Source organism: Elgaria multicarinata, chromosome 10 (genome assembly GCF_023053635.1).
Source record: "Elgaria multicarinata webbii isolate HBS135686 ecotype San Diego chromosome 10, rElgMul1.1.pri, whole genome shotgun sequence".
Taxonomy (NCBI): Eukaryota; Metazoa; Chordata; class Lepidosauria; order Squamata; family Anguidae; genus Elgaria; species Elgaria multicarinata.
In genome coordinates, this window is record NC_086180.1 from 84,618,998 (window position 1) to 84,677,053 (window position 58,056).

Here is a 58,056-nt window from a genome sequence, read left to right on the forward strand (position 1 = left end):
CCAATGTTAGCCTTACTTAGAGTAAACCAACAGAAATGAATGAGGCTTAAGTTAGACTAGCATTGGATTTAACCCCATGTTATTCTGTTGTAGCAAAACCAGAAAAGATTCCTGTAGCACTTGAAAGACTAACAAACATATTAACCAACTCTGCCCCCTCTTGCACTGGCTTCTGGGCTCGATTCAAGGTGCTGGTTTTAACCTAAAAGGCCCTATATGGCTTGGGACTGCAATACCTGACAGACAGCCTCTCCCAGAATGAACCTATATCCATATCCTACGATTAGCATCCAAGGTTCTACTCCAGGAGCCAAGAAAGCGGCAAGAAGAGAGTGCCTTCTTAGTGGTGCTCTCCACCAACTGTGGAATGATCTCCTTGACAAGGGGGGATTTGTTATTTTTTCAGCACCAGGTTAAGACATATCTTTTTTATCAGGCATTTGGCAACGTGATGAGTTTTTAAGCAGTCCTGGATCTGTCTTTTATGAATGATTACTCAATGTTGTTGAGTAGAGTCAACTTCATCAGATGCATGGAGGGTTATTATCAGTTGGCAGGTGTATATATAAAAAAATGGGGCAAAGAAGAAAGGAGTAAACAGTGGGGTCAAATTTCATGAAATCCGGAAAGTTTAATCTGTGATAATTCAATTTTAAGTTTAAATGCATGCAAAATAAGCACCGTGACAATGCTAGCAGGCTGCAGGACTCTTACATGCTGCAACAGGGGCTTCTACTGTGCCTGTTCTCTTATCCAGGGGTAATAGAAAGTAGCTCTCCAGATGTTTTGGACCCCAATTCCCAGCATTCCTGACCATTGGCCATGTTAGCAAGGGCTTCTGGGAGTTGAAGTCCAAAAAAATCTAAAGCTCTACCTTCCGCCCACCCTTGCATCTATCCTTATTAATTCCCAGTATGAGGAAATTCGAAAGCTTGCTTCTTACTTAGTGACTTGGTCCTAAGAAGGTACGACGAGGCCACTGCTCCTGAGCGCGTTACTGTCTCCCTAGTAAGTGTTTATACTAGAATACAGGACTTCCCGACCCGGGCGCCCTTCCACAAGCCTCAGCCACGTGGAGGGGATAAATAGAACTCTACGAAACGTCATCATTCCAAGGAAGACAGCATATGGCTCTCATTCACCCGCCTGTCCTACAGGGGGCGCTAATCGGTTTCGTTCCGGCGATGTCGCCGCACCTCCGGGTATGTCGCCGGACCCGTCCGAGGGCGGAGCTGGGCTGAGTTGGTTGCGCATGCGCGCAGAACTTCACTCCGTGCCTGTAGTGTTTTCTTCCTCGTTCCCCGCCATGAACGCGGAGAACTTCCACAGCAGCGAGAGGCTGGTGGACGCGGCCTACGTGCGGCAGGGGGCTCAGGGGCGTCGCGCGCACGAGCTGCGTGTGCGGGCTCTACTGGAACAGGTAAAAAGGGCGCGAACAGGCGCCTCTTCCAGCCAGTTCTGAGGGAAAGTGGGCGGGGCCGACTCTGGCTCGTCCCGAGAGCCCCGCCCCCGCCGGCTTCTCAGGCCCCGCCTCCCGAGCCCTTCGAAGATCTCTGTGCGGCTGGAAAGGCGGCAGAAACGGTGCCGAGGAGACCGAGTGTTTCCGTGATTTATTTCTTGTTTAATTTTATTTCTTTATGACATTTAGATTTTGTCTTTCCTCCAATGAGGTGGTTTACGTAGGGTGACCGTATGAAAAGGAGGACAGGGCTCCTGTATCTTTAACAGTTGTATTGAAAAGGGAATTTCAGCAGGTGTCATTTGTATATATGGGGAACCTGGTGAAATTCCCTCTTCATCACCACAGTTAAAGCTGCAGGTGCCCTGCCCTCTTTTGAATCTGGTCACTCTAATATAGCTCCTGCACCTTTAAGTGCTGTGATGAAGAGGGAATTTCACCAGGTGATTCATGCATACAAATGACACCTGCTGAAATTCCCTTTTCAATACAACTGTTAAAGATACAGGAGTTCTGTCCTCCTTTTCATAGGGTCACCCTAGCTTATGTTGTTCTCTTCTCCGCCCTGCCCTCATTTTAGCCTCACAACATTTTACCCTTATGAGGTATTTTACGCTGAAAGATGAGAAATAGCTTCATAGCCTCCTCCCATATGTACCTACCCGGACCTTAAGATCATCTACAGGGGCCCTTCTCCGTGAGCCCCTGCCAAAGGAAGTGAGGCAGGTGGCTACTACAAGCAGGGCCTTCTCCGCTGTGGCACCCCGGTTGTGGAACGAGCTCCCCAGAGAGGTCCGCCTGGCGCCTACACTGTACTCCTTTCGTCGCCAGCTGAAGACCTTTTTATTCACTCAGTATTTTAACACTTAATTTTAACTTAAATTTAAATTTTACTGTTTTAACTCTGTATTTTAATCTTATAATCAACTTTGCTGTGTGGTTTTATCCTGGTTGCGCTTTTTATACTGTATTTCGTAATTGTGTTTTAACCTGTTGGGTGTTTTACTGTGGTTTTAATTTTTGTGAACCGCCCAGAGAGCTTCGGCTATTGGGCGGTATAAAAATGTAATAAATAAATAAATAAATAAATAGCTAGGGTGACCATATGAAAAGGAGGACAGGGCTCCTGTATCATTAACAGTTGCATAGAAAAGGGAATTTCAGCAGGTGTCATTTGTATATATGGAGAACCTGGTGAAATCCCCTCTTCATCACCAAAGTTAAAGCTGCAGGAGCCCTGCCCTCTTTTAAATCTGGTCACTCTAGCATAGCTCCTGCACCTTTAACTGTGGTGATGAAGAAAGATTTTCACTAGGTTCCCCATATATACAAATGACGCCTGCTGAAATTCCCTTTTCTATGCAACTGTTAAAGATACAGGAGCCCTGTCCTCCTTTCCATATGGTCACCCTATCATAGCTGAATGCTTGGGCTCTCTCAGCTTGGGCTCTCTCCTAAGTTTCCACACTAACCGTCAGTTTAAATCACTACTCAGAAAGACTCCATTTAATCTTGTGGCTTCCCCCCTCCCCCAAATTGCACTCTTCTCTGCAATATTTTACACAACTCAGAGCTACCAAAGACTCATTCTTGCTGGTATAATCTTATTATTTACAACCAGATCAAGGTTTCATTTTTAGAATAGCAACTTTTCAGATTAGTTTTACAGTTCTATCCCCAAAATTACTGATTTGGTTATACTATTAGAAACACATCATAGATAATGATGAAATTGTTGCGAGGTGAACTGTCTCCAGTTTAATAGGTTAATCATTCATATTTGGACAACTTTTCTGCTGTACTTTATTGGAAGGAGAAAAGTAATCTTACAGAAACCTCTGGAAGAGCATGGCATTGTGAATGGATTAATGGAATTCATTTACCAAAAAATTTAAACAGCCTCATGCTACATAATTAAAAACTAATCCATATTTTATGATGAATAACCTTTGGACTATAATGTATCTTAAATGGAAAACTATCTTTAGATAGATTTTTCCTCAAAAAGCATTTTATTAAAAAAAATCCAATTTAAATTTTAAAAATCCAATTTTTTATTTTTAAAAAAAAATCATTTAATTTTATCCACCCTGTTAACCATGCAGGAGAAAGACTGAGGGGTCACTGAGGCTTCCACACATCATGCTAAATCTGCCTTCCAGGTTGCTCTTCAGATGTGTTGTACTTCAACCCCCATCAAGCCCCAGTCAGCATGGCCAGTGGTTTGGGGAGTTGTCTTCTAAAACATCTGGAGGGCACCAGGTTGGTGGAGGCAACACTTCAGTGATTTAGTGTGATATGCAAATATAGTTGAGGTGATTGTGAATGTATTATGAGATCTTGTTAACTTTTTTTTTTAAATAGGTTTTCCTGTTAGCTTTGAAATCCAGGCTGAGGTGACAATGAACCAGTCTCAAAGCTCCATCTGATGAGCATTTTATTGCACGCTCATTACTGGGCACTCACGGCGTTTGCTCAGGTCCCTCACATGACAAAAAAACCCCGCTTTAAGTCCTATTTTTTTTAAACTCAGAATTGCTGCTCTCTCCTGCTGTGTGCAGGAGAAGCCGTGCCATTAGAACAGCGGGTGCTCGTTCTATACTTCCTCTTCTTGAAAGAGGAAGTAACGAGGAAGGAAAACACGGGTGGAGAAGCGAGGTAGGGAGCGTGTTAACCCCCGGTGTGATGGAGCTCTCATTAAAGATAATGGGCCTGTTCAGATGACACTGAGGGCTCTGTGGTTAGCTTAACCCTGCTTCCCTGTGGTTAGCGCTAACCACAAGATAAATGGTCGCACACGACACTGTAAACTCTATCCAAGTCCCAATTTTCTTAACCACACGCTAACCACAAATCTGTTAGATGAGTACCTGAGTCCTCCGAATGCTCTGTCCTGTATCCCATCAGTCCTTGGACTACAGGAGCCGGCACTTGCGCCTGCCATTTTAGTTCAGTTTCTGTAGTCAACAGCCATTACTGCTGTAACGTGGCCCTTGATGCTTATTATCACCATGTCCTGTGGCTGTAACGCCGTTCAGGAATATTGATCCCCACCCTCACCGGCCAGTAGTACACCAGCAGATTTGTTTACACAGAAGGTGCCATGGCACCATCCTGAGCTCGCTGCTATTTTGGGAGTGTCTGCCTCTGTGCTTCATGCGGTTGGCCATTTTGAGGAGGGGCCTCTGCCATCCCGAGCTTGCCACCATTTGGGGAGAGTGTGCTTGATCTGGGGGTAATTGTGGATCACTGGGGCTGGATTCTGGACACAGTTGTGTTGGAGACGTGCCTTTGGGTAGTAGAAAAGGGCTGGATTCAGTACATGGCCTTTAAACTGCATGTATTGCTCAAAAAACAGCCAATTACTCAAAAGGGCGGCCTTTTAGAACTGGAGCGATGAGGGGCAGTGAGCGAGCCTGCAGGCTAGAGTGGCCTAGGTTATTTAGGTCTTTCTATACTGCTAGTTCTATGATTTCGGACCCTTAACCACAGCTGCATCGCATAAAATACCTTAAGCCAAAGTTAGTGCTGCTAACCCTGGTGCAGAACAGGGTTAATGAAGCCAGCCACAATGTGGTTAGCAGGTGCACCTGGTTAAGGAAAACGCATTGCACACAACGCCTTAAACCCTGTTGCTTAACCAAAATCCCTTAACCAGCAGAGTTAATGGTGTCATCTGAACAGGCCTCTTGTGTATGAATTTCTCTGTTTGCTTTAAACACAGTTTAACATTGCCTGCCTAGGGGATTAACTATGTTTAGCACTATTTTTATTTATTTATTTATTTCATTTCATTTCTATACCGCCCAATAGCCGAAGCTCTTTGGGCGGTTCACAAAAATTAAAACCATGAAGAGCATAATAAAACAACCAACAATTTAAAAACACAAATACAAAATACAATATAAAAAGCACGACCAGGATAAAACCACACATTAAAAATTGATATAGGTTAAAATATGAAATTAAAACAGCAGAGTTTAAATTTAAGTTAAATTAGGTGTTAAAATACTGAGAAACTAAAAAGGTCTTCATCACTAACCAGGATCTTGTCAGAAACTGTGGTATGCACACCCATTTCAAACCAGGATTGAAGCTATGGTTTTAGAGAACCCTGAACTACTCTTAACTGTAGTTAGTGCCAATTGAAATGTAATCCTAAAGCTGCAATCTGATACACACTTGCCTGATAGTAAGTTTCGGTGAGTCTTACCTCTGAGTAGACATGCATAGGATTGCACTGTAAACTAATGTTACAGTGAACTGTAGAAGGGACTGGGAAATTTGTATTTGAGTGAAGAGAATGGAGTGTTTGCTTTGTACTCCCAGTCTCCAAATCATGGGCATGACATCTGAAGTGAGCCAAAGCTGCACTGCAGCATGGTAAATAGTACAAATGCCTGGATGTTTCTCTGCACAAAACTACATAGCATCTATGAGTGAGATCCAATGCAGGTTTTTTGCTGAAGGAACTGTCTTTGTCAGCAGAACCAGAAGGGGTACAATGCCCCCTACACACTCAAAATCTGTTCCAGAGGGTCACAAACCTTCCAGAGCAGATTTTCAGGGGAAAAGAAAGAGGAGAAAGTCCCATTGCACAAGCAGACGTCCACACACACAGTGTTGGATTCTTCTTTGTGAATCAGTCAATCACATTTTTATTTACACCAAGCCATTGGCCTTGGGAATTTAAAAAGCAGTTTAGGTATCTGGAATGTGTAGGCAAGAGGTGAAGAAATAAACACACAGAAGGCTTAGGTAGATGCTTTATCTCTCCTTCAATTTTGAAATTGGTGAAGATTGCATGTAAACTGGAGTTCGGCATCTTGATACAGAGAATTGAGCAGATGGAAACAGGTTTTCAGACACACGTTCTTTTGTCAGCAGAATCTGTGGCAGAGGGAGGAATAGGGAACACCTTGGATTGTGTATGTGATGCCCCTGAGATGTCAGCTGTTTGCTCAGATAGCATCAGTTGTCTCTTAAGAGAGGGCAGAGGGGGTGCTGCTGGGCTCATTTCTGTTGCTTATATGTTAGAGGAAGTCAGAAATCTCTGCAAATCCAGCAGTGGACACATGGCATTCTGTTGCACTCAGCTCTTTGAGCTGAGTGTTCTACAGATTTTTTAGCCCATGGTATTATAAACACCAGGGCTCTAATCCAGGTAACATCGTTAGTCATGACTAAGGCCATGGCTAGACCAGGCCTATATCCCGGGATCGTCCCAGGATCATCCCTGTACATCCAAATGACACACAGGGGATCCCTGGAGCAGGCAGGGACGACCCCTCCATTTGCCTGGGGTAATCCTTAAGTCTAGCTAAGGTGTATGTCCCATTGAAAACAATGACTAACCTTAGCTCAGTTGTGACTCAAAATAGTGCTACTGGCACAATTCTGTAAATTTGACTATCCTGAAAAAGATGTATTTTTGCTGAAGATTTTTTTCAAGTACAACAGTGTATAAATGGATGTGTATTCAGATAGCTTCAGTAAATGATACACTTCGTAGTCTTTGCAATAATATGGGAGAGGGCAAAGGACCTTCTCAGCAGTGGCCCCACACCTGTGGAACAAACTACCATCGGAGGTCTGCCGTGCACCATCCTTGCAGGCTTTTAAGAAGGCCTTAAACACGTTTTATTTTACCATGACCTTCCCATAAATGAGTACACTTTTGCTGCTATTGACCTAGTTGCTCTTGCTGATTTTATTGTTGGTTTTTACTGTCAGCTTTTATTGTTTTTAACTGATATATTACTGTGTATACTTTTATTACTTTTAATGTTTATACTGTTTTTATGTATTGTTGTAAGCCACTTGGGAGGGCTTCTGCCCTGGAACGCGACCAAGAAGTGTTTTTAAATAAATAAATAAATTTAAATAAAAATAATAGGGTTCTTTTCCATTGAAAACCTGAGTGATTTAAGCCATTTTAAATTTAACTTATTCTAACCTGGCTTCTCTAAACAAACAAAATAACAATATTTAAATATGCACACTTGAACAGTATTGTATTTAATTGTACTTTTTTTTTTTTTTGGAAGGGCAAATGTCCTGAAGATGGATGGGATGAAAGCACGGTTGAACTTTTTCTTCATGAACTTGCAATTATGGACAGCAATAATTTTCTGGGCAATTGTGGTGTGGGTGAAAGAGAAGGAAGAGTTGCATCAGGGCTCGTATCCCGCCGGCATTACAGGTAAATGCTACTTTTTCAAGGCTGCTTGGTTTTTGAGAATTGATATCATAAAATGTGTATAAATCTACATTTCATTTTAAAAGAAATGACACAAGGTTGATGCTATACCACTTAAAACAGGATTGGCTCTTTAGCTGGGGTTAATTGTCTAATTCTAGTACTTGATATGCCAGCAAATACATTTTAAGGGTGGAAGTGTACCAGTTGCTTAATCTTTACTGTATCACAAGCCATGGTTCCTCTCTATTCGGCCCTGGTTAGGCCTCATCTAGAGTATTGTGTCCAGTTTTGGGCTCCACAATTCAAGAAGGACGCAGACAAGCTGGAGCGTGTTCAGAGGAGGGCAACCAGGATGATCAGGGGTCTGGAAACAAAGCCCTATGAAGAGAGACTGAAAGAATTGGGCATGTTTAGCCTGGAGAAGAGAAGATGGAGGGGAGACATGATAGCACTCTTCAAATACTTAAAAGGTTGTCACACAGAGGAGGGCCAGGATCTCTTCTCGGTCCTCCCAGAGTGCAGGACACGGAATAACGGGCTCAAGTTAAAGGAAGCCAGATTCCAGCTGGACATCAAGAAAAACCTCCTGACTGTTACAGCAGTACAACAATGGAATCAGTTACCTAGGGAGGTTGTGGGCTCTCCCACACTAGAGGCATTCAAGAGGCAGCTGGACAACCATCTGTCAGGGATGCTTTAGGGTGGATTCCTGCATTGAGCAGGGGGTTGGACTCGATGGCCTTGTAGGCTCCTTCCAACTCTGCTATTCTTTGATTCTATGACATTGCAGTCATAACCCTATTGCAGTTGTGTAGCACTAGTACAGTTTGGATTGCAGGTAGAATCTCATTATGTTGAAGTTACATGATTTTCGATCTGCGTTTTATCTATTTGTAAACATCTGAAAAGTGTATACCTTTATACAGTGAGAGAGAGTATTGGGAGAGAAACAAGTTTCTTTATCCAAATCTGCCTGTTATCCAAGGCAAAAGACCTAAGTATAGGATGGGAAATATATCCAGCACCTGAGAAATATTTATGGACCAGATTCACACATTACAACTACCCAGTTTGTTTAAAACCTAGGTAGTTCATGAACATGCAGAATTGAGCAAGTGTGCTGGCTGCTGCTCACCTCCTCCCACTGAGCTAAACGACCCAGTGATGCTTCATTCCTGGATTGTTTAGTATGATGTCTGAACGGGGAATTGTGGGTTATTAGGGGAGGAACAATTTAGGCTTGTAAGTTGTTCCTCCCCTGAGTGAGGTGTTTTTTGCACTTCTTAAAGGTTCTGAAGCACTTCTGAGTATTATCAAAACCTGAACATTATTTCCTTGCTGCTATGTTAACAAATATTAGCTTAGTGAAATTGAATTTTTGGGTGAAGAAACAAATGATGTATTCTTCTTTTCCACTTCAACTTAATTAGTTTTACAGTGGAACATTTACCCTTCACTAGTACGCTAATCAGAATTTTGTCTCTCTCTTCCATATATTAAAGCAAAAGCGTAGTGAACATCGGTTACATGCAGAGATATTGAATTATGGGAGCTGCATTTTTAAATGACCCTTGTGACAGATTAATTGCTGCTAACATGAACAAAAGCCCATTAAAATGGATTTTATTCAAATGAAGCAGAGCTTATGGGCAAACTCAGCTTCTAATAGCCTGAAGTCTTAGGTCATCTGACACTTGATTGGACTCCTTTATAATTTAGAGATGCCCTAGACAATGCTTATTAAAAGACAGGCTTATTTTCCTCTTTCAAAAAGTATATATTTGATTTCCAGCTGTCATGTCAGCAAACTAAGGATAGTATTTCTTAAACTCTTGGAACAATTCTATGCAAGATTGAATGGAAATCAATATGGAGATCCACAACTTTTGGCTTGGCTTACTAGCCAGCCATTACATGTGGTCATCACCCTCTCCTCTCCCAAGTATTCTGTGTGTGCTTGAGGGTTTGGGTAAGGAAAGTAATCACACACACCCCTTGATGTAGTGCATTGCAGAAGGCAGAATTAGTGAAATAAGACCTACCCTTTCATGAAGTGAAATAAGACCAGTTGCATGCCTCCCAGTTTTCTAGCATGCGCTGAGGACTTGGTTGAGTCACCTGATGCAGCACTTTGGAGAAGGCAAGAAGTGCTGTGAGGGACTTGCAACATCTGGTGAAACCTTGAGGTCCTGTGTCACTGTAATAGCTATCAGTGCATCTTGATGGAGAGGAGGAGGAGAAACGTAGACAGTTAACATAAGATAAGTACTTAAGAAGAGACATGCCTTCTTCGGACCAGGGGCCCATCTAATTCAGAATTCTGTTCACACAGTGGACAACCAGGTGTTCATTGACAGGAGACCCACAAGCATGGCATGAGAGCCACAGCACCCTCCCACCCATGTTCCCTAGCATGGGCTTATTGCCTCTCGTACTGGAGATAGTACATAGCCATCAGGACTAGTAGCCATCGATAACCTTCTCCTCCAGAAATTTATCTAACCCCTCTTTAAAGCCATCCAAATTGGCGTCCATTACTGCATCTCGTGGTAGAGAATTCCATCTGTGCTGCTAAAATCAAGGGGAGGGCACTTTGCTATAGCACCCAGTATTTACCTGGCTGCATTGGTGATGGAATGTCAGGGCCCCAGTTGGCAAGCCTTAGAACAGAGCTTTTGCATCATGCTCATATGCTGTGTAGGATGTTCTCCTCTGCATTGTAGAATTTTAAAAGCTATGCTGATTTTGCTGTTCCAAACAAGATACATTTTTGGTTCCAGTTGTCACATCAGCAACTTAAGAATTTAAGTTTCTCTTTTAAACTGAAGTAGTAATATTAATTGCTGGCTGCTGCATTGTTGTAGGTATCTGTACTCAGAGATCCATTTGTCCAAGGTCTCAGAACTATAAGCCAAGTTCTGTGTTCTACTGCTTGTTCACAGCAAAGCATAGGATCAGGATCAGTGAGCTACTATGCCAAGTGTACACAACATAAGACCCACTAAGCCAGATGCAACCCACCAGCTACGTATTCCAGGTATTCACGAGCCCCTCTGCATTTGCAGTCCTAGGCAGGCAGCAAAATCAAAAAAACTTTCTCAAGCCTCCATATATGGCTGTTGGCTACATTCAGCTTGTTGGTCACAAGATACGTAAATCCGCACTACATAGTGATAGATAAGGTAGCTAATTTCACAAATGTTTTGAGGTTAATTATAGTAAAATTCATGATGTTTGATCTCATTAGCTCAGTGATAGTGCAGAACTGTGTAACAGATTAGAAAACGTATTGCGACTTTGCTGAACAAGGTGAAAATCAGCATCATGTGAATGAAGTTCTGCTTATGCAGAAGCTTCCCCTGCAGCTTCCCATCCTCCTAGATCTGCTTTAGAGGGTCCCCAACCCTTCAGAGCAGATTTTGAGAGCATGCAGGAGGCTCTAGAGTGAAGGAGGAACCAGCCTTTCCCTGTTCACTGATGGAAAGGCTTCCATTAGTTAACTGGGGTGGGGGTGGGGAAACGTACCTTTTTTAAAAAGTTAAATGTTAGGTATTTTCTCAAAGTTCTCTTTTATTTCTAGATTGATCCATGGGATTGGAAGGTCAGGTGATATTTCTGCTGTCCAGCCAAAAGCCGCAGGCTCTAGTCTCTTGAACAAGCTTACTAATTCAATTGTCTTGGATATTATAAAACTTGCCGGTAAGTATGGAGCCAAGTGTGTTCCCCTACAGATGCCCTGAATAATTTTAAAGCAGTTGGAGTTCACATCTGATTCACATTTTATTTGCAGGCGTCAGGGCAGCCAATAGCTGCTTTGTGGTCCCCATGGCGACTGGCATGAGTCTAACGTTATGTTTCTTAACCCTGCGGCACAAAAGACCAAAGGCGCAATACATTATCTGGCCCCGTATAGACCAGAAATCCTGTTTCAAGTCGATGATTACTGCAGGTAAAGGGCTATGTGTAGATATGGGTGCTAGTGGTTTACATAGCCTCAAACGTTAGCAAATGTTGATTGTTTTAATGTGTATTTGTAAGTGTTTAAAGATGCTTGAAAACCTCTTTTTGTTGGTGTATATGTGGGGTTGCAGTAACAGAGGGATTCTCAAGTACCTGGAAATACATGTGTGGTGGGTTACTTTAGCTCAATAAATCAAAAGACAAAGTCTCTTGCCTCTGGACCATGTGCAGGGATTTTTTCTGAAGCTATGCAGACCTTACACTTCCTCTACAGCAGTCTTAGTGATTTTCAATATTGCATTTGTGACCTTTCCACTTTAGAAGTTAGAATGCTTGTGAATGTTCTGTGGCACCCCAGCAGTTTGCTCTGTGGCTGATAGGGACCTTGCAGAAAGGTAATATCTGCACAACTGCTAAGAGAAATAGATGAGTGAGCTCTTGAAAGGGCTAGCATATAACATGTGAAATTCTATAGATTTAAGTCTCCTAAGGTAAAGACAGATGTGGTGCAAGTAGCTTGAACATATTGCTGCATTCTGAGGCATTTGTTTTCAGAGCAAAGAATGTGTGTTCAAACCACTTCCAGCACACTTAGGTTATTATGGCTGCCTTCACCCCATGCATTTATCCTCACGTGGTTCTTTACATATTTGCCACATTCTTCCTATCTCTCAGGCTGGTCCAGTTCTTGGCTATGTGTGTCTTCTCTTCATATATTTTCTCAGCCAATTTGTCTTCTCTTATGAGACTACTTTCTTCTTCTTTTTCTGTCTCTTTATGTATCCTCTGACATCATTCTTTATATTTCATCCCTGTTCCAGCACAAGAATCTCTTTCCATATGTCTTGCATGTTAGACTTTCTGCCCATGTCTTTTCATTAGTCCCTCCTGCCCTTCTTGCTTCAGCCCCATTTTTCACATCGAGCCCTCCAGATCCTCTTTAGCTGTCTCCATTGCCTTTATTTAGTCCAGGGGTGCACGGCTCTCAGGCTACATGCAGCCCCCCAAAGCCTTCACATCCATGACCCTCTCTTGCTGATTCCCAAGGCCCTCAGCCAATTCTGAGGCAAACAGATCAGGTTGCCTTTGCCTTGCCCACTTCCGTCGAAGAAGATGCTCTAGCAGTGCTCATATTATTCCTGCTTGTGAGTGCTGCTGGTGAGAGTGACAGGAACAACTGTTTTAAATAGTAAGTGTGTGTGTGTGTGCGTACACACACACACACACATGTGCAGTCGCTGAGCCAAGATCATAAATGGCTCCCAGGGTCAAAAAGGTTGTGCAGTGCTGTTTTAGACTGTCTCTTGTTTCCTTTATCCCTTTTATCTTTGTCTCTTTACCCTTTCATATGTCAGTTCCTTTTCCTCAGCTGCCTTCCTCTGTTTATCTTCTATTGGGGTTTCTACTTCTCAACTCAGTGCCTACTCTTTGCTCACTTTCCATCCAAAAGGTGAGCTGCCTCTTGGGTGCACTCTTTCACTTCTCTACATTCTTGGCCTTCCCGGCCACCTTCCTTTTTTCCGTGGCATTCAGTCTGCTGCCTCCCCATCTGCCTTTCTATAGTAGAGCGGCTTAGCATCCAAACCATGCACATTGTGAAACAAGTGTGAAATTTGGTATGGTGGTATTTATTACCATGTAGATTAAAATTAGATATAGGGGGTGTCAGGGTCCGGGGCGTGGGCGGCAAGGCCTCAGCACAGGAATGCCGAGGTTGGGCTGGATGGCGGTAGAACCAGCGAACAGAGTCCAGGCAGGGCCGGAGGCAAAAGGCAAGCAAGGTTTGGAGTCCAGATGCAAACAGAGTTCAGGCAGGGCCGGAGGAAAAAGGCGTAGTCAGGAGAAACAGAAGGTCAGGCATGGCAAGGTCCAGGATTTTTAGGTAGTCAGGTACAGGCTGTAGCAGGCACAGGAGACCATGTTGCTGTGGCAAAGCTGGAGTGGAAATGCAGTTCTTATATAGCCCTTTCCTGGCTGCTCCCAGCTGGTCTGCATCAGCCCACCTGTGAATGCTTTGATGGTATGAACCTGGATCCTGCAACTACTCTGCGGCCGGCAAGGTGCACTGCGGCCACCAGGTGGTGCTGCAGGACAGAACCTGACAGAGGGCATCTCAGGAAATCATTGTAATGGCTGTCATCTTGGAAAATGGTGCCCAAAATTCAGTTTTCTCACAGTAACTCTATGATTTTTAATCTCACAGAAAAGATATCTCAGTACAAAATTAAAGAGCATCAAATTTGCTACAAAAGATCTCCTTATCAATCTTTTCTAGGAGCAATCCTTACTGAGATATCTTTTCTGTGAGATTAAAAATAATAGAGTTACTGTGAGAACTGAATTTTGGGTGCCATTTTCCAAGATGGCAGCCATTACGATGATTTCCTGAGATGCCCCTATATCTAATTTTAATCTACATGGTAATAAATACCACCATACCAGATTTCACATTTGTATCACAATGTGCATGGTTTGGCCAGAAATTGTCGTTAAGCCGCTTTATTACAACAGCAGGCAACATATTATCCAAGAGTACTTAGGGGTGGGGGGACCCAAGGAAAGTAATTCCAGTCTTTTTTCTGCTTTTTTAAGAAAAAAAATCCAATTTCTTCAGTAAGGCAATGGGAAAAATTGGTATACAGGATAAAGAGCTCTGTCCCATCCTAATGCATTGTGACCTGTCACAGCAATGACGGTAGAAAGCAGTGTATTCTGTTATGGATTTGAATGCCTGCTAGTGTCATGGATCTTGGCTGGCAGTAGATTCCAGACCTCATGCCAGATGTATCTTCAGGAATTGATAGGACAACAGAGGGACAGGCTGGGTGCTGCTTCTGATGCTATCCTTCTCCTTTACTTCTGGAAGGTGACTTGGGTTTTCCCTTAAGAAAGACAGAGTAGACAAACTGGAACACAGATTGAAGATTTAATTGCAGAAAGATCCTTGATGCCTGCTCATATGTTGTTTTTGTTGGCTGGACTAGGTTTTGAGCCTGTGGTGATAGAAAATGTATTAGAAGGTGATGAGCTGCGTACAGACCTCAAAGCAGTGGAAGCTAAAATCCAGGATCTTGGGGCTGATAATATTCTCTGTGTTCATTCTACCACATCATGTTTTGCTCCAAGGGTACCTGACAGGTAAATAAATCCACATGTAAATGTTTGGTAGCTATAATTTATATTGTAAGTTTGAGGGTGGCAGTGAACTTACTGGTAATGATTGGCTGAGCTGGCCTAAGGTCATAGAGGGATGGGCTTTTAGCTGTCATCATCTGAACTGCTGAGATCCTAAAGCGGGAAAGGCAGAAAGGAGCAAGAAAAAGAGGGCCTAATAGAGGAAAAGACTGGATCAAGCTAATGAGAGCAGGGGTGGAGGAACATCAGGAAAGAAGGATTGGCAAAAGTCCAGAGCAATGAGAGGCAGAGAATTCCTGAGGAAGATGTTTTAGCCAGAAGTGAAAATGATGTGGGAGAGAGAGTTGGCAGAAACAACAGGTGCACGTAGCCAGGAGGTCAATGGGGTGGAGAGTTAGTGTTAACAAATTTATCTGAAATAACTTGCCAGGTATTTGATGAGCGTACAGGAAGTGCCACTAAGCCATTCTAATCTGAACAGAAAATAAAAAAGTAATTAAAGATTTTTTGAATTCTGTTGACTTTCATTCTGTGAACTTGATATCTATGGCTGTGAGCAAGATTAGTATAACACCTTAGTAAACTACATTTAATTAGTACTCTAGATAAAGGGACGTCACCCCTGCTTTTCTACTCAAGGTTGAATCATATTACAGTTTTGTGGGTAAGTAAATCATTTAGGTTTGTGAATGGGAGACAAGGCCGGCGTTCAGACAAAACAATAGTCAACGGTGTGGTAGTCAGCTTGGTAGTTGTTTATCTAGGGAGCACTCCCTGCACAATATGATAATAATCAACTGTGGTGAGGGTTAGGATTAGCATTGAGTTGTCTATTAATGCACACTGAGTTGATTCACTCATCCCCCACCCTCTCTCCCCCCTCAGTCCTCCCACTAGTATCCCATCAGCCATTGCTGCCAAAAAATCTATTATACCAGCTGGACTAGAGCGGCAGCCACTGCTTTGACTGCTCTTGCCTTGTGACTCTGGTTGACGAAATAACCAATGGTAGCCGAGGAAGTAACCAACATTGCCCTCCACACAACACGATAACCAATGATGGTTCAAACAGCCAATTCTGCCCAGTGTTGGTTATTTCGGCCAAATAACCAACCATTGATTAAAAAACTCCCTCCACACAAAACAATAACCAAAGGTGGGTTAAATAACCAGCCATTGACACAGATGATTGAAAAATTAATCTTGATTGCCGTTACAGAGTGAGAACCTTTATTCTCCAAATTGGTTTGTCTTTCAAGTAGTAGTTACTCTGTACAGCACCATGTACATTGATGGTGCTATATAAATAAATAATAATAATAATAATAATAATAGTGGTAAAACTGATATGTGTTATATACTGAAGAGTAATTTCTTATATGCATACAAATACGTGAGTATCTCTGTGGTTACATAATGAATACAAGCACATGATTTAAAATCCATTTCTAACTTGAAATAGTGAAAAATGGGTGCCTTGGTGTACGCTGTTGAATACAGCACAAAGAACCCCCTGGCCACTGTTGTAGCGCTTAGCCACTGAATTGGGACCTCTGCGTCTAGTTCTGTCCCATCTTACTGTACTGCTTGGAAGTTTCAGTGTTCCTCTAGAAATCTTTGCATTTAGAAACATAGTCACATAAAAGTTGAACTTCTCGGTCAGATTCTTTTTTCTCTTTTACTTTATATTAGTTTGGCTAGTCTAAATTGAATTTTAAAATGTATTGTTGATTTATTGATTTGATATACATTTGTGGAGGTATGTGGTTGAAAGGTATAAAGCAGAACTAATAATTCTGTCTTTGTGCCATGAACATTGTCTAAACTGAGTTGAAAAATTTACTAACTTGAATCACAGCTATGAAATAAAAGTGACCTGATCTCAGGCCACTTCAATTTACCTTCCATTCCTCTGTTGCTGCCTTTTCCCTCCATTACATTGTTGTGCTCTGTCTTATTCCTCATACTATGAATTTAAAATATTCAATGGTATTTGAAGGGCCTTTTTTATTAAAGGGCTGCTGTCAGCCCCTGAAGGTCACACATTTGTCTTTTCAACAAGATTACCCCCATTGCTGCAACGTTAGAAAATACCTTTTTATATCATTCAACTTCGTTACAAGATTTTGTCTAGGTATTAGATGAAATTGAATTTTCCTTAAAACTTTATGTTGTCGTTTCTTACAGTAATATTTCTTTGGTTATAAAGAATATTTAAACTGTTCTCCAAGTCAGGATTAAGGGAGGGTGAGGGGGAGTTTTTTGTACCCCTCTCCCACCCCAGTATTTCAGATTGCATGTAAGTATTTCTCAGGAGCATCTATATCTTCAGTCATTTCATTTGTTCTACATTAAGACTGCAATCCTGTGCCCACTTACCTGGAAGTAAAATAGCTTGGTTTAAAGTTGTATCTACCTTTAAAATTTTTTAAAACTGAATCCACAATCTCCTATTAAACATGTTGACCCTAACCCTAATTTTTGATGTAAAATAATTTAATGAGGGGCAAAAAAAGTTCTCTGAGCTCAAACATTGTAAACTAGTTTCATAGTCAGCAGTCTCTGATGATAATTTTGCAACCCAGGGGGGTTTCAAAAGCAGTTGGTGATATGGCATGATGACCATTTGTCCAGAACAAAATGTGCCACTGGCTTTTCATTATACCTATTCAGACAACACACTAAGCCATAATGGCTTAGCATGTTATGTGTAGGGTGTTTTCCCTAACCATGGTAGCTACATAACCACAGTTTAACCAACTTCACTAACCACACACTGCAATAGGGTTAGTGGCCCTACCTTGTCTTAGCGTGATGTCTGTCAGGCCCATGGTTAAGTGAGTGCTGTCATACAGCTCTGTGGCAAGAGCTGCCAGCGTGCCAGATCTCCATGGCCAAAATATGCCTAGCGGCCCATGATGCAGCAACCAAGAGCCAGCCTCCTCGCTTTCCATACCTACCTGCAGTATGCTATTGGAGAAGCACACAGGCATTGACGGACTCACCTCCATTCACTGTCGTCAGCGCTCACCGATCCCTCGTTGCTGCCCCCCCCCACACACACATGAGCTGCTGGGCGGTTCAGCGAGCACCCAGGGTGCGTTGCGCAGCTGCCCATCCCCTTAGCGAGCTGTCATTATGCGTAAAATGGTGGTTTGTTATTTTGTGTAAAAGGTCTTTTATGGAAATGGCGGCAATATATCCGCCATTTATGCAAGATTAGTTGTCGGACGCTCACAGACATCCCTTCAATCCCACGTCATTGTTATCAGCACAGCAGCCTTGAGCACTCCACATTCTCAGGCACAAACACATTTGGCTGCTGCATAAAGTGAAAACATCCCCACCCAGCCGGTGGCCAAGAGGCGCAAAAAACTCTTCCCCTGGTTCTCCAAGCAGTTACAGAAGAGCAGCTATTCCTGCACCCAGCAGAAGTGCAAGTACAAGCTACACGTGCTTAAAAACATAACCACTCTTCCAAAGTTGTAGCTGAACAGGCCCATTAAGTCCTTGGTAGCCTAAGCAGCTGTTTTAGTTCCACACAGAGTTTGTTTCATCTGAAATAGGGCAGTGAATGGGATGCTCTTATTAGAGCTGATCTACTCTGCTTTCCCTTATTTTTCTTTTTAATTCATTTGTCTTGTCTATCTAGTTCTTCCTATGACTTTTCTGTCTTCCTCTGTATTTACCTGAATTTCAATTTTATATTTGCAGACTGGAAGAATTAGCTGAGATTTGTGCAAAATATGACATCCCCCACATTGTCAATAATGCCTATGGAGTTCAGTCTTCCAAATGTATGCACCTCATTCAGCAGGTAAAGTGTTTACCTCAAATACAGGCTTTCTCTCTTTAGATACACTTGAACCTCACAATATACTTTGTGAATTTCTGAGCTTACTTGTTGGCAATGTTATATTTCTAAAGAGTTTGAAATGTGAAGGTGTACTTCCCTTTTCTAGTTTGTCTACGCATTGGGTGAAAGGTAGCCAAAGTTTGTTGAAAATTCTGAAGGCTTCTTTAGAGATGGGCAGATAAAGTTGGAAGGGTTTTATAGAGCTGCAGGCTATTTTTTCCTCTCTCTTATTTATTTATGCTTGCCTCTACTTTTAGTGGCTAATTTTTCCTAGGGGTTGGGAATGGCAGGAACAGGGACAATTCTTTGCAAAGGCCTTCAGAATTCTCAGCTAACAGAGCCTGGCTTACATGAGGAATGTAACAGGTAACCAGGTTCTTACCGTGGACATATTAAGTGTGCTCTGCAGAAAGGGAACTGTCATGGTCTCTCTCTCTCTCTCTCTCTCTCTCTCTCACACACACACACACACACACACACACAATAGAGGGATGATTATAATAATACTGACATGACAGTTTTATTGTAAAGATTTATGAGATAGGTATGTAAAGTACTTTAAACACTAAAAAGATGCTATATAAATGCATTATTATTATCATCATCTCTTTTCTCGCTCATGGCAGTTTTTCTAGACAGACATGACGGGTTTTGCCAGGTCATGCTGTCTTTTACTGATTCAGGAATTTCTTGACAGTTGAGCATGTTTTAAGTATGACTGCTTTCTGGATGATGGTATGGATGTATTTTGGTAGGCCCAGTTTCTGAAGATTTTCTGTATAGTTTTTTGATATGCCGGAGACTGGTGTGATTAACAGAATAATTGTGACCTTTTCCTGTTGCCATAGTTCTTTAACTTCCATGGCCAGAGGTGTATATTTTTCTCTTGTTTCCTCTTCCTTTTCTGCAACATTTTTGTCATTAGGTATTGCTATGTCAATGAGGTAGGTGTGTTTTTCTTTTTGTCTATAACTGTTATGTCTGATCGATTGCAAGATATTGTCTTGTCCATAGGAATTGTTCAGTCTCAGTATATTTTACGATCTGCATTTTCCAAGATTGTTTTGGGTGAGTATGTATAGTATGGTGTAGGTTGTTTGATGAGGATGAATTTGATGGCCAGTTGTTGGTGAATTATTTTTGCAGCTGTATTGTGTCTGTCTGTATAATCCATTCCTGCCAAAATTTAACATCTTCCTGTTGTATGGTCTACTGTTTCTTGGAATTGATGGAATTTCTTACATGAATCTGTTATTACACTGTCATATTTTATGATGTATTTATGGCAGTTCTTGGTTGCTATAACTTGATCCTGTTTAGCTAGTAGGGATCCTTCTGTTTCAGGAAATAGCTCACCCTTCCTGAGCCATTCATACGATTGTTCTTTGTTTATTTGTGGGTTATTTATTTATTTATTTATTTATTGCATTTTTATACTGCCCAATAGCTGAAGCTCTCTGGGCGGTTCACAAAAATTAAAACCATAATAAAACAACCAACAGGTTAAAAGCACAAATACAAAATACAGTATAAAAAGCACAACCAGGATAAAAACCACGCAGCAAAATTGATATAAAATTAAAATACAGAGTTAAAACAGTAAAATTTAAATTTAAGTTAAAATTAAGTGTTAAAATACTGAGAGAATAAAAAGGTCTTCAGCTGGCGACGAAAGGAGTACAGTGTAAGTGCCAGGTGGACCTCTCTCGGGAGCTCATTCCACAACCGGGGTGCCACAGCGGAGAAAGCCTATATTATGTTTCAGTGTTTCCCATGTAGTGCTTTTTGTGCCCATTTCTATTATCATCATCATCATCATCATCATCTTCATCATCGTGCTTCCTGTGTACGACTTGGCATCTATCTCATTTTTCTTAACAGATAGGAAGCTTGGTCCACAAATCAGTAACCCAATATTAGAGCTATTTCTAACCCTCTAGTGTAGTTTTTGCCCACTTGGGGGCTCTTTACACAAACACTTCCTCACAAAAAATGACATGTAAAGTTATTGTTTGAGAATCTTCCCATAATCCAGAATGTGAGAACTGGCCTTTATAGTTCCTTTAAACTGATGAGATGCTTAATTTTTTCAAAGTTTTTTCTGCAAGTATCCCTGTACAATTGCATTGAGGTAGAAGGTATTCATGCGCAGCCTGAAATAGCAAACCGAGTAGACAAATGTGGCTTCTGTCCCATGGCAGATAAAGGGAACATAGCTGGCAAAGGCATTTGGCAAAACACATAACGCATGAAATATTAGGACGGTGAAGTTCACATTGCGTCTGTTTCCTCACCTTGTGAACTCATACTCCAGGTATTGTGCAGCACTTTCATTTTCATGTGAAATACAATATGTAATATGGATTATTTATAACGTGCAAACTATCACTAGTACACAGATCACAAAAGTTAAGAAGGCATAGCCACTGCTGGAAGGCTTATAATAAAAATAAAATAAAAATCAATGAAAACAAATATGATAGAAAATGAGGCCAAAAAGAGAATTAAAGAAGGCCTGAATAAATGAAAACAACAACCCTTTAATTGCTGCTTAATCCATGGTTTGCAAAGTAGGAACCAGCCTCATGCTCCATCCTCCCCTCCCCAAATTCTCCTTTTCTTTGCCTTGCTGGGGTTAACCATATTTTAGAATTAAATCTGCACTGATAGTTCTCTCATAACTGGTTTGCACACCCATGTCAATTCTGACTGATAAGGAAACAGTGGTTAGCATTAGTGCGCCTACAACTAAACCATGATTAGTGTCAAAAAGGTAAAAAGGTGGAAATTTGTTTGGGGGAGCATGTGTCCTTGAGGCCGCTCCCAATTTGCAAACCATGGTTTGCAGGAAGCCAGCATTATGGCTGCATCAGATTGGGGAGAGTGAGAATTGGCTCAAGATGACAAAGTCGGAAATGAATCTTGCATGACTTTCCTCCTCCTCATGCTGCTCCTCTATCTTTTAGTGCCAGAATTGAGATATATGTAAAAAAAAATAGTTGGGTGATGGAAAGGAGGGAAGAAATTGAGTAGACAACCATTCCCTTCCACAGCCCCACAAACATATTTGCAAGGCTGGCTGTAATGGCAATTTCCAAATTAACATTTGCATTGTGGAAAGTTCCACTATTATTTCTAAACATATCATGCTCAAAATGTGTGTGTGGGGGAGAATAACTTCCTGCTTCAACTATAATGGAAATAATAAATAATTTCTAATGATAGCCTTGTCAAAAACAAACCAACCCTGAATAGCACAACTAGTACATTAGTCCACTTGGTTGTACATACACTGTTTTATGCTTCCTCCTGTTTTTTATTATTACTGTTAATTACTGTTAACCTTTTATTTTGAATTACTGTTAACCTTTTATTTTGAATAATTGTACTTGTTTGAGGGTAAATAAAGATCTGTTCAGTTGACAGGGAAACAGCTATAGGAGGATTCGCCACCATATAACAAATATGTCGATTCTGAGGCCTTAGTTGGCCTAAGGTTTATCCTGGGATTGTCATCCCTGTTCATGTAAATGACACACAGGGGATCCCGGGAGCAGGCAGGGATGACCCCGGGACAATCCCGGGATAAACCTTAGGTCTAGCGAAGGCCAGAAGCTCAATTCAAACAAGGCAGAGGTGCTATTAGTAGGTGGCTCATTTGACTTGGGAGATGCAGTTCAGCCTTTTTGGGTAGGGTTTGAACCCTTAAGGAATTGGGGAGTGCTGTTAGATCCAGCCCTTGCAGGCTTCCTGTGCATTTCTTGGTATTATTATTATTATTATTATTATTATTAATAATAATAATAATAATAATAATAATAATAATATAGCACCATCAATCAATTCAAAACACTGGTTTTACTGTGAACACAAGCCATATAAGGCCTTATTGCTGATCTTGATGTCTGCCTGCTCTGCACATGCTCTGAGAATATCTGGGGAGGTCATTCTCTGAGTTTTAAATGTATAAATAAGAAAAATAAAACTATGTGGCACCTTTTGGTCCAAGTAGGTCCCCCAAGGCGACTTATGATTGAAATCTAAGAACTATTTTAAAATATCATGAACTACAGAATTACGAGCAGGAGAAAATCTTAGAAACAGGCTGGGAAGTTAATGTGTTTCAAATTCTAACAAGCCATGCAGAACAAAAGAGTTTTAACAATCCTCATTTTAGCAAAAACAAAAATTCTTAACATAACAGAATTCTAACATTTAACATTCTGCATAATACTGAACAAAGAAGTGGCCGGTCTATCTTCCTTAGAGAGAGAGAGAGAGTTTCACAGGCAGGGTGGTGACACAGAGAAACCATAGTTTGCAGCATCTTAGGTGAGGTAGATGGGGAACAAAAGAGAAGGCCTTTCCTGTGGTGGCACCCCACCTGTGGAATGTTCTCCCTAGGTCTGCACTCCTCGGCCTGAAGTTACGAGCTTTAGGCACCAGGTAAATCATCTTTCCCAGAACTTTAATTGGCTACCAGGTAGCTACCAGGAGGAGGGCCTTCTCTGCTGTGGCACCCCAGCTGTGGAATGAGATCCCTAAGGAGGTTCGCCTGGTCCCTACACTATATTCTTTCAAACGCCAGGTGAAGACCTTTTTATTCTCTCAGCATTTTTAACAGTCTATTGGACGGTATAAAAATGCAATAAATAAATAAATTTAATTTGATTTAGGAAATTCTGTTTCCTTGTTTGCTGGTGTTTAGAATCTTAACTAGATTTATTCTGCTGCTATGTTGCTGCTGTTTTAGCTTGGCTTGTTGTTTTATTTCCCCCTCTTGTTTTTATTATATAAGCGGCTACAAAATTCCCTGTGAGGAGGTAGATTAGAAATATGTTAAAATAATTAAAACACATACTTTTCTTTTCAATAACTTTCATTTCCCAAAGAGTTTGTTTGGGTGGTGGTCCTGCTTTAGGCTGCAAACCTGAACACATAGAGGGTAAATCCTGTTGAACAGTGGGATTAAGTAAAAACATGTAGAATCATGCTGTTAGAATGTGGAATCAAGATGCAATGTGTTTAATGTTCAACTGGGCTTCACTATGCAAGGACAGCTACTTTCCTTAGAATAAGAAATGTGTTAGCCATTATTAAACACTGGTATTATAATGTGTGTGTGTGAAGCTTTCTGTAAAGTGCCCAGCTTTTGTTCTAATACTTATGTTAATAAAAAGATAGAATGTCTATCCAACTAACATTTACAGAAGTGAAAAACCTACTTTCTTCACAAATTGAAAGATCCAAATCAGTTTGCAGAAAGCAAATTAGTTTGAGTTCAGTATTTATAGTCTTGCACAGAACGTTTCCTGAATAGGATTTATATAGATGAAATCCCATGGCATATTTTGAAAAATGGTAGGCTTGCGAAAGACCGGTTCTAGTTCTTCTCCTTACCAATTAGCTCATTGCAACATTACAAAAAAGAGTTTCTGTAATGAAACCATGGCACAATCCAGTGGAAAGTTCTCCCAGGCAAGGTCCATTGAAATAAATGTGAGTTGTGTAAGAGCATGATGCTGCTCCCATTCATTTCATTGGGACTTGCACAGTATAATTTTTCTGGTGATTTGTGATTGCTGATGTTGACTAATGCTCTAGTCATGAGCTCTGTTGGATTTTTAGGGACTAACTCTTTCTTTATAGTATTGATGGAGACTATTGTCTTGGTTCTCATCTTGATTCTGTGTCTGTCTTTTTAGGGAGCACGAAGAGGCAGAATAGATGCTTTTGTGCAAAGTTTGGACAAAAATTTTATGGTTCCAGTAGGTGGTGCTATCATTGCTGGCTTCAATGACGCCTTCATACAGGAAATCAGCAAAATGTACCCAGGTACATAGTTTTTAGATTGATTTTTCTTCAGGAAAGAACTCTAAAAGAAACCCAAATAGCTTATTCTCCTCAATAAGAAAAGAAATGATTTATATCCTATTTTTCCCCAGGAAGAGCATCAGCCTCTCCTTCGTTAGATGTTCTCATTACATTGTTGACCTTAGGCACAAAAGGGTATCAACAGCTGCTAAAAGAAAGAAAGGTAATATTTCAAAATTAATGGATAGCAAATTACAATGTTAAATTGTAATAAACATGTAACAAACCCTTGTACACCTTCAACTGTTATAGTCAGCAGGAGGAGCATTGTGTGCATGAAGCAATGTGGTCTGGCCTGCAGTTATGTCTTCTTTTTTCCTTTTGCTTTTTTGTACTAGAAACCAACATTCTGTATATATCACATTTCTACAGTGGCCTTCCTGTTTGAGCTCAGGTTTTTGAATATAGGATTATCCCATTTTATCCTTGGAGCAACCCATTGAAAGGCTGAAAGAGTATGACTTATCAAAGATCCATCCAGTAAGAATTATCTGGCAATAGATTCCCTACCCTTTTATTTTCAAAGTTGACAGGTATCTTTCTTTTCAGTCTTGTCTTGACTTAATGTTGCTTTTTCTGCATTAAATCTTGACTACAGCCAAAACTCCATCTAGGCACTGAATCTGTGTGAGACTCTCTCTCTCTCTCTCTCTCTAAAAAACACTTAAGTATGTTTCCGTACAGGCTTCAGCTGATCAGGTTGCTAAGCAACAGTAAAAACGTGTAACGTCAGCTGATACAGGTTGCTAAGCCCCTTGCCCGACTCCTCTGGACTTTCCAAGGTAATCCTACCCCCCTTTCTGCCTCTTTGCTCCCCCCCCCATGAAGGGGGCAACGCCACGGTCCGGAGCATGAGCGAGGCACAGCCAGGGCCCTTGGTGGCCGGGTGGGAGGCCGCTCACCTGCTGCGAGCCCAGGCCCTGGCCTAATCTCATGCGAGCTGGGCGGGCGGCCCAAGGCTGACAGGAACCACAGGGAGAGGGGGACACCTGCTCCCCCTCCCCCCGACCTCCCTGCCCCCTAGGTCTGCCAGACAGCACTGTATTGGCAGCCTCCAAGCAGCCCGTGATGATATTTAATTAATAAACTTTAAGATATGCTACAATGGCGTATGTTACGCCAGGTACAGCTAGTGTTGAAAAAAAGAACTGGGTGATAACACATTGATCACTCCACATGCTCTGTTGCAGCTCGCTGTACACACATTGATCAAAAAGGGGTTGGGAAATGGGACCCTAGAGGGAAGGTTTTGAGGCAACCACCAAACATTATCACTGCCAGATATGAGTAGAATTGCTCAGGAATGTTCCTATAAAACAAGCACCGAGTCATACAGTTGAGATGCCATCACCTCATGATGTATGAGGCTGCCACAAGACCTAATAAGATCAATAGGGTACAATTTCCCTTATTGATCCTTAGCTTAAAATCATCAAACATGACCACACGCGCAGTCTCAGTGCAACATCTAATACTACATGGAGAAAAGCAACTGTTAGTGTTGGGATGCACTTGGAGCTGTAGAGGGACCACTTGGTCAACAGCCCATTAATCTTACTGTACAACCGTTACACACTACGAAACACAAGAACTAAAGTTGGAAGTACAGTTTTAATTCTTGTTTTTGTGTGTCTCACTCACAGTGCAGTCTTTAAAATGTGTTTATTACTAATGATGGGAAAACTTACCCTAAGTAAATTAGTTATTTACTTGTAAAGAATTCATCCACATAGGTTGGAATGAGAGTCCTCTTTTAATATGAGATCTCATTTTGTCATATGAGGTTATCAAAGTACATCTTGAGAGATGTAGTTTAGAATTGCATAGTACGTCATGACGTCATGCACCATCACGTTATGTGCCCCCTTCTGGATTGGTTATTTTCACATGGCCTGCCTGAGTGGTGATTTCACGTGATGTTTTCTCATATGGAGGAACAAAGATGGACCCGTAGGTCATCTTCCTCCTCCTTGTGGAGCCAGAGCTGCAGCACCAGTGGAAATGAAATGAAGGGAGCAGTGGTAGCTACACTTGATCATTCAAGGTTTAAATCAACTCCTCACATACACAGAAATTGTGTTGTTCAGATGCAGATTGCATATCCTCCAAAGCTCAATAAATTCTGAGGGTAATATTAAATTTGTAATACGGTAAATTTGTAATACTGGCTCTTGGTTGCTACATTTGTAATACGGTATTCACTTTGTAGTGAATACAAGTTCACTACAAAGATGAGCAGTACGAACAGACAAGTTCTAACCAATGGGCCAATTTATTACAAAATTCAGTGGCATCACTATTTATAACTTGTTACAAACTTGTTTTAGCAGAATCAAGTGTTTATTGGACTGTACTTCTTTAGATTATTTGGGAGGCAGGGGGAATTGCCCAATTGAGTGGTTCACCATAAAAAAGATTCTCTGAGTGTAGAAAACTCGCAATTTGGGATGAAGGCTGGGGTGAAACTTCCCCTTCTAAGGCTACGTTTTTGAGTTACTTATTATAGGAGAGCGTTCAAACATACAACCCCCACCCCCCCACACATACCGTATTTCTTCGATTCTAAGACACACTTTCCCCCCCATATAAACATCTTTAAAAATGGGGTGCGTCTTAGAATCGCTGGTGCGATTATTATTCTTAGAATCAAAGCTTTTTTTTCTGTTGGCGGTACTGAAATTAGTGTGCGTCTTACAATCGATGGCATCTTAGAATCGAAGAAATACGGTAAGTGGTGCAGTCCAGAAGAGCTTCACCCCTTGATTCTGCTGAATGTATAAACTGAACCTGATGGACAATGAGGGGGATGTAGAGTTGAAAGGGGGAAAAGGTGTGTATTTGAAGGGTCTTGGAACCAGAAAAAATGCAATCAAGACATGCAATAGGAAAGGGAAAAAATGACAACAGTGACCATATTTTTCTTGTTATAAGTAATGTGTCTTTGTAGGATTCTGAATAGTCTCCAATAATTGACTTGCTTTGACAGTGCATCAGCAGATACCATATCCTTGATTCCGCGCACACACACACACACACCCCAACGTGTTGTGGAAGAACTTCTGATTTGCTGATGTAAGGGACCTTCGTCAGATTAAATTTTTGCATCTCTCAACTCTTGCATATTTAATTTTTAACATTTTTTGCAAGCTTGGAATACTCTTGTATGTAATTAAATAGAAGGAAGGTGATTTTTTGTTACCTAAAATAGAAGTCTCTTTGACTCATGGATTGGTCTTGCAGATTAACTGTTGGAAATGAACTGTTAACGCTGTGCCCCCTCATTTCCACCTTCTGTAGAAATCTCAGGGTGCAGAATCTAGGTCAGTAATTCTTAAATGGTGTTCCAGGACACAGTAGCATGTCACATGTAATAAATAATTGTGTACCCAGAGTGTTTCTCCTACCCCAGCACCCCCCCCACACACACACACACACAGGAGGGCAGTTGCGACATCACTGCATGTTTCACTGCTCTAGTGTTAATGTCCTTCCAGTAAGTTCTGAGGAGGTGAGGTGGAGGGAATTCTGCAATGATTGCATCAGAAGTGATTGGATCAGTCAGTCACTCCTGCTGCAGAAGTGCAGAAGCATGGCAGACTTACCCACCACTGATGGGTGGGTACTTATCTCTGCATGAGTCACTGCACTGGATTTGCTACCTCCTAGTCAGGAGGCACAGGCAGATGGGTGACTCGTGCAGAAAAACAGAAAATTCCTACTCTTATGCATTAAATTACTTTATGGGGAAAGAGTGAAGTGCACTTCTGATTTTTAATACAGGACTAAAAAAAGTTGTGACTTGTCGTTTTTCTGAAGGGGGCGGTGGCGGCAACAGTCTGTATACATATAGAAAGAGCTAATGCAACTCCTTCAGAAAAGCCACAGTGGTGCTTATGAGTTGACGTGAAATTCCTCTACAATTCTCCACAAAGGGCTTATGACCATTAAAAACAAATTCAATTTTATTGTGCCAATTGCCGCCCCCTCCAAAAAGGCATCAAACAAATCAGCTATGCATTTCTGTAAAATTGGTCTTGATTGGAATGGTTTGCCTTATGGTAAATTACTGAGAAATATTAGGAATTTCTGGGAACCACAAATAATTTAGCAGTTATTGGGCAGATGATAAATCTTCAATGAATGACCATATATCTTTAAAAGTAATGTAATATCTTCCTCAGTAGTGAATTCTTTAGTGAATAAAGCATTAGATATTTAACAGTTTCAACCAAGAAGCAAATTTGTTAACTGAAAATGTAGTTCTGGTCCATAAACACAATTCTCTGAATGTTGTAAATATGTTCCTGTGATTGGATATGTTGAAGAAATAAGAACCACCGCTCCTTTTTTTCCCCTTTTTTTAGTGGACTTCAAATGTGCATGTTCCTGAATAGTAAAATTTAATAGTGATGGTTTATTGCCTTTTGCTTTACGAAGGCTGAGGCAGAGCTATTTTGTTCTCAGCAGGAGCTATTTATAGCTTGACATTGAGTGCTCTTTTCTATATTGGTTCCACTACACCTACTCAAAAAAGAAGCCAGGCTATAAAAAAAAAAATCAGAATAATTTTCTCCCTTTTCTTGCCTTCTCCTCACGTCAAATCTTATTGCAGGTTATTTGAGCTCATATCAATAAGGAGCCTGGCCATCATCTTGCAGAGAGGAAGGTAATCTCTGACGCAGAACCAGACAGCACAGCCCTGATTTTCTTCCTTCTCTGTATGGTGCAAAGGAACATGTTTCATGCTCTCTACTTCACTGAGGAATAAGATGGTCTATGGCTGCCTTTTACAAGGCCAGAAAAAGTACTGGAGGGTTTGAACACTTTTCTGATACCTATTTTGTTCATTGATATACAGACTGAGCAAGTGGGAAGCAAGCTGGCACATGACATGGCAACAGAGCGCTTACCTCGAAGGAGCATCCATCCCCCAAAAGAACAGCGCAACCTTCCCCTGCCCCCATCTGCTTTTTTGCCGGCCAGAAACCTCTTTGTTAGCTAACGAGCTTCTTGGCTGAGCAGGGGCTTGACTACAAGTCCAAGTCCAGTGGTTCTGTGTCTGGGGTCTCCAGTGTGCCCACAGACGCCCCTATTGGTGCTGGCCAGGCACTCCGTCCCTCCTAATTTTTATTTTATTTTAAAAGCTTTTTAAAAAGCTTTTTACTACTATAATAAGTGCCTAACATCTCAAAAGCGCAAGTTGCTTGGTGACCTGCTGCAAAGCAAAGTGCCACCACTCAGGGCCACCTTTATTTCTGAGAATGCCCCTGGACCCCATATTGGTCCCAGAGGCATTCTTAGAAAATAAACATGGAGGGTGGCTGGAGGCCAGCACTTCATTTTGGTAAGAAGCATTGGGGAGGAACTAAAGAGGGGGCAGGTAGCATCCCGAGGGGGTGGGAGCAAGGGGATGTTTTGCATGTGTTTTTCCTGGCTTGTGATGGGGGGGGGGCACTTGTGTTTCTCTGAACTTCACCAATTTGCCTTCTGTAAAATGGGTCTTTTGATGTGATTTGGCATTTGGGGCTCAGAGTCAACCTCAGTTGGTAGGCCAATACTTGTCCCTGAGCCTCAACAGTTTGACTTCTGTGAAATGGGTGTTGGAAGAGAAAACTGAGTTCAAAGGAGTGGCTTTGTGTTTTGGAATTCAGACCCCACCTCTATCTTGTACATCTGTTCCTGTGCAAATTACTTTTCTTTCAGTCTCGCCAGTTTGACTTCTGGGAAATGAGTGTTTTGTGAGCAGCCTTGCCCACCATGGCAACCACTTTATGAATGGGCACGCCCCCATGGTGGCCATTTTGTGAGAGTGCTCACAACACGCTCTCAAAATTCCAAATGTGCTCACTGACCCAGAAAGGTTGGGGGGCCCTATCTATGAACCATATCACACTGCCTCTCTCAGTGGCTTTTGGGTATAGGTGCTGCAATGGAGTTGATGCATTGTGCTATTTGTGGAACATTTTTTTTAGTAATTTAATTTACTTATTATATATCAGGCAGGATTCAAACTCCCTCATGTGTATTGAAAGCAGTTCTACTCATGCACAGGAGGAGGGGCAACATTTCTTTGGGTACTAGTCTGGAGGGCTCCCATCCTTGGGGGTCTTTTGTGGAGAGTGCTGCATGAAGGGGGAGTTGTGCACTCCATTTTGGAACCCAACCATTACTTGAATTTATTTGCTGAATTTTCCAAGTTGGATTTAGAGTCTGTTTAGATGTAACCACCACAATTATTTGTTCTTATGAGTATGAGCAGGCACAAACCTTGGGCTCATAAACTTCCTTCTTCCTTCCCTTGCATGTCAAAATTAGAATTCTAATGCTGGATTGTGCCAAACTAGTTTGCCACCTCATCCAAATCTAGCCAACTATAGTTTGTACAAGCTAAAATCAGACCTTTCTAGCCCAAAGCTCATTCTCATAACAATAAACCATAGTTTGACATTATATCTGAATAGCTTCAGGACCTGTTTTAACAGCTAGCCAAATGCTCCTGCGAATAGCCACTCACTTGAGAGGTCTACTCACATGAGTGCGTGACGTGACGTGCCACAAACCTTTGTGAGATTATTTGTTCCCCTTTTAATTGAAATTTTGCAGTTTGGGATTTGTGAGTATCCGTGATTAGCCAGTTTTTGGAACCCACTCTAAGTTGTAATAGTTAAAAAATAAGTTGTGGAAGAGTAGAGCATATGCTGCACATTTTGGAGGCAACATTTTTTTGCTTTTTCCTCTAAGTTGCTGCTGGTCTTGCCTAAAGCATTGTTTCACTTGATTTTTTAATCACTTTACTTCCCCTACTGAAAATTTAGCTGACATTTTAGTGCGCAAGTTGTTCAATACTCTTCTAGTATGATAAGATTCTTTTGTGTCTTGAGTTAAATATAGTACTGGCAATGTAGGAAAAAATCAATGGAATTCAGTTACATTTCTTTTAAGTAAGACTTGTGTTTGGAGTCCTCATAAATTCCTCACAAAACAGCCAGATTTTCTAATAGAGGTTAGATATGGATTTGACCCCACAAAAAGTATTGCCTGATACAAGGTGCTATTAATTTATTGCACAGCAAACTGCTTAGCTAGCTGCTTGTATTATCTAGACACTTATTAAAATGGAAAAAAATATTTCTGAAATGTAGGTCGTATAATAAATCAGGGGTGTTTACAGTTTTCATTTTCTCTTTTTTTCACTGTAGGACTTCAGCCACCCACATACATATAGTTAATTAGTAGTTTTAAAATCCTAGTTTTAAATTAGCTGATTTTACCACTGTAATAAGTGCCTAATAGGTCAGAAGTGCAAGTTGCTTGGTTTGGGCTTCCCTTTGGTAATCTTGCTCAGGGGGTTAGTCAAAATATATAAAGGAGGGTGGCTGTGCAAATCCTCCATCTGTGTGTGTGTGTGTGTGTGTGTGTGTGTGTGTGTGTGTGTATATATGTGCGTTTGTGGGAGGGAGGGATGTGTATTCTTTGGCTTTTATGATGATTGGGGCATGGGTTGTTCTTCCTTCAAGCCTCATACTGCTGATCTTATGGCAGGCAGATCTGGGGGCAGAGAAGTCTGATTTGTCTCAATAGCTTTCTGTGCCACTACATTGTTTGGAAAGTTCTCCTGATATGAGCTTCCCAGTTATCAAGAATTATTCCTCTTGAGCTTCACCTGCCTTGGGATGCAAGCTTGCTTTAGACCACTTGGACTTGCCTGTTGTTTTTAGCTGTAGCTGTGCTTTTGCTGATTTTGTTTCAGCTGATTAATCTAAGTATTAAGTTGGAAATGACGATATTCCTATATGTGTAATGTGTGGTTTTTTTCTTTATACAATGTATTTTCTGTTCTGTTTTGTTGATGTTCACAATGAAAAGGGTGTGTGTGTAAAAAAGTTGGAAATGTTTGATGGCACTCTCAGAGGTTAAAATGTCTTGTAAAGAATAGCCAATAAGACTAAAAGCAGTTGATCCTTTTCTCTCCATAGGAAATGTTTTCCTATCTTTCAAGTGAGTTGAAGAAATTAGCCGAAGCCTACAATGAAAGACTGCTGGATACACCTCACAATCCTATCTCCTTAGGTAATTACAGTAACATGGAGTAGTTACACCTGCCAAGGGGAAATCTATGGTCGAACAAAGCAAGTGGTGATTATACTGGGCCAGTTTCATATAGCTCTGTGGCAGCTGATTTCCCCCAATATTATGTGATTTTGGGCATAAGCAAGTCACATAGTACAATGCCAATGAAAAGCAGCAGTCAGTATGGCCATTGATTCACATGTCCAGGGATGATAACTCACCTGTATGATCTGCCAATGTACTGTGTGTAGGGGTGGCTTTGAAGTGTTGAGTAGCTGCAAATGATGAAACTATTTCATGATAGTCCATTGCAGGGAGCATATAACTTCAGTACTGAATCAGGTTTATTTGATCCCAGTTTGCTTCTGAGCTCAATTCAGGGTGCGGTTTTTGATTTTCAAAGCCCTAAATAGCTGAGATCAAGTTATCATAAGAATTGCCTTCTCATTTACAAGTCTACCTGTTCACTTTGGATGAGGCTCTGTGATCCTTCACCCTCTAAGGTAGTTACATTGTGCAGGGCCTTTTAGGTCATTGCACCCAGGTTTGAGACTATTCTTCCCTATTCGTTTCCTCCCGTCTCTCCTTGCCTTTCAGAAATTTGTGAAGATTTTTTTCTTTGGGAAGGCATTTGGGATGGATTTTTTAGAATTAACAATCCTTTATGCTGCTTTCATTTTCTGTTCCTTTTTCATTCTTTCTGTTAGTTTTGTATTTCAGATTACACTTCTGTTGTAATTATTGACTTGTTGAACTTGTTTTTATTTCCCCCATCCCACTATTAACTTTTGTAAACCAATATGACAAATGTATCGAGAAGGGTATGCAACGTCACACTTAATATGAGTAAATCTGCACATACCTCTTTAAGCATTACTTTTTGTTTATGCCTATGACTAGTTAGCCTAAAAGGTCTCTCCAGAGTTTCCCATGGGATTGTGGTTGAATATAATCCATCTTTATTGTGCTTGGTGTAGTTGATAAAGCCAGACCATATATTGTAAACGTTGTCCTCGTTGGATGGTGTTCTTGAGGAATGTATTTATTTAGTTAACTTTTCCATAAGAGCTAGAGTCCATAGGGTTTGTTTCCATTTTTCTATAGAGAGTTCTTGATTTAGTTTCCAGTTTGCTACAATTTCTGAGTGTCCTGTTACCCAGAAAAAGATCTTTATGCAGTTTGGGAGATTTCGTATGGTATATATTCACTATGGACTTCAAAAACAGAGAGGAGTTCAAAACTGAGTGTTAGGTCTATAAATCGTTTTTGAGCTTAATAAATTCCTAAAACATTTTGGTCTGGAAATGTACTACAACCTTACATTCCTACCACATATGGAAAAAGTGCCTTTATTATTACATCCTCTCCAACAAATTGGACTTGCTGTGTGAAATATGTAATTTATGTTTTTGTGGTACTACCACAAGGTACTACCAATTAATTAATTTTACTATGTTTTCTTTTATTTTTGCAGAAATTGATTTGAAGGGTGGGTGTGTTTTCAAACTGATTCCCAAAGCTTTGACTCTATGAGCAGTATCCAACTGTTTCTGTTGTACTCTTGAGACCTGCCGCTTGCACAACAGGAACTAGCACTTCTGACAATCCTAGAAACGAACGGAAATGCTGATTTCTGAAATGGGACAGGTCAGTGGAACTTGCCTTCTGCAAGCTCAGCTAACCTGCCCCATTCTGGATACAAGCATTTTGCTCATATCTGATTGCTGTAGAATCTACTAGCTTCTGATTGCACTAGCAGTGAGTCACACTAATGCACAGGCAGCATTGGATACTTCTCCATAAGTTTACCTATATCCTTGTTGTTGTTTATTCGTTCAGTCACTTCCGACTCTTTGTGACTTCATGGACCAGCCCACGCCAGAGTTTTCTGTCGGCCGTCGCCACCCCCAGCTCCCCCAAGGTCAAACCTGTCACCTCCAGAATATCATCCATCCATCTTGCCCTTGGTCGGCCCTTCTTCCTTTTATTTATTTATTTATTACATTTTTATACCGCCCAATAGCCGAAGCTCTCTGGGCGGTTCACAAAAATTTTGTGAATTTTGCCTTCCACTTTCCCTAGCATCAGCCTCTTCTCCAGGATATCCTGTCTTCTCATTATGTGGCCAAAGTACTTCAGTTTTGCCTTTAATACCATTCCCTCAAGTGAGCAGTCTGGATTTATTTCCTGGAGTATGGACTGGTTTGATCTTCTTGCAGTCCAAGCACTCTCAGAATTTTCCTCCAACACCACAGTTCAAAAGCATCTATCTTCCTTCGCTCAGCTTTCCTTATGGTCCAACTCTCGCAGCCATAGGTTAGATTATTGTCATTTTTACCAGTAGTTTCTATTGTCATAATTTTATCTTTTTGGGAGACTATACCTTTTGGGTTTGTATTAAATTGTAGAATTGTTCATATTGTTAAATCTTATGTATACTTCATTTTTACCTTTTTAGATGCTTTGAATGTTTTTGTGCATAGAAAGCTGGCATTAAAATATTTTAAAATAAACTGCACACACCTTGTGGTAAAGAACCACATATAGCCTGCTTTTGTGAATGACTTGACAATGCTCACAAATAAAGCCGGCATTTGGAAACATGGTGCTTTGTAAACCCATCCTTAAATGATGCTTTGTAAACCCACGTTTACAAGGAAAGAGAAGAAAGAATAATTGAACGGATTCCACCTAAAAGTGTGCTAGATCTTAAAATAACTGCTACAGCCTCTTTTAAATTGCCTTGCAATGCTATGAGAATATGTATGTAAACCCGTTTAATGTCTTAGTTCATATTCAAAGTTGCAAGCTATCTACAGGGTGTGAACATTTCTGTATTTTCTAATGTGAATTTTGGGAGGAATAAAATGCCACCATTCCATGTTTGTTTTAAATATACAGATCTGCTCTAGACATAATCCTGCCAATCTCTTCCCCTCTCTGTCATGAATTTCTCTCTCCCAAGCTTTGTTAGACGTAACAGTGGTTAATGAATATGTCTGCACTGTTGTGAATGATGATTAATACTAATTAGGTTCTTTCCAATAAGCTTCAAACTCTGATTTCAAGTGACGGTTGAAGCTAACTTTGGGTAGCATTCATACTTAGCATTGGTGCAGGGGTAATATTGAACCATGGTGGAAGGGAGGTGGAATTTGCATCAAATATAGGAGAAGGGAGGGGGAAGAGTCCACAAGCCTGCAGTCCACACTTGATCTCGCAATTATGAGTTGAGAGGGTGACAATATTATATCTGCAGTGGTCATACTGTATTAAAAACTGAAATGTCACAATTTTAAAAGTGTCTGTTTTCCCCCCAAAAAAACTTTATTTTAGATAACGTTTCCAAAATGTTTGCCTTGCAGTTGTAAAATATATTTTTTGTTGTTCGAAATAATGTTATAATTTACTTGCATTTTCAGCAATGTCACTCAAAGAGCTATATGAACAAAGTGGTGCTGCTATTACACAACTTGGATCAATGCTTTTCACCAGACAAGTTTCTGGAGCAAGGTGAGTATTTCTATTAACATCTTAAATTCAGAAATACATTGGCCACATTCAGATGGTATAACACCTACCATGAGTTATTATTTATTATTATTATTTATTACACTTATATACCACCCCCATAGCCAGGGCTCTCTGGGCGGTTTACAGAAATTCTAAAAAATTAAGATAAAATGAGTATACAAAATTTAAAATTCTAAAACACAGAACATACACACATAAAGCATTAAAAGCCATTAAAAACTAAACATGTGGGTGATTAAGATGTGCCGCTATATGCCTGGGCAAAGAGGAAAGTCTTAACCTGGCACCGGAAAGATAGCAGCGTTGGCGCCAGGCGACCCTCTTCAGGGAGATCATTCCATAGTCTGGGGGCCACCACCGAAAAGCCCCTGTCCCTCGTTGCCACACTCCAAGCCTCTCTCGGAGTAGGCACCTGGAGGAGGACCTTAGATGTTGAACGTAGTGACCGGGTATATTCACGTTGGGAGAGGCGTTCCGTCAGGTATTGTGGTCCCAAGCCGTGTTTATAGGTCAAAACCAGCACCTTGAATTGGGCTCGGAAACATACAGGCAGCCAGTGCAAGCGAACCTTCTGGTTCCCGAATTAATTAATCCCGAGTTAATTAATCCTTGGGGTGTCACACCACTTGCCATCTGCCCCAGCCTAAACTTTCATATTTATAATGGCAGCCAGCACACACAGCAGTTCTTTGAGGGTCATTTAGCTCACAATAGGCTGTTGTGTCATGCAGACTGGCCTATTGAATCGAAATGTCTGTCAGCAATAGGAGTAAAATAGTGGGGAAAGTCCAACATAAATCCTACTTAGAGTAGAAACATTGAAATGAATGGGACTTAAATGAGTCACGACAACTAATCCAGGATTTACTGGATTTTAGTGAGCCCAAACCATGTGCAGACTCCCACTTATTTCAGTAGTGCTTAGGGAAGGCAGGTGAGTGCCCAAGAAACTACAGCCTTGGTGGATTTTATTTCCTTTTAATTAGCCCTAATTTCTTCACAGTTCAGTTTGCCCTGTGTTTTTAACTCCGTGCTGTTTTCTTCCAGGGTGGTTTCCCTTGAAACGCTGCAAACAGTGAGTGGCTACACTTTCAAAGGTTTCATGTCTCACACCAACAAGTATCACTGCGCATACCTCAATGCCGCTTCAGCCATTGGGATGACGAAGGACGATGTAGATGTGTTCTTAAAAAGACTTGATAAATGTTTGAAGTCTCTAAGGAAAGGAAAGAATGATGAAAAAGATTCACCTGTAGTGAATGAAGATGTTTTCCCTGCTATGGGAAAATGCAATGTAGCTGAAGGAGACACCAAAAATTAGATTATAGAGAATAATTTGCATCTTATAATGTGCAAAGCTTATATCAGGGCCATATTATGCAGTGCAATTAATGAAAGAAATGAAAAAAATAACCAAAATATAAATTACTTAGGGCACAATCCGGTGAGATTTGTTCCTCATTCAAATGAATGGGAGCTATGCAAGTACACAGCTGTGCTCTTGTGTAGCTCTCATTTATTTCAATGAGACTTGTGCAAGAGACATTTCTGCTGGATTGTGCCAGCAGAGAACATTCAGATTAAGGAGTGTTTTATGCAAAATTTATGTGTGCATTGAATTAGTACATACCCTTCATTTGGCGAAGGACTCATTAAAACTGCCTTCAAACTGTTAGTGAGGGCCAAGGCCTTGCACTGGAAAGGTCAGGCTTTCAGCTTTCCAAACTTGAACTGAGTAAATGACACTCTGCGTGTGTGAGTGAGTGTGATGGACAAACAGGCACAAAGACCCAATTCATACATTATTATAGCAACATGGTAGCCACCAGTCAATAGCACTGCTTTGATGCTGTCCCATCTAACCCTAACCCCAACTTTTGGGTGGCATTAATTTTTATCAGCCTTGTTTGCATTGTGATTAGCAGGCTTGGTCCAACTTAGTGCTGTCATGTTGAACCCACTTTACACAAACCGGCTTCTCATACAGAACAGCACTCCTACAGTTCCAGTTTTCTAAAGTGAATTGGGCTTGAGTGATCTTTTCCAAAACATTTCTGCCTACTTGACTTGCTGCATTCAGCACACGCCATGCATGAGTCCCACTGAAATGCGTGTGTGAGCTGCAAAAGAGCAGAGTACTAGTGCTGTTGTGAAGCCTCCATTCATTTCAGTAGGGCTTGTGCAGGAGAACTTCCTGCTGGATTAAGAATAGCTGCAGTGGACTACCTTACAATTGAAAGCCTCCGGTCGTTTCTGGTTGCCGTGGTTGGATATTGATGTGGCAGTGAGCAGGAGGAGGTGGTGCATACTGGCCCTCATGGAACAGTGACACATGGAGCAAGCCTCTCTTGTAATGGATGGTCCTGGCCACAGGGCCAGGCCCAACAAAACAAAACAAATCATTGTCATCGCTGTGAACTCAGAATCAAAAGAATCAAATGCCTGTTGAATACTAAAACGTTGGTTCATAAGATGTGTTTATCTGTGGTTACTTGATATGTTCTAAATTAAACAAATCCATTGTTTTCCTTTTTGAACTTTAAAGATTTCTCCTCCTCCCCCTCTTTTTTGTGTGTTTACATGTTCACGTTTACTCATGAACGAGAAATATTGAAACCGACTTTATTTTTTACTAAGTGACCCATTCAGTGGTCAGGGAGTCAATTTTGCTTTGTTTGTTATGCAGGGGACTGCTTTTTAATGAAAGACTACAGGCAACGTTAACTTTAAATACCAGGTTATTCACTACTTTAAGAACTCAGTTTCAAGAATATATTTGTGGATGTGAGTGTCAAGGCATTGTTTAACAGACTTTTAGAAATGAAAGCCTTATGGGTTCTCCCATGATTATGCCTTGTGTTCCTCAAAATAGGAACCCTCTCTTCTTTGAGTCAATTTAATATTAATACTTTGGTTTTGGTGCTGCTGCTTCCCTGAGCTGAATCCCATATTGTGGCAGTAACTCCTAATATGGTAATTAAGTCTGCTGAGTTCATGCCAGCTCAGCTGACAGTCTTCCATCTCCAGGTGGACATTGGCATGGTAACATCCCATACAATTACCAAATGTAGATGTTAGCCCTGCAACATGAGATCCAAACAGGAAGAAATGTTAACCATGAAGTAACGTATACATTTACCCTTCGTACACAAAAGAGTAAACAGGGTGGCAGTACCTGTTCTTGTTGGTGACCTCTTTATACTACAACTGCTGCTGTATGCTATTTGTGTGAATGGTGTATCACAGCCAAGATACTCAGTGCCTGAGAACTAAATGAAATGTAAGTGGTACCAGAGTTATTGACCTATTGGTATATGCGGTGTTATATCTGTCTTTTGTTTTTTTTCCCTTTGTGGGGAAAGACTCTCTGCATTACATTAACCTTTGTGCATCTGTATGTCATAGTCTAAAATTTTAGTTATGTGGGATGTGACCACTTACATCTCTACAGTATTTTATTATTTACTATCACCTTTCACTCACATGCCATCTAAGGATGAGCCTTGATGTGAGGCATCAAGTTGTTATTAAGAAAGCAAAGCCGCAAATTGAGAAGTTCTGCCAGTAGACAGTAAACATTTTAAAAAATGCACCCCACACTACAAAGATTCTTAGGTATGCATAATAATCTTGAATACTTTAATAGATGCAAATAATCAAGTTTGATTTGTAATGGCTTGTATCCAACAGGAGCCTAGAGTAACTAATATCAATTCTTGTTCTCAGGTAAATTTAAGTGGGCATTTGAATAAATGAAACAAATTTTGAGATGTGTGTGTGTGTGTGTGAATGAATATCTTTTACACACACACACACACACACACACACGTCACTCACCAAATTGGGGATTTGTGTATCATTTTGAGAGGATTACTCAAAAGACCTCTTCATTTATAACAGTATGTCATCGTTTCAAGCCATCTTTTCAAAAAGCTGGCCAGGGTCCAGCTTTTTGGTAACCATATGATGGCCGGGGGGGGGGGGGTGTCCAGAGGGGGAGGACTTGATCTCCCCCTAGATGAGCCCTAATCAGCTTTTATTTTTTTAAAAAAAGTCTCTAGTTCTTATAGAACTTGAAATATGGGGCAAAATGTACAGCCACTATTTTGCCCGTTTGTTGTGAGAAACTGGCCTGCTCCTGCTTTTCAGTGTTTTTAGCCTATGAATGAAGTCATGGCAATGGTCAGCACATCCATTGTACGGGGAAGGAACATTCTGATTCATTTTTTAAGCCGTGGGGGTGGAGGGTGGGTCTTCCTTGTTAGAAAGCAGCCTCAATTAAAGAAAGAGGAAGACATTCAGGAGTTTAGTGTAGTTGAGATTAGCTACTAATGTGCCTACCCAAAAATGAAAAATAGCAAAAACAGTTCTTGATCTTTCTTACCCAGATCTTATTAATAATATTTGTCTGAGTCTGTAAACATTTAAAAAATTACCCTGACAATGCATGCAGATAAAATTCAGCAACTTTATACCCATATTGTATGAGGCAGGCCTGTGGCTCCCCTGCTTTTTTAAAATAATAATAATAATAATAATAATAATAATAATAATAATAATTAATAATAATAATAATAATAGAAATTTATTTATTTATTACCCACCTCTCCACTTGGATCGAGCCACACATGGGATTTTTGGAGGGTAGGGTTAAATCTTCCAGCACTCAGTGGTCCTGATCTGAATTGGGACCTCAGCCACTTACTTTCAAGTAAATAAAACTGGGAGCTGCATGCTATGTAATTAATATATTGTGTAGTTTGGCCCTTAGTTATGAAGGAATAGCAATATTTTTAGTCAAGATCGTGTGTGTGTGCACTATTGATTCCTGGGAGAACAGGAAAAAATGGTTCTTTCAAATCTCAGCTTTTATTTAAAAAACAACAACACCAAATTTGTAGGTCCTATGACTGTGAAAGCTATGTATTTATTTAGTAACTACAATTTGCTAAGCACTGTTGAGATTAAAAAAAGAGAGCCATTGCCTGTCCAAAAGACACAATACAAAAAGAGAAAACAAAAGCATGTGGAGAGAAGCTGGAAGTAAGCGTAGGGTGACCATATGAAAAGGAGGACAGGGTTCCTGTATCTTTAACAGTTGTATTGAAAAGGGAATTTCAGCAGATGTCATTTGTATATATGGGGAACCTGGTGAAATTTCCTCTTCATCACACCAGTTAAAGCTGCAGGTGCCCTGCCCTCTTGTAAATCTAGTTACTCTAGTGTAGCTCCTGCAGCTTTAACTGGTGATGAAGAGGGAATTTCACCAAGTTCTCCATATATGCAAATGACACCTGCTGAAATTCCCTTTTCTATGCAACTGTTAAAGATACAGCAGCCCTGTCCTCCTTTTCATAGGGTCACCCTAAGCAAGCAAATTTCTTGCTTCTGAAAGTTGCATGATTCTTATAATGATTAGCTGGAACAGACAGCTATTTAAGGGCTATTAACAGCTAGATGGGAGGTGATTTTTGTCAGGATTGTATTGTTGAATTATATCTGTTGCCATTCCAACAAAAATCAGTGACTCCCCCATACTTGTTATCTTGTTTTAATCCCAACAGAGTTGAAAAAAAGGGATGTTTAGCATCACTGCTAGCAATGCAGGATTCTCCCTGAAGGTATATAACCCAATGCAGAAAAATATGTGTGCATACATCTTACTGGTTTTGGGAAGTTACTGCGGTACAGAACATCAAGAGGAAATAAAAATCACCAAATGCAGCAAACTGCCTTGTGTTGAGGAAAGCAAAAAGCTGCAAATGTAAAAGGTTGGCACTGCAGCTTAACATATGCAAGCCAAGAGATCTATACTGTGTGATCATCAGTTTTTGCAAAAAGGACTAGAGCCCAGATGCTTACCAAATGCTCTGTCTTATATCAGCATTTCTTGTTTGGGCTGCTGTGTTTTGGTTTTTTTTTGTTTTTTCCTATCCTACTTTCCAGTATTTTATGCATCGTCTGGAAAGTGGAGGCAGCATTCCACTATGTTGACTTACATTACGTGACAGATACGAACAATAAAACTATTGTAGAAGGTATCAGGCTTTGAAAAGCAAAGCAGCAAAGTGTTTTTTGTTAGTGCCTTTGCCCCAGACTTGCCATCCCCCACTCACAACTGATCAGACGAAGCCCCATATTCACTTTCGTCTGTCATGGTCGCATCCCTTACCTGCCATATGCTGTTTTAGCTCACCCTGGCTCTACCTTCTAACATTACCAAGGACCCAATGTTTTGGAAAATCAAAAGCTGGCAAGCAAAAATAGTAGCTTTACTGTTTTTCCAATCCTGGTGGGCAAGTGTCATTTGCTATACTATATGCCAATCATCTTGACATGTCAGCTTAGCCCTTCCATTCACTGATACCTCAGAGGTCAAGTATCAACATCCCACCATTACAAAGCTGTTTGGGAGTAGAAAACATATTGCAGATCTGACCCTGGGAGGCTGATCGGATGCTTACTTCTAAAACTAGTGTGCACTTAATAAGAAATACACAGGGTTGTGGCCTGGGTGCATTCCACTGGCAAGCCTCCAGTCTGTTGGTGGGAGAAAGTCCCTGTTAACTTTTCAGAGCAATTTTTAAAACAAACAATAGCGACCTTGATATGGTGACCATAGCACCTGTTTTCCCCTGATAGGATCGTTATTATTTTTCTTCTCTGCAGTATTTCTGTCTAGAGTAAGCAAATTTTCCTAAATACTGCCGAGGAATCAGATGGCTGGAATGCTGACCTGTATTTCTTGATGGGGGTGGGGGTGGGGAACTGCATTAAAGAGCCAAATGGGACATATCACTTTGGGAAGAGAGGGAAAAAAACAATCTTAGAAGAGCACTTTCTTTCTCAATTACTGAAATGGAACCGCTTAACTGACCGTCAACTGGCTTTCCAGATGCCATTGTGTTACTCCCCCATCCATCTATCTGTCAGTCCTACAAACAGCACGCAAGCCATCAATGTATTCATCTGAGTGAAGAGATAATGACTGTGCCTACACCAGAGACTGTGAAATAAATATTTTGGGAAAGGAAAGCCAGATTTGTCATTAATGCCAACTGTTCTTGCTTTGTTGCCAAGACTTCCTTTTGGCAGGCCTCCTGTGCCTTTACAAGGTGTGACAAGCCGAAATTCAGCAGGTGAAACCTTCCCCGGCTTGCAGATGCAATCATGTGAAAAATGAAATTCTGCTTGTTGAAGGCACAGATGCTCTGCCAGAAAAAAAAAGTTGGCACCCCTAATTGTCTCAATTGTTCCTTTCTGTTTTACTGGTTTTGTGCCACTTATCCTGAAATGACAAATCACCCTTAACATATTCCAATCGCTGGCTTGTTAATAGACCCTAAGTGGTTCATTTGACAGTGGGATAATTAGGGGCTCTTGACTCATCTCTGTTTCATTTTGTGATCAGTTCTATTAGGCTCATTCCTCTTTAGAATGCAGAATGGAAAAAGTTCACACTTCTTTGGAATCACAATGACCTGAAGATGACACAAGAGAAAGACCCGAGGGTGTTTGTTATTTTGTGTTAAATATTAGCCACCGAGGGGGAAACATGCAGGTACCTTATATATGGCTCCCTTTTGCCCAGGTTTCTGGAAGTTTGGAACCAATTAGGCCAGCTAAAGCAGACCTAGCTGAGCCTTATTCATCATCATCAGTATACAACTGAGTGTCAAATGCAAAGCATATGACTCTCACTATTAGATCTATATTGATTCTCAGTGTGTTTCAAATCCCAGTTCAGAGTGCTTTAAAGGCACTAAGTTTGATGCCAGTATATTTAAGGGATCTTCTGTCCCCACACTATCCTGTCTGCTTATTTGAGATCTGCAAGGGAGACTGTGTTTGGTAGCAAGCACTACTCCCTGAAATGTGGGTGTTAAAGAGGAAAAGGACCTTCTCTGTTGTGGTACCTGGACTCTGGAACTCACTCCCTTGAGAGGCATGCCTTAACCTCTTCCCTACTAATCTGTTGAATACGGGTAAAAACCATCTTGTTCAGGTGAGCCTTCAATGTCGGTTAATTTGTTTTTCCTGAATGGTTAATACTAACTGGTTCTTTTGCTGATTGCACTTTTTTTGTGCTATTGTGCTGTTCTTTCTAATTATGTTGTTTTTATTCTCTTTAATATGACTGTATGCTGCTTTGAAGAGCCCAAAGCTTGCAAAGTGACTGATGAATGTTAGCATAATACAAAATTAAAATCCTGGTACATTTTGCTCAATGTACTGTGGGCCAGTCACAAACTCTCAGCCCAACCTACCTCACAGGGTTGTTGTGAGGATAACATGGGGAGGAGAAGGATTATGTACGCCGCCTTGGGTTCCTTGGAAGAAAAAAGGCAGGATAAAAATGTAATAAATAATAATAATAATAATAATAATAATAATAATAATAATAATAATAATAATGCAGTTTGACTTTCCCTGGATCTGTTTCCCAATGCATAGACAAGGCCCTTAAAGTTGTATGGGGTGTGTGTGTCTTTTTCTTTCATTTGTTATCATTCACTTGAAGTTCTTGTATAAAGGATGTGGGTGTACATTAAATTCTATGGGGATGAGTGAAACAACAGCCTGGGTGGGAAGCAGATATGCCCGTGATCAATCCTAACCAAAATTTGGGGAAAAGCAATTACAGGATGCACAGATTTATAGGACAGAAATATAATTATGGAAGATCAGCCTTGTGAAGCAAGCTTGAATTTCATGTTTTTATTTTGGTCAATAAACAGTAAATTGTGAAATGTCGGGACTTTTGTGCGCTGTTTAACAAAGTAGAAGTCAATAAGGAACATAGTAAATTCATAACTAGCACTACTGAGGATGGCTTTATTTCACTTGGGGTGCCGTAGGCTCCCTGCCTAATTTGTTTGGAGGCCAGTTGCTCCTAGTCATTATGACCCTACTACTGTCTCTTCCCCTGCCCCCATGGGTGTACACTGTCTCATTTAGTGCTGGAAGGCATCTTCAGTTGTAGAGGGCTTTACTGACCAATGTCACTTATGAATCACCAAAAAAGAGGGCAGCATCACCAAAAATGAAGAAAGCATCACCAAAAGAGAGGACAGTGATTTGCATAACATTTGCATATGCTAATTCATAAGTATAGATGCAAATTTAGGAGCAGGTCCATAGTTTGAGGGTGCCCCTGGTTCCATCCTTGTCACTGGGCCCAGGTGGCCTTGGTGGCTCAGAACACTCATTACCTCCTTCAGTTCGTACGCCAACTTTGCCCTTTCCTGGATAGGGATAGCCTAACCACAATGATCTATGCACTGGTAACCTCATGATTAGACTATTGCAATGCACTGTATGTGGGGCTGCCCTTGTGCATGGTTTGGAAGTTGCAACTAGTGCATAATACAGCAGCTAGAGTGCTCACTGGGACACCCAGCTATGTTCACATAACACCTGTGGTCAAAGAACTGCACTGGCTGCCTATTACCTATTGAGCCACATAAAAGGTGATGTTACTATCACATAAAGCCCTAAACAACTTGGGACTGGGATACCTAGCAGACCACTTTCCCTTAAACATACCCAGGCGATGCTTTAAGTTCAGCAGAGGAAGTCTTGCTGGTCATTCTGAAATGGACAGAACGTTGCCATGAAGTGCCCAGGCGGCAGGTCTTCTCTGCAGTGGCACCCACCATTAGGAAAACCCTCCATTGTAGTTCAGAAGGCAGGAAATGTGGCATATTTTAAACACCTCCTAAAGACTCACTTGTTCACCCAGGATTTCCCTGGCCTGCAAGTTAATTAATTAGGCCACTCCATTTTACTGCTTCTTTATTATAGTTGGACGTGTTTTAATGCTGTGTTTTAGTATTGCGTTTTAATATTGTATTTTAATGTTGTGAACTGCTGAGAGACGCTATCATATTCAGCGGTATATAAATATTACAAATAAATAATTTAAATTAAAAAAACCCAGCGTGACTGGATTCGGATGACACAATAACTAACGATGGATTAAAAAGTCACCAGTGGGTTATTGTGTCATCTGTCAGGCCTTTTTTCACACCCCAGTTGGTTATTCGGCAGAAATATCCAGCGCAAATTGCCAACGCTGGGCAGAGTTGGTTATCTGAACAACCGTTGGTTCTTCTTCGTGGTCCCTGTGCATCACACACATGGACATCGCACAAAAAGGCCACCAGCCCAGCTGGCAGAACTCACAATAGCTGATGGGATGCCAGTGGGAGGACTGGGGAGGGGGGGATGTGTCAATCAAACACACTGTTGACTAAAGTCAACTTGACACTGGCCTTAATCCACATCATGGTTGACTATAATCATGTCGTATGGGGAGTAGCCCCTTGATAATCAACCGTGAAGTTGACTATTAACCCACCTTTGACTGTTGTGTTATCTGAAAGCAGCCTGTATCTCGCCATACTGTGTGGCATTTGTGCCTGCCTGTTCAGCCTGCTGTCCAAGAGCTAAACGTTGTTGGGCAACAGTTCTTACGATCAATTATTTTAAAACTGGAATTGGACAGGACAGCCCTTCAAATCAAGGACACCGTTGAATACAGGACGGTCCTCTGGCAGCCTGTATTCAAAGAAAAGACAAGACACCTGGCTACCCTAAAATGTCACAGAGGCAGCCATGATAACCACAAAGGTTCTGGGGCATGTTTTTAAAAAACAGAAAACACACACCAAAAAGACAGTTTTAAGATTCAGTTGTTTGGTATTTTGTTTATTGGCAAAACTTGTATCTCGTCTTTCCACCCAGGAGGCTAACAACAGAAAATTTATCTTCAAATACAGAATAAAATGGAAAGTAAGATTTATTTTTTTAAAGACAGAATAAAATGCATCAATAAAAGCAGTGCCCAGTTGAGCATTAAGAGCAGCAATAAAAACGTTGGCAGGGCAAAAACCTCCTTAAATAAAAATGACTTTGACTGCCATCAGAAAGTCATCAAAGAGGTGAGCATCCCTTGACAACAAGTTCCAGAATCTGGGAGCAGCCACTGAGAAGCCCCTCTCAATTTCCTGCTAAAATGCACCTCAGATTTTGTTGGGACTGAGCAAAGGGTCTCCGCTGAAGATTTTAAAATGCAAGCAGGCTCATATAACCTGGCCCCAAAGCAATTTAGGTCTCTGTAGGTCATAACCAGCTCTTTGAATTGTGCCCAGATGTGGACTGGTAGCCAATGAAGCAGCATACCTGGTGCCTACTGGTGCTGGAGAGGCGGAAGGTCTCTCACCAGAGGCAGAGCCAAACTAGTCTGCTTTGCAAGGTCTAAGTACACTTAAGCAATGCATTACAATGAACTAAACAGGAGAATGGTGTTTTACACACACTTGGTTCTGTGCTGGGAGATAAGGTGTGTTGCAGCCATGTCCATCCTTCAGAGAAATGTATGGGATTGCCACCCACCCCGCAATCCTAGCAGGGATTATGAATAAGGACGAGTTTGGGGCTGATCCCAACATGACAGTCAATCACTCACATTTGTCTGGTACAGCAGCAACGTATCACGTATAAAAGGGAAACAGCAACCCATTGCACAAGGGAAAACTGAGGCACATTCATGGTAAGAGCATGCCTGCAAAGCAGTGTTTTTGAGAGGAGATGGACGGAATGGGAGGGGGGGAGAGGAATCTGCCCAACATAATGCAGAAAAACAGTATTTTTTTTAACCCACCAACAAAAAGGAGAAATAGCAATCATGATTGTAAGAAGGAGTTCAGGTATTCCATCAACACACCAACGCATTTCTTTGCACTCACATTTATGGGATAAAACAGCAACACATTGTTAGGGAAATTTCCCCAAACCGAGTAGGGAAGGAACGACTCCAAACCGATCCAGATGCAGAAGCTTTATTTACTATGTACATAGGAGAAGAGCCCACCTCCAGCGAGCCGAAGGCTGAACGCTCTGCCCAACATCCACATACGTTTATACTCATCAAAGTTGCTCTGATAAAATCATACTTTTTCCTCCTCCCTCCCGTGACTGATCACAAGTCCCATACATGTTCCATAACCAGAAACCATTCTTACATAAACAATGCCATATATTTTGACAGCCTATGACCGGTACAAAATGTTGCATTCTGTTCTTTGATATTGAGAGTCCAGATTATACCCTGACCCTTCCAAAATGCCCAGTCAGAGGACTTAGGTGGTAAACAATGAAGCGATGTGCCTCCATGTCTGTCCTGGTTCCTAAACACAAAACCAACGTGTTTAAGGAAAAAGCACCATGTGATCATGGCAGATAAGGAGCCAAGAGATCAGGACTACCTTAAGCAGCTGGCAAAGAGGCTCTCTGTGTCTCCAAATTCAAAAGCAAGGAGGGGAGAGAGGGGAAAGAGGGATCAGAGTATTTTTGGGTGCAAGGGGCACTTTTCCACATCAGACAGAGGGTTTTAATGGGGCACTTTCAGATTTCCTTGTCAATCACATAAAAAAGGGAAACCAAGGTAACCCCAGTTGTTAACCCCAGGAGTGCAAAGCAAAGGGTTGTGTGGAGTATCTGACTCACAGAGCAATGCCAAAATACACTCCTTGGAGCTCACATGGTCCTACCCCACCAGCAAGCCATTGCACAGCATTCCAAATAATGCACCTCTGTACATAAGCATCCTTCATACTTCCTCAGAAGTAATACTGAGAAGCAGCACAGTACAAAAATGCAGCTTGTAAGCATATACTCACAAGGAAGAACTGCTCAGGAGTAAGCATGGGCAGCAAGTTCTGAGCATTCAAAATCCACCTCTTTATATGAACTTCCCCACAACCATCCCTCCTTCATGCCTCTTCAGAAATAATGGTGAAAAGCAGCAGAGTAGAAAAATCCAGTCACAAGTAAGAAGGACTGGATTACTTAGGAGTAATCATGCATAGCAAGTTCTGCGTATCCAAAATCCATCCTTTTGCATATCCACAGAGCATTCCAAAAAGAAAAGAAAATGTTTTTAAATCTAAAAGATTGCAAGGGGATCATGGAGCTCTCCACATACAAATGTCAAAAGTCAAACCAACATACCTGCTGGCTAGTATTGTTACCCTTCTGATATTTCTGGATTGTGGCACAGGTAGACAAAACCAAACTCTTAGCATGTGTATCTCTCATCTCTCAGTTAAGAAGTGAAATTTATAACAGTACAGACATTAATTAATTCAATAAATAGATAAAGGAGGAAAAGGATGCTATCCACCATTAAGCACGGTCAGTTCAGTTGTTACATATAGGCACCGGAAGAATTGAAAAGAAAAGTAGGGAGAATTCAGCTGATTGGTTCAAAAAATGCAGAAATGAGTAAGAAATGGTGATTGGCTAGTGTCAATCTTATTCCAACTCATTTAGTAGTTATTAAGCTCAGTCTCCCAATTGCTTGGGGAAGGGGGAATGCCCATATTTTAATATTTATTTATTGCATTTATATCCCGCCTTTTTTCCTCCAAGGAACACGAGGCGGCGTACATAATCCTCCTCTCCATTTTATCCTCACAACAACAACCCTGTGAGTTAGGTTGGGCTGAGAGTCTGTGACTGGCCCAAAGTCACCCAGTGGGTTTCCATGGCCGAGTGGGGACTAGAACCCGGATCTCCCGACTCCCAGTCCAACACTTTAGCCACTACTACACCACACTGGCTCTCCATATAATGCATCCAAGCAGATCACTAGTCCCCGATGCTTTGTTTGATGCCTGATAAGCATGCACAATTTGGACAGGGTGGAAGGAGAGAGGGTGTGTGTGTGTGGCTGAATGAATGGAGCACAGAAATGACTGAGCACATGCAGTTAGCACACCCGCTCAGTATTAACCCAGGAAGCCATAGAACTTCCAGGACTGGCATCAACTATCAGAAGAGGAGCAACAAGTAAATGCAGCAAATTTTCTGTATGTGGCTGCATGCACCCTAAAACCGGCAGTCTAGCTGCAACATTCTGACCCGCCTGAAATGTTCAAATACTCTTCAAAGGCAGCCACGTAAAGAACATATATAATAGTCCAACTTTAGCTGTATTTTCATGGGTATGTTAATACAGATGTGAATTATCTCTGTTCAAATCTCTTAATCAGCTATGATGAACTCATTGGGAGGCCCTAGGAAAGTCTTTTGTCTATGTAGGAATAAGGTAGACTTGTGATCTGGTTTGGAGACTGATTTGGTCACCCTAGTTGATGACCTGTGCTAGGAAATGGACAGGGGAGAGTGCCTCCATTTGGGGTCTTCATGACTTTTAATACCATCAGCTTTCAACTATATTCTCATGGACATGATAGCGCTCTTCAAATACTTAAAAGGTTGTCACACAGAGGAGGGCCAGGATCTCTTCTCGATCCTCCCAGAGTGCAGGACATGGAATAATGGGCTCAAGTTAAAGGAAGCCAGATTCCAGCTGGACATCAGGAAAAACTTCCTGACTGTTAGAGCAGTACGACAATGGAACCAGTTACCTAGGGAGGTTGTGGGCTCTCCCACACTAGAGTCATTCAAGAGGCAGCTGGACAATCATCTGTCAGGTATGCTTTAGGGTGGATTCCTGCATTGAGCAGGGGGTTGGAAGGGATGACCCTTCCAACTCTACTATTCTAGGATTCTATTTCCTTCCTGGGACTGGGCTGGAGGATTTCTCTTCCCCACCCCCTCCCTGGCCATTGTTCAGCACCTATCTGGAAGATTAATTGCTCAGGGTGATGCCGGAAAGCTGCCATTTCTCATTGTGGCCTTTGGCTTGCTAAGTGCTTCAGGGTTCCATTCTGTCTTGTTTGGTGTTGTATGAGTCGGCTGGGGGAGGCTGTACAAAGATTTAGGGTGTGGTGCTATCAGTATCTCTCTCTCTTCTATCGGCAGTACAGGTTCTAAATCAGCGCCTGGAGTAAGTGATAAAATAGGTGAGGGCGAACAAGCTGAAATTTAATCCAGGCAAGACTGAAGTACCATTGAATGCAATCTGAGTCCACCCTGAAGGTAGGTTTAACACAGTCTGTGTTTAACTGGACTGCACTCCCTCAGGCTCAGAACATTAACTTGCAGTCAGTATCCCCATGTGCAGGTTGGGGGAAGACTTTTTGCTAAAAAAAAAAATTGTGTGCGTGTCGACTGGATTTTTTTAAAAAAATAATTGTTGGATTAGAGGGGGACATTGTGCATATGTTCATGATTGTTAAAGGGTTTTGTTTTGTTTTTTCTTAACTTATTTCTTATTTTGTTTCCCTGTTCAAGATTCCCTCCATGAGCTTTGTAGCTGGGAAACAAAGCTAACGGAATATATAAAATCACTAACCCACAGGACTGGGACAGGGCCTGTGGGTTAGAGAGTCCAGAGGTTCAAACGGAGAGGCTTTGGTGTACAAATCTGCCCTGTGGACTGGAGCTTCCCCATGTATGCTGTAGACACTTCAGGCATACTTGAGCCATTCAGGATTAAGTGAGGTGTTTGGCGTGTGGCGCAGAGTGGTAAAGCAGCAGTTTCTGCAGCTGAAATTCTCCCCACAGCCTGAGTTCGATCCCAGCGGAAGCTGGTTTCAGGCAGCTGGCTCGGGTCGACTCAGCCTTCCATCCTCCCAAGGTTGGTAAAATGAGTACCCAGTTAGCTGGGGGAAAGGTAATAACGGCCCAGGAAGGCAACGGCAAACCACACCGCCATAAGGCCTGCGAAGAAAATGTCAGCGAAAGCTGGCGTTCCTCCAAGAGTCAGTAATGACTCAGTGCTTGCACGAGAGGTTCCTTTCCTTTCCTTGGGAGAGAAACAGGACATCTGGTTTGATTAGAAGCTTTTGTGACACTGTACACACCTTTTAATATTTTTGTGTGATTTACTTGGAGTTATACATTTGCATGCCCTCTGGGGAGCCATGGGGGGATCCCCTGGGGAGGGGCGCACAACTGAGAGGCTTTTCCACAAAGGACCCTCCAGTGTGTCCCATAATTCCAAAAAGCATAGAAAATTTGCCGACATGTCATATGAGCTATGAAAACACATCCACACCATACAACGAAATGACTGCACTGAATCACAACAGAAAAAGCAGATGTAGGCACTCTTCTCAAAAGAGAACTAGCAAGCATGAAACAAAATACCTAAAGGTCAATAACTCAACAAACCAAAACACGAGCCATCCTGCCAAATTCTATGATTTTTTTTTCTGTTGCTTCTTGCTTTTTAACCATTCTTTTTTCTTTTTTTAGTGGGTGTAGTTATGCTTTCCCCACTTCTCTGAGGAGTTCCATTGGTGCAGCACTTACCTGGATTTTATTTCCTATAGAAGGAGGTCACTGGGGACTTATTGGTGCTTATTAATATTTGAGTTATTTACAAATATTGAGCTTAAGTGGATCCATTGCTTAAACTCTGCAGCCAACAGGCAAATCTGAAGCCAAACATCTGATCTCCAACAAAGTTGCCAGCTTTCCCGTCCAATGCTTCCAGGACTTCCTTTTTCCATATTTTCCCTCCAGAATTCTGATTGTAATTTGTCTCCTTTCACAGACACCTGAACCACATCATCCTTAGTTGGATGGGAGGCCTGCTTTTGCCCCATCTGAAAGCCTTAAGGAAGATCCAGTTCTCAAGAACTATCTCCCTAACAAAGGATGTACCTGGCAACTTTGCCAGTGACTATTAAGGTCGCCTCCAGCAGTACCTCTGCCTCTATTAACACTTACCTGTTCAAATCCCACATTGCTGAAATCTGTGAACAGAAGGAAGTTCACAGAAGAGGACTTTCTTGTCCCAGACTCTCATGTGCACCCCAAAGCCTCTCCTAAGGATCAGGATACCCTTCTGGATGGGATGGGCTATGGCCCAAGGAACTGCTTGAGAAGGGAGAAATCACCCCCCAAATGCGTGGAGGCACCTTGCACAAGTGGAGCTCAACTGGCCAAAGATTCCTCTTCCATGACCTTGGATGATCCCCCAACAGCCCTTCGCATTACAGCCCAGAGGGTTCATATGGGCTGTAGGAAGAGGCAGGGGCAGGAATAGCCTCCTTCTGTGAACTTCCTTTTGCTCATGGATCCCAAGATCGAAGCTTATTGGACCGCCTCTCTTAATACTCTTTTGTAAGCTACCTTAGAAGTTTTACTGAAAATCATCATAAAATAATGTTTACTTAATATGCAGCACAATATGGAGAGTTAAGTGGAAGGCTTGGTAGTTGTGTACATTTCTTGTGTTTTCAAATGTCTGGGTTGCAACATAATGTTGAATCTACGTTGTTTTTGTTTAATATATTCAATTGATAGGAACAGTACATCCTTGGTCATAATTACTTGTGGCAGGAAGTAGACTTGGAACACATTTGTGTGGGCAGGAAGTAGATTGGCAACACATTTGTGGGGGCAGCAAGACAAGCATTAAACTACACCACAGGGCCGGCACCAGGGGTTGGCGTTGTTGGACATCTGACAAGTCCCACACCTCAGTAGGGCCCCCACTACTGATCACCAGAGCCCCCCGGCCTTGTTATTGCACCTCTTTCCATTGCTATGTGTTCTCCCACTCTGTCCCTATGGCCCAAAGGGAAAGTATCAGCAATCGAAGGGACAGAAGCTGCTACAGCCTGTCCACTTTACTGTCCTTTCTCTCTGGGCAGTGGTGGGGATTATGACCAGAGGCAGAGAGAAAGCAAGTGGGCAATTGCAAGGAGGAGAAGTGGAGACAACTGAGGGCATATTGCCCAAGGCCCTCCTCGAACCTGGAGCCAGCATTACAGTAAAACTTACGCACGCTTACTTTGGAACAGGTCTCACTGAACTCAGCGGGATTTATTTCCAAATAAACCTGCATAGGGTGGGCCTGGAACAGTTCTCCAATGGGTGCCTTTTCCCGCATCTCCAGTTGTGTACTTTGTATACCTATTTCAATAAACTCTTCCTTGCAGTTTTGAGTGCCAGAAAAGCTATTATATTTCTTGTGAAGGCAGGCAAATAAGTTATGGGAGAAGAACGCATTGTACAGTCAGATTACGAGCGTACTCCTAGAAGCTGGGCTTTTAAGTTTTTAAAAATTCAAACAAACAATAGATTAAGAGTGCAAGAGGCAGGCTAAATCTTCTGCCTCAAGTATTTTCCAATGCCTGCAATTTTGTCACCGTCTAATCAGAAGCCAGTTCTGTCACTTTCTAGCTGATGTTCTTCAAAGACAAACTTCTCAGTCCCACGTTTGACAGGGAAAATTCAGGAAGGCAATGCAGTGTATTGTACACAAATACAATAGCTAGAAGTATTATTCCAGGCTCCTGAGAGATCACAGCTAGCTGAGTGTGTGATCCACCAAGGGCTCCCGTTTTAACGGTGTCCAGCTTGTTGGGTCAAAAGCCATGTAACAGCCTGCTCCAGAATAACTAGGCCCAATTCATGCTTTAAAGAAATTATAACCCTTTTCACTGGTCCCACACTGCTCCCCATAGAGAGGAATTGTCAACATACACTCACCTGAAGTTGTTTAGCCACTACCAGTTACACTGACTAACCAACGTTAGGGTGACCAACTGTCAGGATTTCCCCGGATTTGTCCTGGTTTTCGTTCTTTCCATGGTGTCAGGGGGGATTTTCTATAATTTTCAATAATGTCCTGGAATGACACACCTTCCCCTTTAAGGCTGCCATTAGCATGGCAGGAGGGAATGACATGCTTTCTTGAGGCACATCAATTGAGGTCTTAAAGGGGAAAGTGGGTCATTCGTGGACATTATAGAAAAGGCCCCAATTGGAGTGGATGGTGGTGGTGCAGAATGAAATCCTTTCCCCTCCTCCACTCCAATCAGGTTCTTTAAGGTGGTGGGGGGGGAATAACGTACTTTCTGCAGGACTCAGAAAGCTGCTTCCCCACACACACACTAGGTGTCCTCTTTTTTGGTTTCCCAAATATGGCCACCCTAACCAACGTGGGTTGTGAAGTTTATTTATCAAGTTTATATTCCCCATCCCTTACTCCTAGGAGCTCAGGGCAGCATACATGTATTTATCTTTATTTTTTTTACCCCACAACAACTCTTGTGAGGGACAATGATTAGCTTGAGGTTACACAGTTAGATTTCATGGCTATGCAGGGATTTGAACTTTAATCTTCATAGTTCAAATCCAGCACTCCAAATACTACACTATAGTGCCTCATGCCAGAAGTTTTTTTTTAAAAAAACACCTTTCCCAGGTGATTACTGTCAGCAACAATTACTTCTTTAGATATGACTGTGGCTGCTGAGAATTAAAATGATTCCTTTACCATGTGTGCTCCTGGCCTTAAGGCATAACCAATTGAAGTGTTCCATATTCACATGCCCACTTATTACTGAGCCAATCTGCCCAGAATTTCATAAGGAACAAAAAATTTCAATAAGATTAGTGAAATTTCTCCGTGTGTGTGTGTGTGTGTGTGTGTGTGTGTGTGTGTGTTCTGCACGTCTCTAGATTATCAATGGATTTCACCTAAAGTGAAACTTCAAATAATTTTGGAAGCTCACCCTCAGGCAACACTTCTGAAAAGTTTTAAGATAAGCCAAAAGAAATTCAGTGAGATGACTGAAGTCTCACAGTAAGTTTTTATGTTTGATTGGTAAAATATATTGTTACTTTCCTAATAAATCAATGCTTAAAATAATTAAGAACAAACAGGGAAGGTTATCCAGATGACAGAAGCTACTGGCTTTCCAGACGATTCCAGAGTCCAGTTCTTCCCAGGAAATTGATGAAGCACCTTGCCAGATCACCCACAGGCTTCTTCTCCACACAGCAAATGAAATGGACTCAATGACTGGTTCAGACAACACGATAACCCACGCTTAAGGGTTGAATGTCAGTAGCCGTTGAACTGTGGGTTCTTGTTGAACTGTGGGTTATCGTGTTGCCAGAACCACAGCCAACCCCACAGTTCACAACCCAACAACAAACCATAGGTTCTCTTCATGTGTTGCTCGTGGTTAACAAAACATGGTTTGTTAGCATGCGTGGGTTGACCCACATTTCAACAACAACCCACAGTTCTTTAGCTAAGTTTGTTACCCATCTTGCTATTTATCTGCTGCTCTTGGCTTGTATTGCAAAGCATTGCATTGAGGGCTTCTTAAAATTTGAAAGTTGGGGTATAAATCTCTTAAATAAATACTAAAAAATAAAAGAAGGAAGAAGGTATATGCAAAACTCCACAATAAGGATGCAACTTTGATTTACCTCCAATCAGCCTTTCCCATCCTGGTACCCTCCAGACATTTTGGCCCACAACACCCAGGATTCCCACAACACCCAAGTCATGCTGCCTGGGGCTGATGGGAGTTGAAGTCTAAAAGATTTGGAGGGCACCAAGTTGGGGAAGGCTGCCTTAGGTGCACAAGTTACCCTTTAACATCTGCTAAAATGTTATTCACTCCCTCAACCTTTTCAGTTTGTCTGCATGAATCCATTAGGGATTGAATTCACATTTGCAATTGGGAGGGAATATGAATGTAAATGCAAGAGTTCTGAGCAAAATCAAAAGAGTTTTCTGATTCCCCTGTGATATTTCCAACTGAGAATCTGTTAACACATCCAAAAATGTAGGCTGCCAGGCACACAAAGGCATTCCTAGACATATAGGACAGTGGTCTTCAACTGGCCAAGACCCTAGTCACTCCTCGGACTCCTTACCTGCAACATAGGACCCACTTTCACAATTTTATAATTGCCCGACATGGCAGCAACAACTTTGCCGCAACCCATCTAGACTAACTAGGTTGCGACCCACCAGTTGAAGACCAGTGATGTAGAATATATAAGACATTTGAACATATCTGACTCAAGTCAGGTGGACAGCGTCCCAAACCTAGGTTATTCACACATCCCTATTTTGTCCATAGAGTAGGATCTGCTCTTTGTTTCTAAATGTAGAAGGTTGGTACAGATTTTGTGTTTAATTTTGTGTTTAACAGCTCTTAGAGCACGTGAAGGCGTACATTCCTTCTTCTGTGGGATTTATTTGGCTTCCTTCCCCTGCCCCGTAGTTCTTCAGCCAGCACACATGCTAGCCTTTCAGTCCAATTGGTCCAACCAGCTCAGTTTTGTCTACCCAAGCCTTCCTCAGCATGGGGCCCTCCAGATGGATTAAACTATAACTCCCATGACCCCTCCAGTAAGCACGACCATTGATCATGCCAGGTGGGAATGATGGGGATTGTAGTACAACACATCTGGCAGTGGATTTCCATGGGTTCAGACTGGAATCAGTCTCAGCCCTATGTAGAGAAAACAGGGACTGAACTTGAGACCTTTCTTTATGCAAAGCATGCTCTCTGCTACTGGGGTATCCCCAGTGGAGGCTGGTGGCTCCGATTTGGACGGGGCTGTGAATCTACCCTGGGTTTCAGTTAGAACCTGCCAGAACCATAAAGGAGCTCTCCAAGGTGCTGAACCCCACCCCACCCCAAAATAGATTTGGAACCTTGGAGGGCTCATTTAGAGTTCTGGATGGTTTGGACGGAAATCCAGAACGTAATCTCGGCCCCACCGAAATTGGAGTTACCAGCTTCCACTGGGTACCCCCTTCCCCAAATCAAGCCTCTTGGAAGTGTATACAATCAAATGTGTTTGTTTTTTTTAAAAAAATCATGTGTCCAGGCAGGATTGACAGAGGTGGCTTTGTGATGTCATAAGGGCCAGTCAATCAGCTCTGTTGCATAGCTAGCTTCTGCTGGAAACAAGCAGAATTAGTTTCCCTGTGAGTCCAGTCCTGCAGGGAAGATTGTATATCTGACCAAAACAGTGTGTGTGATGAAAATGATTCCATAGCAGCTTGACTGTTCTAATTACGTATGTTGCACATTTACAAAACAAACACAAAACCTACACAAAACCAGGACGTTTAGTCACACACATACATTATGTGCATTTATAAAGTTGTGTTTTTGTTTTTTTAATGGGGGAGCTCATTTCGATATAAATCTCAGGCATAATCTTGAATTATTAGCCCTAGAAATTAGCCCTAGCAATTTCTGCTTAGCCCTAGCAATTTCT

The 58,056-nt window shown here is 41.5% G+C and overlaps 1 protein-coding gene across 1 annotated transcript; it reads left to right on the forward strand.

Annotated features, from left to right (window-relative positions):
* Nucleotides 1–1,279: 1,279 nt before the first annotated feature.
* SEPSECS (Sep (O-phosphoserine) tRNA:Sec (selenocysteine) tRNA synthase) lies at nt 1,280–38,634 on the forward strand. The gene is made up of 11 exons (XM_063135465.1): nt 1,280–1,420; nt 7,507–7,661; nt 11,242–11,360; nt 11,452–11,610; nt 14,606–14,759; nt 18,471–18,573; nt 24,318–24,447; nt 24,558–24,649; nt 32,463–32,556; nt 35,979–36,069; nt 37,138–38,634. The coding sequence occupies exons 1-11, from the start codon at nt 1,307–1,309 to the stop codon at nt 37,409–37,411; spliced, it is 1,485 nt and encodes a 494-aa protein (XP_062991535.1). The 5' UTR covers nt 1,280–1,306; the 3' UTR covers nt 37,412–38,634.
* The last annotated feature ends 19,422 nt before the right edge of the window (nt 38,635–58,056 follow it).

What these genes read in the sequence shown, in the direction of transcription:
- SEPSECS (XM_063135465.1), top strand. Translation starts at nt 1,307, where the DNA reads ATGAACGCGGAGAACTTCCACAGCAGCGAGAGGCTGGTGGACGCGGCC. An exon ending in TGCGGGCTCTACTGGAACAG is followed by an intron (nt 1,421 to 7,506) that starts GTAAAAAGGGCG and finishes TTTTTTTGGAAG; the next exon opens with GGCAAATGTCCTGAAGATGG. An exon ending in TCACAATCCTATCTCCTTAG is followed by an intron (nt 32,557 to 35,978) that starts GTAATTACAGTA and finishes TTGCATTTTCAG; the next exon opens with CAATGTCACTCAAAGAGCTA.